General features: G+C 39.8%; 2 protein-coding genes and 1 long non-coding RNA gene across 4 annotated transcripts; all 3 read left to right on the forward strand.

The window, feature by feature from the left end:
* The first annotated feature begins 11,920 nt into the window (after positions 1-11,920).
* LOC118803611 lies at positions 11,921-15,008 on the forward strand. The gene is made up of 3 exons (XR_005006885.1): positions 11,921-11,958; positions 14,762-14,822; positions 14,916-15,008. It is a non-coding gene; the product is annotated as an uncharacterized LOC118803611 (long non-coding RNA).
* An 11,878-nt stretch (positions 15,009-26,886) lies between these two features.
* Positions 26,887-29,519, forward strand: LOC118803607 (barrier-to-autointegration factor-like). 2 transcript variants are annotated; one of them, XM_036564078.1, is made up of 3 exons: positions 26,887-26,905; positions 28,766-28,827; positions 29,094-29,519. In XM_036564078.1, the coding sequence occupies exon 3, from the start codon at positions 29,103-29,105 to the stop codon at positions 29,370-29,372; it is 270 nt and encodes an 89-aa protein (XP_036419971.1). In that variant the 5' UTR covers positions 26,887-26,905; positions 28,766-28,827; positions 29,094-29,102; the 3' UTR covers positions 29,373-29,519. The 2 variants fall into 2 exon arrangements, with proteins under 2 accessions (XP_036419971.1, XP_036419972.1); XM_036564079.1 differs by lacking the exon at positions 26,887-26,905 and having other exon boundaries at positions 29,097-29,519.
* Positions 29,520-43,253: 13,734 nt separating this feature from the next.
* Positions 43,254-56,000, forward strand: LOC118803606 (E3 ubiquitin/ISG15 ligase TRIM25-like). Its single transcript, XM_036564077.1, has 7 exons — positions 43,254-43,387; positions 46,968-47,653; positions 50,441-50,536; positions 52,086-52,319; positions 53,443-53,465; positions 53,554-53,699; positions 54,886-56,000. The coding sequence occupies exons 2-7, from the start codon at positions 47,030-47,032 to the stop codon at positions 55,083-55,085; spliced, it is 1,323 nt and encodes a 440-aa protein (XP_036419970.1). The 5' UTR covers positions 43,254-43,387; positions 46,968-47,029; the 3' UTR covers positions 55,086-56,000.
* Positions 56,001-72,089: the final 16,089 nt, after the last annotated feature.

Here is a 72,089-nt window from a genome sequence, read left to right on the forward strand (position 1 = left end):
ACCTTTGAACTCAGTGTTGTCTTAAGGGGATTTTAAAAACTGTATGATCGTGTCTGAGCTCTCTGTTCTCTCGAGTGCAGTTTGTGTAAATTTCCACACTGTTCGATTTGCTGTTGCACATCTTAAAGCCCAGGCTAAACCATGAAACAGCGGCACCTTCTTCTATTCTCTGTGTGGTCTGCAGTCAGCGTGTGGTTTGTGCTCAGTGGCTGTTTTCCCTCTCGGTGGTCTGTCGCTTCAGTAAACAGTAAACAAGATAAAGAAATGCATGAACACGCAACACACTTTCTCACTCACACATTCTCTACTATATGTGGACCATTCTATCAAATTGGTCAATAACAGGAATTCTGTGGTAAAATAACTATTAAAAAACACAATTAAGTGTTCAGATATATTTACAAGAATTATGTTATGATCTACTTAAAACCAAGGCATTAATAGAGATAGTATTAAGCTAAATATATTGTATGTCCAAACTGGTATCTTTACGGGAACAGAAAAAAAACCTACTTTTAATGTAAGTCAATGGAACCACAATCTTTTCCAAGTAATTTTGATTTATTCACCATGAAATGTAAACACAATGTAAAGGACAAGAGGCATTTTCAAATTATGGCAAAAACTAAAAACGAAAATGGAGATACAAGGTTTTGTTCTGACAGCAGTGATCATCATTTATAGGGTAGTTTGCATTGGAATGTGTGTCCCAAACCCTGACCCCTAGATTCATTTTATTCATTTTAAGGCTCAAATATGACATTTAAAAATATCAAATCTAAAATTTAGAAAACTGTTGTTTGGAAAATACCATTTCACGTTTTCATGTCACTCCTGAATCCGCCCAATGACAGCTGGGATAGGCTCCAGCACCCCACCGCGACCCAGAAGGATAAGCGGTTTAGATGATGGATGGATGTCACTCCTGAAACACAAAGAGTTTTAGGGCCTGTTTACAGCTGCATTATTATGCATTTTAGGTGACTGGATCATGTTTGGATTCCACTTGATCACACAAAAAGCCAGGTGTAAACATCACCAGCACTGCATTCTGAGCGGATTATGATTGGATCACTCAACCTACGTTCAGAGATGGTCAGAGATGGACCTTCACCACATTTAACACAAGTGTAAACAGAATGTATTTTCATTATCTGTACACAGCTACGCGAGTGGAAATGTGTCTGCTGAGCGCCGACTAGCAGGTGAGAGAATAAACAACAAAATGAAAGATGGAGGACACGCGAGGCTGGAGTTAACCGTAAACCAAGAGCCTTCATGGCCAGGTCAGTGCAAGATTATCAACTCGCATCATGAAAGGAAAACAGTAAATAAAAGTAAAACAGAAGCAGCACATGTGCTAACATGCTTTTCTGCAGAAAGGTAAAACTGGATCATCTGGTCAAACTGGAGACGCAGTTTAGTAAAAAGTGCTAACAGAATCAGGTCGAAATTTATCCAGCTATGATATGAAACGTTAACGCAAGGCATAAACAGGCTCAATGTCCACAGGCAGGGCCTTATTTTAGCCACAGCCCTGCATTTTAGAACAGGAAGTGAGACTGCATCCCTGTCCCTCATGGCCACATGTTGAACAGTTAGATCCCATTGTTTTGAAGTAAAAATGTCCCAAAGTCTGAAAGTCAGTGTGGAACATTAACAGTTGTCAATGCCAAAACATATTTTCTGCAGTTAAGTAAACATTTTGGTGTTTAACTGAAAAATATTATGATTTTTAGTGTACAACTGTTCAAAGCTGTGTTTGCTAGTCATGTACTGGCTAGCATTTTTGAGTTCTGCTCAAAATTAGCTAAAACTGTCAAAACAGTCAACACTAAAGATGTGGTAAAGTTTGGGAAGCGTTATTATTGTATTGTTAATGATAAACCAGAGTTTTCATTTATTTGAATAATGTAAACATTAATAAGATATAGGGTCCCTCAAAGCAAAAGGATTTTAGTCTAAAGACAGTTAAACGTCTTAAAAGTGTTTGGAACTCTGACTTTGTACCAATTAGAATGATCCATATACAACATTCTGTCAAAATGTATCAGACCTTGTTATAATATAATGATACCAACAATTATCATGTTATATCTCTGCACAATAAAATGATAGCCTGGCTGCTACATTACCAGTAAATTCTGTTTATCTTGTGGTTACAGTTGTTGCTCTCACACTTTTTAAACAGCACAAACTGAAAACGCTGCAGTCTGTTACCTTCACTGCTCTTCGTTTGGTGGTTTGTGCTCAATGTGGTAACTGTTTTCCTCTCGGTGGTCTGTCGCTTCAGTCAGTAAAAGCATAGCCCCCTTTAGCAAAATAAAAGCATGCATTCCCCTTACTTAATCACTTATTCTTGCTTATCAGTGACTGTGTACTAACTCTAGTGCTATCCAATGGAATAATCTTCTTCATCTTCTTTTGTTTTTTTTTCCCACTAGATTTTTGACCACTAACTAATCCCACAGTTTTAATACATCAACATTGTTCTGTCATGTGATATATATCCTACCATCCGTGTGGGATACCATAGCAACTGCCTGGCAATGCCTTAGCAACTATCCTAGGTACCATAGCAACAATCCAGCAACACTTTAGCCACCACCTGGGATACCATAGCATCTGCCTAGCAACATCTTACCTTGTAAAACATTCGTGACCACTGTTTTGTTTGTTTTTGGACACGTTTTGAATTAGTCTATAAAAGAATTAAATTCAGTTTTATTGTAATCCATTCTATCAGTAGCATTTTGGTTTTAGGAGCTTTTAATTTGTCCTGCACTTAACATTTGTGTTGACTGTGTTTTTATTCTTACAGATTTTAGCAGATCACAGCAGGATTCTCATATTTCAGGTCATGAATCCTTTCAAATTCTCTTTGCTTCATGTCTGTTGGGCTACCGAGACCTGAGGGAGCTGTTGGGCTCTGGATGAGAGGATCTGCAGTCTGCGAAGTAATAACTAAAAAGAGTAAAGAATTAATGTAAATGCGTCCTTTTGCACCATATTTTCTGTGGTAATGCTTTCATTGATTTTTTTTCTTTGCTCTGAGATGTATCCAACAGTAATGTGCTTTGTAATATGGACTACTGAACAGGTATGTATGCATTCCTAAGTAAAAAGATCACATACTGACCCAAGATCGCATACTGACCCAAGATCACATACTGACCCAACATCTCGTACTGACCCAACATCTCGTACTGACCCAAGATCACATACAGACCCAAGATCACATACTGACCCAAGATCGCATACTGACCCAACATCTCATACTGACCCAAGATCACATACTGACCCAACATCTCATACTGACCCAAGATCACATACAGACCCAAGATGACATGCTGACCCAAGATCACATACTGACCCAAGATCACATACTGACCTAACATCTCGTACTGACCCAAGATCACATACTGACCCAACATCTCATGCTGACCCAAGATCACATACTGACCCAACATCTCATACTGACCCAACATCTCGTACTGACCCAAGATCACATACAGACCTAACATCTCGTACTGACCCAAGATCTCATACTGACCCAACATCTCATGCTGACCCAAAATCACATACTGACCCAACATCTCATGCTGACCCAAGATCACATACAGACCCAACATCTCATACTGACCCAAGATCACATACTGACCCAACATCTCATGCTGACCCAAAATCACATGCTGACCCAAGATCACATACTGACCCAACATCTCATGCTGACCCAAAATCACATACTGACCCAAGATCGCATACTGACCCAAGATCTCATACTGACCCAAGATCGCATACTGACCCAACATCTTATACTGACCCAACATCTTATACTGACCCAAGCTGTCCAAGGATTATATTTAAAGAACAACACCTACTTTACACCTTTTATTTTTAGCTTGAGGTTCTACACTCGTTTAGACTAAGAGGCTCCAACTAGTTTTTATTAATCAAATACAAGACTAAAAATAAGAAACTCTCTAAAAAGATTAAAGGGTTCTCTGCTTAAAGGGTTCTTTAGTAAAGAAAATGGTTCTGTGTAGAATGTCTACATAATCAAAGGGTTCTTTGCATCATGAAAGAGTTCATCAGATTGATGAAAAATGTGAATGAATGTGCTAAAGATGGTTCTTTATATAGAACCATACAAAACACTTCTGGTCTAATTCTATGTTTTTTGCCTTTTATGTATTTTATTTTAACTGTTTGCATTTTATTTTATGTATGTATTAATTAATTAATTTATTTATTTATTTGTTTGTTTTTGCTAAGTCTGTTAAGTTTAACATATTGAAAAAATGTATGTTTATGTTTATAATGTATGTTTCTTTTCCAGTAAGATTCAGCAAATAAACAGTAATTGTGCATTAAAACGTGCAGAAGTGTGCTCCCTGTAGAGGATGTGTTCACTTATTTACACTTAAAATCAACACAGTATGTCATTTTTGCCAAGTTTGCACAGACCTTTGCATGTTCGTCTGTTTTTTTATGTGCAGGAAACTGAACCTGAACAGCGATGTTTCAGAGCAGGAGACAGAAAGGCGGAGCCGAGTTCTTCTCTCTTCATTCAGAACCGCATTATTAGTATAATCATCTGACAAACCAGGTAAGATAATATTACAGTCGTGCTTAATGTAGTGTAATGTTTTCTTTTCTGTGATGAAGTTTTTATAATGAACGCTCTGGTTTGCGTTACTGATTTCATACTCAGTGTGACAGAGTTGTGTTCAGTGTTTATTGTACAAAAACATAAGAAATCTACATTTGATTTCAAGCAAAGTAATTTCTAGACTCTGTAACATCATGTTGTGACTGATGAATTAAAAATGTGTTAAAGACTTCACTTTTAATGTAGTAGCACTCTTTATAACACAAGCAGGCAGCATATTCAGGCTATTACTCTTATCATTTATAGATCTATAAGACACACATTTACAGTTACAGCAAACCTAATAAACACTTCAATGCATTTTGATATATATTTGTTTTGTCGTCAACAGTTTAGGTTTTTAAATGATACAGTGCACATTGCTTTAAATTACACAAACTTTAACTGGATTTATTTGATTTTTGAAAAAAAAAAAATAGGTTAAGTTGAGGGATGAAGCCCCCCAGAATAAGAGACCTCCCCCCTTTATTTTCTGCTCTGATCAAATGGTGGGGCCATATCTAATCTCATCATCTGTACTGAATTTGCTCTGATTTACTTTGAGATTTTATCTGGATCACTGCATTCCTTGGATTTATCCCCTGCGGACGTTTTGGGGTCAGTTGATCTATTTTCTATCATTAAAAGTAGTGTAAAAGATATAATAATCATAGTTTGTGCAATTTGTCTTAAGATTATTATTTTTTTTAAAAGAAAATATAAATGTAGACATTTGGGCCAAAACGTCCCCCCAGACAACGAGGCAATCCTGCCTCAGAAATATTATTTACTTAGGTTGGACAACTAGCATTAGTATTATATGCAAAAAAAAAAAAATAATAATAATAATCAGACAATTACTGTTGTACAACACAAGAAAAATGAAATGTAAAAAATGTGTAAAAATGCAAGAGTGAGGCAGAAACACCAACAACAATAATAATAATAATGGCAGGATAGTGTTTTATTGTACAGCGTCTTTCTCAGAGCAACTCACTGTATAATGTAAGATATAAAATATATAAAAATGTTGGAGATGTTGGAAAATATTATTCTTTAGTATTTTTTGAGAACTTATCTTACATTTTCTGCAATAGTACAGTAAACACAGCCATATTTGGAGCATAGTAAGAAAAGCGCACAGTCATAAGCAAAAGTTTGGGTGCACCTGGTCAAATGGTGCTTTGTTGATTTTGTAAGGGTAAATAAGTGAACACACCCCCTACAGAGAACACACTTTAATACGCAATTACTGAATTTTGCTGAATTTAAACATTAAAATGTCAAAAAGCTATGAAAGAAGCAATGGATAATAACATTTTATTTTTATTAGTTTTAGCTTTATTGATAAGTTTATTTAAATGTGTTCTCTGTAGAGGATGTGAAAACTTATTTTCACTTGGAAAATCAACAAAATATGTCATTTGACCAAGGAGGGTTCAAACATATTTACATATGACTGTACAGTACATGTTTATATGTATTCGCTGACAAAAAAAAAAACGTATATATCTCGAAAAAAAAAGTAATTTTCTAGGAACATTTATTTTGAACTTAGAATGGAAGATAATGTAACAACATATTATTTTAATAATTTGGGGTTTATTAATTTTCTCTTTATTCATTTGTCCATTACATTGTAAAGAGCATCTGGCATTTCCAAATTATGCAAAAGAAAGAAAGAAAGAAAGAAAGAAAGAAAAACTGGGACACATAAAAAATGGGACACAAAGTTTGTTCCAACAGTGATGATATAGTACAGTGCAATTGTTTAACAAAAACAGTATCTGGTATGATGGTGCTACTTTATAAGTGTTACTATTATTTATTTATTTATTTTTCTCCAGGTCCACAGACACACAGCCAATCAAGCATTCTTTTGTTGGCTCATGCTTGGTGGTGGTTTTGATTCTGATCTCTGTTTTCAGTCCGGGGCTTCAGTAAGTGCAGCAATCCAGGCACAATATTATCTCTAAAATGAAAAGATATTATTATCTGACAAGCAAAAGTGCTGACTTTCCATTTTCTATACAGGACATCTGCCAAAGCAGGAGGTGAACTATGGCGCACGTCTTATTCTCCAACATGCACAATGACTGTACTTACCCTGAGTGCAACACCCGGGACAGCAAGATCAGACTGTCCATCTTCCTCATCGCTGGAGAGTGTGGGAGTCTTCCGGCTCTAGTCTGGGCTCTGCGTGTTCTGTATCGTCATCATAGGAGTGGACACCAAATCTCAGCCTTCATCATCCTCCTCCTCCTCAATGACGTGGTGGAACTGCTTCTGAGTCCATACATAGTGGCAAAACTAGTCAACGGAGAAACGTGTTGGGATACAAGCATGACGTGCCGCGTATTGTCATCTTTATGGGGAACGTCAAGAACCTGTGGCTTTCACCTCCATCAGGTAGTGGTGCTGGAGAGCACTCTGTCTCAGAGACATCCGCTCTGCTCGGCTCATGTCTTCTTCCCTTCTTGCTCCATCATTGTATACATATTTGCTGCCATTTGTATGTTTCTCTGTGAGTTTTTCAGCTTAACTGCTCTTTTCCTCACGAGTGCTTTTCTGGTCTTGGCTATGACGATCTTATCATGGATAGTGACTTTCAGAGCTGCGGCTGCTGCACAGTTAGACAAACTGGAGAAGCCAGATTTGACAGTATTGGATATTGCTATATTCATGATGGTCCTGTATTCGCTGTGGGTCATTTTCTGGCTTGAACTGGTGTATCTCTGGGTTCTGTGGATGATGTGTGCCTCTCTCATGAGTTTGAGAGTCATCTTTGACCCCCTCCTCTGTGTGCTGGTCTGCAGGGAGAATCTCAGAGTGTTTCACTCAAGGTTTAGCACTGAGCCAAGGCCAGTTTAACCTGAACAGAGAGTTCTAACATGATATGCATGATAAAAGTCTTCTCATAATCATGGCAATTCTCTTTTTACAGTCGCCTAAGCATTAGCGTTTGTACTGCACTCTTGCTGGGTTTATATCCAGAACTTAAGTGACTGTAAAATAAGTTGTTACTGGGATTTCTTTTCTTAAATGTCAATGCTGGAGCCCTTTCTGTAGAACTTACTGTACTGTGTGAAAAATGAACGCTGGGATGTTTCAGTGTAGACTGATAGTGGCTGAAAGGGTAGTGATATTATATCTTCATTGCTTGATCATTATTCTTCATTATTCATTTGCATCTTATTCATATTTTTGTTTTCTACATTTTATCTGATTCACCTCACTGGTGTCTGGCTTTTTTACATTTCGAAAGCAAAAATGGATAAAAGGAAGTCTTTTCTTCTGCCCTTTCTACATTCTTGGAACTATATTGTCAACTGATTTGTTGTTGTTGTTTTTTTCAGTGTTTTCAATTATAGAATAAAAAATAAATGCATTGACTGGTCACAATGCAACAACATCACTCACTAAACAAATTTACTTCAAAAATGCAGCTTTTAAGAAGGCTGTAAGTAGTGATTGAAGACATGAGGCTTTCTGAATATTTTAACCTCTTATTCTCCAGGGTATATTTTGGTTTTTCCATCTGAATTTACATGACCAAGTCGTAAGGCAAATTATTCAGTAACTGCATGAAATAAATGTAAATTTTTAATTAATTAATTATTTTTTTGTAAAAGCTCCCCTCAAATAAACAGAACATGTGTTTTATGATCATAAACATGTTGCTATATGCTTACAATTTACTGCTGAAAGCCAAAAATCTGAGACACTCTTTGTATTATTTTATAAAAATAATATATATATATATATATATATATATATATATACACTATACATATATAATAGTATATATAATAGTATATATACTATGGATAAATGTTTATTTCAATGTCATAGCGTGATTGACAGGCATGTGATGTGGATCAAATGACGGACAGTCCTGTCTCTCTAGGAGAGGACACGGCCATAAGGTGATCTACAACAGCTCAGGTGTGCCTTTATCTTTGGACTGGAATGGAATTGAATGATGATCTTCTTTTGCCTAAGCAGACTCACTTCCACTGACATGCTTGGGAAGGCAAAAGCTGGGGGCCTGATTCAGATAGACTCTTCCGCAGTACACTCTCCTTCCACTGAGGTGTCGAGATCCTACATCCAAGAAGCGTTGTGTCTTTAAGCATTAAGATTAAGTGACCCTTATTATTCCCACAACGGGAAAATTTCACCTCTGCATTTAACCCATCCATGCAGTGAAACACCACATACACACTAGTGAACACACACACACTAGGAGGCAGTGAGCACACTTGCACGGAGCGGTGGGCAGCCCTATCCACAGCGCCCGGGGAGCAGTTGGGGGTTACGTTCCTTGCTCAAGGGCACTTCAGTCACGTACTGTCGGCTGAGGGGATCGAACCAGCGACCTTTCTCACACGGCTGGTTCCCTACCCTCCAGCCCACGACTGCCCCCAAATGTAAATGTTCACCACTAACGGTGTGTCAGTACACATGTTTCTTAGTCCAACACCGGGAATCATTTCTTAGTTTTGTTCCAGTTCCAACAGCTGTGCATCAGGTCGGTCTCAGTCCGCTTCGCTACAAACTCTGGTCTTCTGGATTTAAAATCAAAGTGGATGCAGGCTAGTAGAAGTACATGTGGTGGAGCAAAGGAACACCTATATCCTATAACACCTATAACACCTATGTTATATCCAACTGCAGTTCCTTTTTACCCTATGTTTTGAGCTGTCTGGCTACAGAGCCAGTGCTTGGGTTAAATGGGAATCCTCAGGTGAGATGAGTGGACCCCCAGCTTACACTGACACACTTTAGCTTAGAATACCTCACTTCCATGCTGGTTAATTGCAAAATATAGTCATTAGGCTATTGACTCTAGCTATCCAACCTCCATAGACAGGATGCTTTGTGTTGGTAGGTACACTGTTAGAAATAAAGGTTCTGGCACTTCAGGTGTCAGAACTGCTGGACTATTTAAGGTGGAACGGGAAAGTTAGCTAGCTAGCTACCGAGACATTATCATACTTTTAGCAATTTTTTATGCTTGTTATTAAGAAAACGACCATAATATATTGAAACGACATTAAACTAAGATAATACAATGGTTATCGTAATTTTTAACGGAGAAAATACTTACATTTGTGGGTTTCTTTGGTCGCTCGCGCAGCCATCTTGCCGGTTTTTCTTTTTTTTCCGTATCACTCTGTTTGGAGTCTCTAAAAAACCTCCTTCCCCCTACCCCTCTATCTCAACAAAAATTGGGACACCCTAATCCTAGATGTGAACGCGCAAAACGGAGGGCTAAGGGCTAAGTGGTAGGGGCAAGGGGTGGGATTGGGCCAAAGTCTAACTGAATGATGTACATCAGATGCTGTGGCCTTCCCAGTTACCATATCAAAATACAATTTTGTTGAGATAGAGGGGTAGGGGGAGCCCTATACCTACTTATACAATCTTTCCCAAGGGGCATTGAAGCCACTCTGGCAGCTCATGGTGGCCCAACATCTTACTGAGACACTTTATGATGGTTTTTCCTTTAATTTGTCGCCCCCATGCAAGTCCTCACTGTTGCACATGGAAAGTGGCATAAAGGTTATAAAACTAGTACTGGAAAAGTTTTAAATTACATGTTCAGGTACTCAAAGTCTTTAAGTCTTTAGGTCAAGACCCCCTGCCCTGCACAGTGTTAACTATTCCCTGCCTCAATACACCCAATTTAGCACATCGGCCAATTGTCAAGTCCTTCATCAGCTGGATCAGGTAGGTGGGGTCAGGGAAACTTAAAAGCATTCGGGGCTGGAGGGTCCCAGTACTGGACTTGGGAGCCATTGGTCTGGAGCACAGGTTCTGGCCCACAGTGTTAATGTTTTCCCTTCTCTAACACACTCTCTTCTACTTCAACTTAGAAAAGACTCGTTAGTTTGGTGTGCTGGGAACCAGGAAAACACTAAGCTGTTATTTATGGAGGGTACAGTCAGTTGCTCTGTATTGAACTTGATGACATTAAACTACATGTGGTAGCAGAGTGTATGATGGCAGAGGATGTGGTAGAAGATGATGACTGTTATATATTTAGATGTCCAAGTAAAACACAACACACCACCAAACAGCCCTCAGTCCACACAGCAATGGCAAATTAGCAGTGACCTTTAAAGCCTTTTCCTTCGGCCAAAGATTAATGGTCTACGTGGTTTGTGCCTTTGCTCACTAGGGAACTTCCACCAACCAAAATGGACAGAGTAAGGGGCAGTCCAGGACTAAGCTCATCTTCTACAGTGTCTCTGATTTAGAAACAGCATTTTTTTTCCCTTTCTCATCCACACAGGTGCATAATTATCATCACTCATCTTCCTGTATTCATGTGTTTGTTTGAAAGACCAACATAGGAGTTGACTGTCATATTTTGGCTGGTTGGACTCCACACCAACTTAATGATTGTAGGGTCTATTATTTTGCTCGTGCTGATTAATTCCCTATCATAAAGCATTAAAGTGATGTGTTGAGGATTTCAGACATGGGGAAATACAAGAGGGACAAAAGCACACTAAAGGGCGGTACCACCTGATTATGTACAGGACAAAGTTGCAAATATCCTATTTGTACTTTGGGGCAAAATGAATGACTACAACATGAATGACTACTGTATTGGCTTTATATTTGCTCTGTAGCTCTTAATACTGCAACGAGATATAATACAGGGACATGCGCCGGCTATCAAAACCATACAAACACGATACTTGATTTTTGTAAAATCAGAACTGAGCTGCCCACTGCTGTTCAGTAGCTCCTAATTTGGCTGTCTGCCAGTAAACCACAGGTTATTGTCCGTGATGACAGTAAACTTTGCACGCCTCTGTACTTGACCAGTAATCTGTTGACGTGAGGCAAAAGTTCCATTCCATGGATTCTGATAGGGCCAAAGAGAAATGCCGCTCCTGTTTCTGGAAGAGAGCATCCCGACATGCAGAGATAACATTCATGCCTACCATCAAAGGGTTTGTCCTTCTCAATGACCACTCCCTAGCCTGGTATCTGGACTCCTACATATTTCAAAATAGAACGTATGGGATTTTAAGGCGATTTGCAGCTTTTAAGGTCAACACCTAAACCAAACTATATGCAATGAATACACACCATTGTTTTTATTCTATTTTATTTATTTATTATATTTATTGTAAGCCCCCACCCATGACACTACACCCGTGCTGTAGCTCCTGCTGCATGTTCCTGTTCCTCTTTTCACATCAGTATGAAAGAGAGAGGGTGTCATGGATTTTGTTTCACAACCACATTCCTCTCTTTCGGAGCAACGTTGGAAGGAGCTGGTGACGGAGGTAAAAGCAGATTGCATTACTTCATGTTTACTGTTGATATAGTAACTGTCTAAATCTATAAAACAAAATATTGTATGGTAATTTTGTATTTCCCCTAAAAATATGGTGTAGTATATAATAGTATATAATGTGATCAGAGTGGAACGGGAGGAATGTGGTCTTTGTTTTCATCTCAAAACTTTAGTGTTAACTGAATGCATGTCGAAGTAGGTCTACATTCTTAAAAAATAAAGCAAAAGTGGAGGTTCTCAGCCTTTTTCTCCATAAGGCTCACCTATGTATCACTAGGAAGCATGAAGGCTCATGCAAAAACAAAACTCATCTTTTTTTTGCTCAAAAATGTCATTTTTGGAGCAATTTTCAACACAGCGATGTTTCGGGCCATATCTAGGCACCTCACGATTCAATGAGATTACGATTCAGAGGCTGCGATGTGATTATAAAACGAAGCATCTTTTTTTCTATACAGGATTCCTTTTTTTCCCACTGTGTGAGGACTTGGTACTTTTAAAGCAAAGTATTTGTAATGATCCATAATGAATTTACTTCCAATATCGTTTATTAATAAAACAAATGGAAGTGATGAGGCGAGTCAACTGGAAGGCTCTCGTTCACTGCTCTTGTTTGGAGCACATGAGACGCTGCCGCCACTCATCTGTGATAAAATGTGATGTTATGGTGACATAAGATCCAGTGGTGATGGATGTCCACGCATCACGTTACAGTTGTACTAGCCGTTTTCTTCAGTGATTCCATTGACTGAGAACGGACGCAAATCCTTGGCAATAAAAGTTGAGACAGAGTTTGTAATTCGCTTCGCCCTTTCCGAGTTGAGTGGAAGCGCTTGCTCGGTGGCCCTCTGGTTGGCAGCAACTACAACCAGCCGTTTTTCTTCCTCCTCCGGATGAAAACGTGTAACATGGTTTCTCAGGTTTGTTGTGCTTCCAAAATATCTTTAGTTTAGTGTGACACAACTTGTATGTAGTGTGACTCTTGTACTTTTTCCCTTCAACTTCATAAAAGCCAAAGTGCTTCCATACGCTAGCTTTTAACGCAGAGGGTGTAGGTCGGATTTCTCTCTCATGCTCACTGTGAGTAACTTCACCAAACGCCATTTTCTCCCAGTAAACACAAAGCAGGAATTAAACCACAGAGCAGTTATTTTAGGTGTTTTGCTGGGCAGCTGTGGCCGCCAGACTGAAGGCTCCGCCATCGCTGTAACGCTGGATTCACACATGCTGCCTCTGCATGGTGAGAGTTACGCGCTGGCCTTTCATACATACAGTGTTTGAGCTGCGGAGCGGAGCAGCGAGACAGTTATACAGACACTCCTGTTTTCAGACGGATAAACGGTCACATCAGTCACTCTGCGCAATAGAAATATCATTTCTAAATGTTCACGGTAAATCTGTTTATCATGGGCAGCATTCTGACTTGTGATTGGGCAAAAGTTTCAAGCCTGGTGGACCAGCCGGGAAATCTGTTTTGCAGCACGGAATATTTAACTAATATTTCGTCATGAATTACATAAAAAAATCGCTTAGTTAAGTTTTTATATGGTCTTTTGTTTAATTTATCTTGATTTTCATGGCTTATTTGAGTGTATTTAGCTGCTCAGTGTATTTGGCGCTTCAGTGCGACGTCTGGGGCTTCTCACGCGCAGCCTGTTTGAAAGCACTGATCACTTAACATGGGCGGCAAAATGAAAAGCAAGACTTTCCTCTTACACTGTTCTCCAGAATCTAACATGAAATAAACTGCATATCAATGTGCTAAATCACAAACAGTATAACAGACAGCAATCATTGCCCCAGAAATTATAATGTTATTGAGTCAAATTGATAAACAGGCCAATCACAACTCCCATCTGAGCTGAAGTCTAGCCCAGGTGTTGACCATCTATAATGATGGATCACTTCTGGAGTCATTTTGTTTATAATGGACTGTGCATGATGGGCCCAGCTCATAATAAGCAAATGCTTATTTATAAATGTATATAAACTATAGAGAACATTAGGTGTGGTGTGGATGAGGACATGTGGCCTAATGCAGGTAGAGTCAGCATTTACAGTTTATATGACTTTTTTCTTTGCTAGATAATGTAAAGTAGTGGATTTTTAACTTTCTACTACTTTATTTGTTTCTATACAATCAAGATATTTATGTGATAATAGACAATTTAACTGCTGTTATTCAACCCAAATAGATACTTCCAATGAAACAACACAAAGCAAACGTCTAGTCTTTTTCAGTCATTTTTATTACAAAGTGCTATTGATGGCCCATTACAGACCACTTCCTCAGTACAGACCCACCAGAGGGCCCAGTGGTTGAGAAACCCTGCCTTAAAATGTTCCTTGACATGATGCATCACTGTGGATGAACCACTTTTGGTTCCTTAAAGAACTTCAGCGGATGATTCTTTAATGAACTATATTTGTAAACGATGTGTGAGTGTGAATAACCTCAACTACTATTTTGTAAGAACCTCCAAATAATGTAAAGGTACTATCCAGGACAGTATAGAACCTTATGTTTATATTGTGTGGAGGTTTGTTAAACTTCACAAGGTTCCTCATGCTTGCACAACTCATCAGCAAATGCTTTTTTTAAAAAAAAATAGTGTTTTGTCTGAAACATCACTCCAAAGAACCATTATGGATGCTTTATTTTTAAGAGGGTAGACCTGCTGTTAGCACTTCGGAATAAAGACCTTGAGCGCATTCCTCCCTCTGCACTACAATCAGACAATAGCCTTCCATGACCCTTGTTTGTGTTAGACTAATGTTTTCATCTTTTTCAGTGCTCTCAGAAGGCTGTTTGTGCTTAGTGTATACAGTTGTCTGCAGTCAGTCCATCATTACGTAAGTAACCCAACCCTGTCACATTCTTTGCAGTGCTAAATGAATGATTATAAAATATCACAAAATAAATCATTTCTCTTTTTTTTATCACAGGAAATGATTATTTCAGCAAACAATACAATGGCACATATTCTTTTCTCCCGTTCTCCATATCCTGGGTTTCATTTTCAACAGCGTGTGGCTGGAAAGATCAGACTGTCCGTCTTCCTCATCGCTGGAGAGTGTGTTGGTCTGCCAGCTCTGGTTTGGGCTCTGTGTGCCCTGCATCGTCATTCTAAGAGTGGAGGTCGACTTTCAGCCTTTATTATGATGCTCCTTCTCTGTGATCTGCTGGAGCTGCTTATGAGTCCATACATAGTGATGCAATTGTTGCAGAATGTTTTATGCTGGAAGACGAGCACGACATGCAGGGTATTTACCTCTTTATGGTCAGGATCAAAAATCTATGGCTTTCTCCTCCAACAAGTGGTGGCTCTAGAGGGCGCTCTCTCTTTGAGACATCCACTCTGCTCAGCTCAGGCTTTCTTTCCTTCTTGCTCCATCATCATCTCTGTCATTGCTTTTATTGGCTTCTTTCTCTGTGAGTTTTTCAGTACATCAGTTCTAATAGTCTTCAGTCTGCCACTTCTCTTAATTATAACACTGATATCATGTATAATCACTTGTAGAGCTCCACCCCAAATCAGCGACTCCCCTTACAGAACCAGGAAGCCGAGTTCTACAATACTGGCTTTTCTCACTTTTGCCATAATCTTACACGTGACCTTCGTCATCATATGGACTGTTATGAGGGATAACTGGGATCTGTGGGTGATGGGGGCTTCCCTGATGAGTTTGAGAGTGATCATAGACCCTCTGCTGTGTGTGTTGGTCTACAGAAAGAATCTCTGGGTTCAGGAAACACGTGCACATGTAGAGGACCGCACGTACACAGAGCTGACTGAGATACAGAGCTCAGACACCCCAAACACACACAGCTAGTGTTGCCCCACCACCCACAGCAGAATGTTCGAGACCATCTAGATCTAAAACATCTTTATTTCTCTCCTGCTTTGACAACCTGCTGAATCTCTAAGACTGGGCTTCATCATCTCACACTATTAGCAGTGGAGGTGATTCAGTTCATGATGGCTGAAACAGAACAGATCTCATGTAGAATTACAACTAAAGAGCCAGAGGTCAGAAAACTTGAGGCCTAAACTTCATCAAAAAAGAACGACATGTTAAACAGATGATTGTGCATATGAGTTGCATTACTGAGGAGGGAGGGGTGTTGTCATGGTCTTTATCTCAAACCTGGGTTGTCAAAAAGATACGCAGTCTATATTACTGATGACATATTTTGAGATCCATATTTTGATGACATAGGGGAGAGCGGGGGAGTGGATTGGAATAATCATATTTTTATCCGAGTAACATGTACATCTCTGCTACAAATGAACACTTGAACTTTGTTTCTAGCTCCTACGGTTCAGGTGCAATTCCACCCAAAATGACGGGAGACTCAATCTTACAGTTCACCCCATAGGAGCGGTTAACTGAAACAGACAGAGGGTCAGTTTAACACCTGCTAGAAAAGTGTGATGAATCAGTGCGAACAAAGTTCATTCGATATAATTCTATGTTGTAAAAACCAACCATGTTGTCCAACCGCACTGCATTATATATTATCTCTCTATATATCTGCTATATAAGACAGACAGACAGATTAACTGATATATACACAAACGCATTAAATTATATATGAGACTGTGTGTCAAACAATGACAAATTTATCCTTTGTCCAGTGAAGGACAGCAACTAAAAAACATCACACATCAGTAAAATATGGAAGATTGTTTCTGAATAACTTTTCATTTTAAAATCTGTGTAAACATGTGGAACAAAAATGTACTTTATTTGTTATTGTTTACTAAAGGTGGCTTAGTTGTGACACTGTGTTAGAACTAACCCCTCAGTACGGAGGCTGTACTTTAAGCCTAACTAGCGCTTGCTGTGAGCGTGTCATCTGCTCCAAAACGGTGCTGCGTTGTAGGAAACAAGATGCTGATTAAAGTGATATAAGGTTGAATTTTGTGGTTTACACAAACAGCTCAGTGACCGAATAATCTGTTGAAAAAATGACTTACATGCCCTGAAAGCACTCTTTGGCACTCTCTTTATAACACTGACGAATCGCTCTGAATTTTGGTGGGAGACCGCGACCAGGAAATGTGTTGATGTGGCCAGAAGCTCACGCTGCTTGACCTTCTTTAACAACGTAAGAAGTCTGTGTTAATGTGTGCCCTGCATTAGGTTTTTCCCCACACTCCAGAGAATCACCCACTCCAGTGATATAATGCAACTGCTGCGAGGGAGGGTGCCCACCCAAGTGAAGCCTTTTATCACCTGAAGCAGACAGCTCATACAAAAGCACATTTCTGGCTATGGTGTTATGGAGAACTCATTTTGCCTCGTTCAGAATGACTGAAAAGCTTTTGGATGTCATAATGTTCCCATACATTTTAAACATAGAGTGAAAATAGGTAGCTGATGTTTCCTGTAGATGCAGTCAGCAATGTCAGGTTCTTTCATACACTTGGTAGCTATTATGTGTTTGAGGGGAAGTTGGGAGGATAGGGATCGCAAATTCTGCTGTACAACAGATGGGCTACAATCTGTAATTGTCCTGCACAAGGTAGGTGGACAGTCTGTAACTGTCCACCTACACAGAGGACCTGTAAAGTAGGCAGACCTTAAAGTTGTCACTGAGTGGAAGCACACAGTGGTGTTTGTATTTTTGTAAATATTGGAAAGATTACTAACAATTTTATTAATAACTTGTTTCATTATTGTCCCAAGTGGGTTCAGGTGATTCACTGTGTGTCTTATTTTCTTTGTTTGCTAAATGAAAAATAAAAAAAGATCAGTGAGATCCTTCGTTGAGCTGTTATTATTATTGTTATTATTATTATTATTATTATTATTATTATTATTATTAAGCAGAGAAAGGTGTCACTGACACATTCAGAGAAAGGTGTCATTGTGATACACATTCTTATACGTGACACATTAATGATGATTTTAATTGAAATATTAGCACGATAAAATGAAAATATCCCATAGTGATTCCAAGAGTGGATAAGAAGGATGAAGATGAAAATGGGTTAAATTAGCAAAAGCAAAATATTCCTTAACTGACACACAAAAAAATCATTCTTTACCTGAACTTGATTGAATTTCTACACAAATGATATGACTTCTATGGCTTTCAAAATATTTAAGTAGCTAATTAAGCTACTTAAATTGGCTAAACTTAATCTGCTATCACAGCTCATTACCACGACCCATATACTTACGTTGGTTCAAATTGTCTTTGTAGAGTTGGTTTAAGAGTGGTCAGTGTAGTCGCCCAGTGAGTTTAGAACCACACTGAGCAATAGAGAATGTGGTAACGAGGAGAGGTGAATAACCGAAAAATAGAAAGAACACACACACCTAATGGAAAATAGCCTAGGGGGAAAGACAACGCAGAGGAAAACAAGAGGAATGACACACTCAATATGCAAAAAAAATTTAACTACATGCTAATAATATATTTGAATACAAGAAATCATCAGAAAAGTTCCCCTAACTCAGAATAGCTGATTGAGATGGTATATATGTCCAACAGACTTCATTTATTTGCGTGTGTCTCATGATACTAGGTGAAAATCCCATGAGACTTGGAAAAACCCAGTTCATTCTTTTTTATTTGACTTCATTGACTTTAGTTGATTTAACTGGTAGTTGATAGTTACATTCTCTCAAAGCTAACCTTAAGTACATGTGTCAATATATGTATATATACTCGCATTGGTTTGTTAACTAAAGCTACTTAAAGAAGATCAAACTACTGAAAAAAATATTGAATTGTCAATGTACAAGTGATACAAAATTATGACAAAATATTATACAAAAAACTCACACGCCACCAAAGTAATCAACACAACCGAGTTTATTGCAGTCCCACTTGTCCACAGGTCACACATATACCAAAAAATAAAAAAAAGAATACCCCACTATTCATGAATGTCATGATTTTCATGGCCCAACATTGTGTTTTAGTTTCAGTAGTTAACTACACAAAAAATGGCAAAAATGTAATTTAACTACTTGAATCACCATGTAATTATGAATGCAGTTATCTTATGCTAGCAGACCAGCTAGCATAAGATGAGCTATCTATGTTTTACATTCTTTTTCAGTGGCTTTTTACAGCAACGATAACTACTTTGACCACGTGTTGACCATAAACTAGACATGAAAGCAGTTCGAGTGTGTGAAAGCCAGCTAGCCAAGTTCGCTAATGTTAATTATTATTATTTGTTTTTATATTCCCAGGCCAACATTCCTTGCCCACACCACCCCCCCTTTTCCAGGGGACATAATTTTTTTAATTTGTTTTTTTATTTTTCACTACGCTATTAATGTCACAACTCATTGTTTATTAATGATCATATAGATATAAGGTGACGTGGTCCCACAACCCCCCAACACCCCTCCAAACACCACCCCCTACCCCCTCACCCACCCCCTGCTTTGAGTGAAACAAAAAACAGAAATAGGACACAAAACAGTTAACAGTGGCTCGTTAGCCTCGTTTCTGAATATGGAATATTTCTTTTGAAAGGTGGAATGCTTTATAAAACAGCAGATATATAGGGCCAAATGCTGAAATGAGAAAATAACACACTTCATTTTAATGAATTAATTATTTTCATTTGTAATGATAGAGATTTTGCCTCATGTAATCTGTTTTTATTGTACCACTGAGGGCAGAGATACCCAGAATTCTTTGAGGTTGTTTCTCTTAATGACCTGTTTTTCTCTTATTTTTTGTCAGTTCTCGTCATTGTAAACGTTTTTTGTGCTGCAACGTGTCATGCCCTTGCTAAAGCGTAGGTTTGGATACATTTAACATGTTTTTGTTTTGTTCACCACGATGGTGTTTAGTGTTGAAATTTACCAGAATAGCTCGCCCTGCTGTGATTAATATAAACAGGTGATGCTTTTAAACTTAATAATTGATGATTACTTTTTTTTTGAGTAGACAATCTTGAATGGTTTTGGGCTCTTGTCAGTTTATTGCATTTGAATCCTGATGATGTTGTAACAGCTGTGTCTGATCTACTCTTGAAGAACAGAGTGACAAAGTATGCAGAGAAACAGATGGACTACAGTCTGTAACTGTAGAACTACACAGTGCGTCTATATGGTGAGTGGATCTGATAAAATGGACAATGAGAGTAGAAACAATGTAGGTGTATCTAAAAGAAGTGCTCAGTGAGTGTACATACATGTGTCAATCAGGATTAGTACTTGTGGTCTGATGAGCGTATCATCATGGTGGCTGGGATATTTCTTTAAAAAAGCGTTAGATACCAGCCTGTGATGCTTCCTGTGGGTTTGAGGTTGTGACAGATTTAGAAAACCCTGCATTTTCGAAAAGCCACATTATGCAGCAACTGCCTGTGCATAATTTTAACCTCATAATGACCTTCTACAATGACTGTTGGAGGTTTTTATGCTACGATCTCTGTGTTGTTTCAGTAGAAGCAGCTTTACTATTGTGTCTTGTAGCTGTGTTTTTTTTTAACCTTGTGACTCTTTTGGTGTGGTCACCTTTGACTTTTTCCATGAAAGAATCAGTTCTGCTTCAAACTTATATCGTCCAGGCTATTAGAGAACTGGACTCAGTCAGCTGTAATAAACTGGCAGTTAGAAAGTACAGCTATAACCTGAATCTTCTAGACAAAAGATGATAGAAAATACACAGACATGATTCACAGCAGCATGATCTGCTGCAGATTCAAACAATGTCCTGATGGGCTGCAGCTGTTTAGTAGTTATTTAGTAGAAACGCTGCACTTTAGTGACATCTGCTGTTGGCTAACATCACTGCTGACCACAGAAATTAAGGACATCCTTAGCTAAAAGGCCATAAAGATGCCATTGTTGTTTTCTTGCTTGACTTTATGTTAAAATGTGAGAGAAAAGTGTTTGGCATGTGTAGAATTTCTAACAAAAAAGGTTCCTCTATGACAACATGAAGCAGCTTCACCACAAAAATGACTGGAATTGTGGCTGGATGAGTGCTGGAGGAATTTGATGCTGATGATGATGAATTTTGATTTAATTCTCTGAACAATTAAACTATTCCACTTTCCTCTGTTCCACTTTGTCCAAAGTAAAATTCAGCTTATATATTGATGCATGTGTTGTGGAAGTGTGCCTTTCTATGCAGATTCCCAAATGCCTGGAATCATTGGAATTTACTCCAAATCATGGCCTTTTCAGGAGGTTTGTGATGTAGAGCATTAGTGCATATCCAGAAAGGTTCACTACAGCTCTGGTTGTTTTAACATCTTAATTATTGCCCTAACAGCAGATTTGGGCTTTTTTAATGTAGCTAAAAAGTTGTTTGTCAGTTCAACTAAAATACGATTTAAAGTGGTAACAATTATATTAACTAGTTTTATTCATGACATGATGTTACCACGTGTAAAGGAAGTAACACACACTAGGTGGTTTTAGTGGTTGAGTGGGTCGGAGGTCCCAGCAGCATCACTACAACAACTTGGTTTCCTGTCCCCAAAGTGGTCTCAGTTTATTGAAGTTTCACACACAAAATAATTACACTCATGGGACAAATATGAGATTAAAAGGACTAGGCAGTTAAAGAATAACCTCACTGACCCAAAATCAACATATGACTGTTATTCTATACTCTTGGAATCTGGGGCTGCGAAGCCTCACAGAACTCCTTCACTAACGCCAGTTTCCAGCCATACTTCTGTCTCCCCCTTTTAAGCGGGTGGCCCCTCCCACTTAGGATCTGCGTCATCCCACGTGTACACCCTGGGTGACGTGAGCACAGAATAAGAGACATGGTTACACTGACATGATGATACAGTAATAGCCACCATAATTAGTGCATATGTGTATATACAGATACATCATGGTACCATTCACATCTTTAATTATTTAGCATGCTCTAATCATAACTTCCCTCTCCACAGCTTCTCTGTCTACAAGTTCCCCCCATCACTTGGATCCTCATGGACCCTTCCAGACCCATAAAGGTACAAGATCACCCAGGCTCCCACTCCTATAGTTCCCTCACAGCAGGTAAGTAAACATTAAGTCTTTACAATGTCCAGTTCTCTTATATATGTTCCTATTACAGTCTTTAACAGCCTCTTGAGGTGAGGTGAAGCATAACAGTCCCGTGATATCAGGGCTACCTGACATAATTACAATTCAACATAAACAATACTTTGAATGAACAATTCTTTCAATCAAAGTAATTATTTGAGTTGAGGTTCTTTAGTTCGTTACCACATTTTTTTCAGCTGAACTGATGATCCACTTCTTACAGTTTGTGATTTATGAAGGTCAATACATTTCGTCTCATTTCATTTCTGTGTTCTCCAACTTTCCCCGTGTTCATAAACGTTTCATAAAGCGTTTCCATGAAGGTTTTTGTGAATTATGGTGTATTTTCTCTCAGTAATATAGACTAGATGATAAAAAGATTCTGAAATACTAAATTGTTGATCATTGAAATTGGTTTAACATGATCTGTGTATGCGCTTTGCATTGCACCTTAATGCCTCTCCACTCGCATCCTACAGTCCAACTATCCAAGCAGGGACCAAAGCTGTCCCACATCCTACAGTAACACTGCTCTCCCACATCCTACAGTAACAGTGCTCTCCCACATCCTACAGTAACACTGCTCTCCCACATCCTACAGTAACACTGCTCTCCCTCATCCTACAGTAACACTGCTCTCCCACATCCTACAGTAACACTGCTCTCCCTCATCCTACAGTAACACTGCTCTCCCACATCCTACAGTAACACTGCTCTCCCACATCCTACAGTAACACTGCTCTCCCTCATCCTACAGTAACACTGCTCTCCCACATCCTACAGTAACAGTGCTCTCCCTCATCCTACAGTAACACTGCTCTCCCTCATCCTACAGTAACAGTGCTCTCCCTCATCCTACAGTAACACTGCTCTCCCACATCCTACAGTAACACTGCTCTCCCTCATCCTACAGTAACACTGCTCTCCCTCATCCTACAGTAACACTGCTCTCCCTCATCCTACAGTAACACTGCTCTCCCTCATCCTACAGTAACACTGCTCTCCCTCATCCTACAGTAACACTGCTCTCCCTCATCCTACAGTAACAGTGCTCTCCCAAATCCTACAGTAACAGTGCTCTCCCTCATCCTACAGTAACAGTGCTTTCCCTCATCCTACAGTAACACTGCTCTCCCTCATCCTACAGTAACACTGCTCTCCCAAATCCTACAGTAACAGTGCTCTCCCTCATCCTACAGTAACAGTGCTCTCCCTCATCCTACAGTAACAGTGCTCTCCCTCATCCTACAGTAACAGTGCTCTCCCTCGTCCTACAGTAACAGTGCTCTCCCTCATCCTACAGTAACAGTGCTCTCCCTCATCCTACAGTAACAGTGCTCTCCCTCATCCTACAGTAACACTGCTCTCCCACATCCTACAGTAACAGTGCTCTCCCTCATCCTACAGTAACAGTGCTCTCCCACATCCTACAGTAACAGTGCTCTCCCTCATCCTACAGTAACACTGCTCTCCCACATCAGACGTAATAAATGTTTTGAGGCACTGGGGAATATCAGTGAGAGGATACTTTAACGTGTTGAGGAGTAGATTTTTTTTCAATCTGAGAAGTTTTAACTGTTCTGTTTCTGAAGCTGAATTTTGCGACAGTTAAAAAATTCAAGATTGCTTTTTGTATTTTTGTTTTCCAAATCACAGTTTGTATTTTCAGACTTGTAGCCACACCAAGCTGTGTTTTTGTCTAATATTCAAGCTTAAATCATCAGATTTATCACAGTGGCAATGGCACTTGAGATATTTGCCTGTTTTCTGGCACTTTCTTTTCAGTTCATATTAGCACGTGGTTATTAATACTTCGCACACCTGGTCACATGGATGCAATGGCCAAGTTTTGACTTTCAAAATTATGTTGAAAAAGTACATGGTGCGTTGGTTTGATGACATTCTTGAACGCACACTGTGAATTAACAGGAAGTGTAGTTGTACTGTGTAGGTGTGGACTGCTGTTCGAGGTGAGTGATTTAATTTAGAAACCTTATTCATATCATTGGGTAGAGTCACTGTCTATGGCACTGATGTATGTGTGTTTTACTGCAAACCTCTGAGCTTTTCACATTATTGATCTGAATGAATGGAAATAGTGTGAATTGTTGGTAAAAAAAATCATGAATAAGAAAAAAAGCTAGTAAAAAAAGTCACAACTAACGAATACAAATTGAAATAAACAGTTGAGTAAATTAACTGATTGCTGATTGCTGAACAAAACATAGGTAAGTTGAGTAAACTTAACATGTTAATGATGACTAAGTTGGGTCAACAAATAATTTATTACAGTGCATAAATTTGAACCGCACATATATCTGTGCTGCAGCACTCTTCACTGTGTTACTGCTTATTTTAAAATTTTAAGATTCAAAGCTTCCTATAGCAAAAACTACAGCAAAACTGCAAAGCAAAGTAGCTTAAACTGTATACAAATGTGCAACTGGTTTCCAGTTGATTTCTATTGGTGCTGACTAGGCCTCAACAAAATAGAGCAACCTTTCAACAGAAACAGATGTGAAATACATCTGTACTGTGTGGAGTTGTCTATTATGTTGCATTATAAAGTAAATGCATGTACGGCAATACATTCCTCTCCATTTTAAGTGACTGTAGTAAAAATATCATATGGTTAATAAGTATATAGAGTTAGCCAAGTCTGGTTTCACTAGTTTCGCAATCGGTTTAATCGACCATGCATAATCAAGTGAGCAATAACCTTTACTTCAGAAATCCCCAGCCAGTAAATGATATCATTTTTCAAGAAAATGAAATATAAAAATGACACACTGGAGTTTCAGTTCTTCTATCGTCAGTACATCTTCCACCCCATTTATTACAGGTATTACAGGCCTATTCCAGTACACAAACTACCAGCTGTGTACAACTCCACAGCTCTGGAAAAATCCAAATGGATAAACATGGATAAAAGGAAACATTCATTAGCAACACTGAAGGAGAACATGGCTGGCATAATTAAATCATTCTTGTGATTATATGTATTATACCCATAAATGAAAAAGCTAGGGATTTACAGGTATGGAATTCTGGTGCAATTCCGATAGTAGATATATTTTAAATATATAACCTTGCTGATATATATACACAATGCAGGAATGGGTAATTGGAAGAGTTGGGAGAATTCCTAAGCATTCCTAAGCCTTCCCCATTCTCGCTTGATATAGGATTTTAGCTGCTCAATAGTTCGGGGTCCTCTTGTCGTAGTTTTAGTTTCGTAATGTGCCAAATGTTTTCAATGGGTGACAGGTCTGGACTGCAGGTAGGTCAGTTTAGCACCTGGTCTCTTTTACTTCAGAGCCATGCTGTTGTAATACATGCAGAATGTGGTTTGACACTGTCTTGCTGTAATAAACAAAGCCTTTCCTGAAAAAGACGTCATCTGGATGGCAGCATGTGTTGCTCCAAAATCTGTACATATCATTCAGCATTAATAGTGCCTTCACAGATGTGCAAGTCACGTAGGTCATGTGCACTAATGCAGCCTTATATCATCATGAATACTGGCTTTTGAACTGAACACTGATAACAAGCCAGGTGGTCTTTAGCCCAGAGGACACAGAATCCATGATTTCCAAAAAAGAATTTCATATTTTGGTTCGTCAGACCACAGGGCACTTTTCCACTTTGCCTCAGTCCATCTTAAATGAGCTCGGGCCCAGAAAAGGCAGCGGCGTTTATGGTTCCTCTTTATATATGGTTTCTTCCTTGCATGTTAGATTTTTAACTTGCATTTGTGGATGCAGTGATAAACTGTGTTCACAGACAGTGGTTTTTTGAAGTGTTTCTGAGCCCATGCAGTGATGTCCCCTACAGAATTGTGTCTGTTTTTAATGTAGTGCTGCCTGAAGGCCTGAAGATCACAGTCTGCCAATATTGGTTTTGGGCCTCGTCCCTTGCATGCAGAGATTTCTCTGGATTCTCTGAATATTTTTGTGATATTAAGTACCACTCTTTGGTATTTTACATTGAGAAACGTTATTCTTGACTTGTTGCACTATTTGCCTGTGCAGTCTTTCATAGAGTGGTGAACCCCTCCTCATCTTTACTTCTGAAAGACTCAGCCTCTCTGAGATGTTCTTTTATACCCAATCATGTTACTGACTTGTTGCCAATTAACCACCAGGTGTTTGTTTTCTTTTTTTTTTAGCATTACACAACTTTACCAATCTTTTGCCCTTTTTTGAAACATGTTGCTGGCATAAAATTCAAAATGGGCAAATATTTTTTAAGAAAAGAAACAATATTGCATTATGTTTTCATGAACATTATGCACAGCATCTTAACATTTTTGGAATCTAGCTTGTATAAAGGCTACATAAAAATTTATGTCTGTAGAAACGCAGTAAAATGAATACAAACACACACACACACACACACACACACAAATGATTCCAGTATCCAGTATCATTCTATCATTCTGCAGCCCTACTATCAGATCTTCATGTAATTACTGGAAATTCCCACAAAGCACTGAATAAACTAAGTCTATCTGTTCTATCAATATAGAACAGTAGAATATGGATGAAAAATCTGCCAGGTTTCATTATAACTCAGGAACATTTGTACATTCTGAACATTCTCAACATTTTGATTAGAAGCTGTTTCCATAGCAAACATCTGAGCAGACCTGCACAAGACACAACAACTAATGACTACACAAAGTACAGACTTACATGTACATACATAAGGTAAATCCACATGTCTACAAATCTGTCTAAGGTAATACTCAGTTTCGTTTCACTGAAAATGGGAAGTATGTCATCATTTGATATCAGTGGGCAGAGCAAGATGACTTTCTTATGCAACATGCAAAAAAGCCTCTGTTATTTAAACAGCACTCGAGCCATATTCAGGTCCCACTTTGAGGCGACATTCTCCACAGACAGGTAAGTCTCTGAAATCTATGCAGATGTATCTGTTAATAAATATATCTATTGCTAAATGAGTCATTTTAAGAGACTGGAGCCAAAGAATAATCAGAAGAGTGTGATTTGTTTCATGTGAAGAAACTAGTTGTTTGTGTTATGTTTGGCTTTTTGTTTAAGGATAAAAAGGGTATAAATTGGAGAAGGTGATGACTGACAGTAGTGAGAGATAGATAGACAACAGTACCACTTTATATAATACTTTACTTCCTGAACAGGCAACATGTATAATACAGAATTACAGAATAGTTGATACAATACAAATTGCAGCTTGGTGTTGCAGAGGACAAAGTATGAAACAATAATTTCAGTAATTTCAGACTGTAATAGCAAAGGTAAAAAGTAAGTAGTAAAGCATGAGACAGACTAATGGTAATGATGATAACATAACACAGTAAAAGCAGAGCAGTAATATATGAGACAGACTAATGGTAATGATGATAACATAACACAGTAAAAGCTGAGCAGTAATATATGAGACAGACTAATGGTAATGATGATAACATAACACAGTAAAAGCAGAGCAGTAATATATGAGACAGACTAATGGTAATGATGATAACATAACACAGTAAAAGCTGAGCAGTAATATATGAGACAGACTAATGGTAATGATAATAACATAACACTGTAAAAGCAGAGCAGTAATATATGAGACAGACTAATGCTATAAGCAGAAATACTTGAGATAATATCAAATGTAGTAAAAGTTAAGTATTGGTGGTAAGAATAAAATATAAGGGGACAAACTGGGATTAGTCTTTTAGGCCCCAACCAACCATAAAGGTGAAAGACAGACGGTGCCAAAGTGAAGAAAAATAAATATATATATATAACCGAACTAGTCAAGCCTAACCTGAGTACAGACGTCTATACAGAGTGTTTAAGTGTGCAGTAAAGATGCCCGACCCAACCTGAACACGTCCAGTCTGGAGGGAGTGGGTTAATAAAATCAGGCCAAAATGTTGCTTCATACAACAAAGCAGCAAAAACAAGTAAAGCGCGGGAAGGCAAAGGGCAGGAAAACTGAGTGCGGGAAAACAAAGCGCGGGAAAAGCGAGAGCAGCCGAGCAGAGCGAAACACTTCTCCAAGAAGTCACTGATAGACAGGAAGACCTGCCTCTTCTCAGAAAAGAGCACTTCTCATTGGTGGGCTGGAGAACCACAGCCAGATCCCCAGCCGCTCCCCTATTGGTCAGTTCTCTGCCTGTTAGAGAGCTAGAGGGGAAAAGAGAAAAAAGATGCACAACACAGTTTATTTATATTTTGCTTTTATCAGAAGATATTTTCCTCCCTCAGTGACCAAATTACTGCCTCAGCTCTGAATTACATCACTTTCTAGGTCTGTTATGTGTGGCGAGGTGGACATATGCCTGACCAACCATGTCAGGGATGGTAAAAATAATGAATTATTGCTGTAATGATGATGACTACTCTTCATCACGTGAAATATATGTTGCTTTCGGAACAAAACTTTATGTTCATTTTTGTGCTTTTTCTTTTTTTAACATAATTTGAAAATGTCAGCTGCCATTTACACAGTGTCAAAGTTTCCTGGTGAACGGACCAATAAAAACAGTCCAAACTTCAATGACTCTTTTCATTGAATAACTCACATATATCTGTTGGTAAAACTCATTAGTCATCAGTCCTATTCTGAGAAGAGGTCAGTTAAAGTCAGTTAAAGCCTTATATTATTTATTACTGTTAGAAAGAAACAGGCATGGATCCAGTAATGTACCCAGTGTTCATATTAGCCTTCATCATTAGCTCATCACTTAGTTCAGCTAGTGAGCAAATTAATTATTATTTTGTTTCCAGGCAAATACCTGCATTTTCATCACTTCTTCTCCAGGGAGATTCCAGAGACTACAGGCTCCGAGGTACTGTAAGCTCCTAACAGACTACAGACACAGTAATACAGTGTGTTTAATATTGGTGAGAAGTGTATAATGGGACAAATTAACATTAAAGGAATTCAAAGAGTTTTGAGTTGGTGGCCTTGTGTCCTGCGCTGAGTATCAGGATCATAGTGTAGAAGTCATCGTACTTAATAATGTGGTTCTTCTGTACATTTTGTTAGCAATCTTTTTCATCCTAATGTGCCTCTGTTTTTTTTTTCTTTCTTTCTTTCTTTCTTATCTACAAGAAGCTGAACATGTCTACATCCAAGAAGCACCAGATGTTTTGTAGCCAGTCCATGGCGGGCAAGTCTGTGACTGCTCTGCCTGGCATCGGCAAGGCAAACGGAGGCCGCCTGCAAGGTCACGGCACAGGCAGTGCTACTCAAGTTCTGGGCCGCTACCTCGTGAATGAAGGCAACCAGTCGCAGTTCCAGAGCTGGCTGAAGGAAAACAGTGGAGCCAACAGCAAACATAGTGCTGACTGCTACAATGGTGTCAGAGAATGGTCTAACAACAATCTGTAATGTCTCTCAGACGTCTGGCTGTGAGCTGCGCTGCTTCTTTTTTTTATAAGCTTCCCAAATGAGAGGAAAAAGATGTCTAGCATTTTCTTCCTTCTTCTTATGTACTCAGTGCAGTCACATCAATAAAACAGACGACTCTTGGTGAAACTGCTCTGTACAGTCGTTCTTCAGTAAACCGGGTTGGGGACACTCAAAATGTAGAAATGGCTCTTGTATGTGTTGAGAAAACAAATCAAGTTGATATTAACTGAACTGACCCATTTGAGAAATGTACTTAAAGTATTAATGATATCAACCAATCAAGTCAATTAAAAGAGAATTAATTGTGTTTGTTGTACCTAATATAGCACATATCCCACTTTACTCAACTATTTCGAGAAATTTTAGATAATTTCTCGTATTTGATGATCTTATTGGCTCCTGGCTCCACCTATTTGCATACTGGCCGTGTCTTTCGGCCTTGTTTTACTTACCATCTCTCTGTTGTCTTTCATCCTAGGCTATATTCACTTGGGTTTATATCTACATTTTAGGTTTAGCTCAATTATCTAGACTGGTTGCCGTTGGCTTTACAACCTTTTTTTATTGCTGAATGTGGTTCTAAACTGACTGGGCACTACAGTGGCCACTTCTAAAGCAACTCTAGTAAGGTAAGATGGACCAACATAACCAGTAAGTTCAATGACTTCAGTTGAATTGGAAATGCGATAGCAGCTTAAGTGAATTAGGTTTGTTTAACTAAATTGCCTTATTTTAGATAAAAAGCTGCCCTGTGGTGGACTGGTGGCCTGTCCAGGGTGTTGCCTGCCTTCCACCCAATGACTGCTGGCATAGGCTCCAGCACCCCTGTGACCCAGGAGGATAAGCAGCATAGATAGTGTGTGTGTGTGTAAAAAAAAAAAAAAAGCTATTTAATTGTGTGGAAACAATTTCCATGATTCGGTTAAGTTCAGGAAAAGAATGATTTGTAGTTAGACAATACTTTTAATTGTGTTACATAATCAACATACAAAAAAACATAATTTAGTTCAATACGGTTACAGAAAAAAAGGACAGTAATCAGATTACAGGAACATTATAAAAAAGGTTAGTTTTGCAGCGCTTCCCCAAAAATGTCTGAATCAAACTTTTAACCTGTTTTTCATTTCAGATCCTACAGCAGCAGACTGGTCTGGAACTAAACTCTTTTATACTCGTTTCTACAGTTTGAGTAGCTATAAATCAAACATTAACTTGCCAGATTTTAATGCTCAAGTGACTGACAGGCTTGTACCTACAATATGATTCACTGTAAAACGGCAGTATGAAAGTCTAAAAATGTCACTTGAATATCTTACACGCTTCAAATGTTAGTGTTTCAGTCAGAAGTCGCGTCAAACCCAGGCTGAATCCCAAACGGCTCTGTACTCCCTAAATAGTGTCCTAGCTATGAAAGTTTAGAAATTCTACCCTCTACGGCCAAAAAATGCATCACTTATCAAGTGTGGATGTGTCTGAGTCCCAAATGACCATTTCTTAGCTGCATTTTGCACTGTTGGGCTGCAAGATCCAGTTTTTTACATTCCTACGTAGTGAGCAGTGAGCTGTTTGGGATTCAGCCTCAGCGTGAGAAGAGGGGCGCTGCTGGATTGGTGCTAAATAAGACTTGCGGTGGTAATTTGGTGACCAGAACGTTCTTATAAAGTTAAAGTATTTACATTAAACTTACATAAGTATTTACATTTAAGAAAAAAAAAAACAAATGACACTTTAAATAATCAACTCTTTATTTTGCCTAAAAAACAAACAACATTTTCAATTCAGAAAAATGACAGCATGACTGACAAGGCCTGGTTTCTGTGTGCACCGCAAGCCGGATGTGCAGTGTTGTGTTAGCAGAGCGTTGCTATAAAATGGTTACTATAGAATAAACGTCCAATGTTCAAGTTCATTTTTACACTCTGCTCATATGATTATAAAGCGTTCAGCATCACTTATCATGCTTGGCATATGCTGCAAGCTGAAACAAGCTAGTCTAGTAACGTTAGCTGAGCTAAATTACCTTTAGCTGTTTGCCTAAAAGGCTGGCTGTCAGAGGCATGAGCACCGCTGCACATTGATGCGGAGTATCAGCGCCGGTGCACTTACCTCTATTCAAAACAAAGGTTCTGAATTTTTGGATGCTGCACGACGGGACGCGTCTGGTGTGCAGTGGCCTTAACTCCTCTGAGGCGTAGGGGGCGTACCAAATGATTCAATAACACACCGCGTCCCTAATTTGTCAATTTGGCAATTTGTCACTATAATCAATTACCAGATAACATTTCTGGACAAAAACAGCCTTTGCATTGGAATCTAATTTTGCTTTTAATAGAGTGATCAATGACATAGCAGTCCAGTCTTCAAATGTCACCTGCTCAAGGGGTTTGTATATTAACTCACAATGATTATATCAAGAACCTGTTTGGCATGTAATTAAGTTAAACTGTCTTTGAACTTACCATCATCTTTCTCCAAATAAGTATCTAGTGCTTTGAAGTTTGTGTCTCACACTTACCTGGTTAGTACCTAGAGCGTAGGGGACTGTTAAACAAAGTATTACCTGCATATCTTCATTAGGGTGTAACAGAGGTACACCCTACACCCTCTGCTGCCCATTGGCTCCATTAACCTCTAGTAAACCAAAGAGCGTGTTGATTTAGTAGTCAGATAGGTGTTTTTGGAAAAATGAATGTGGAACTGTGGTCACCTGAGAGCCTGTTGTCAGGTAAACAGTTGGTATGAACCTTTCCTGTCGTCACCCGTGCTGTGCATTTCGCTCCTACTAAACCATTAGGTAAAATGTGATAGCATTGCTTTATGTGTTTGTTTCAAAGTGGCTTGCTTTTTATGTGTTTTCATGCAAATTCTTTTCAATAGGACATGATTGATCAGCTGCAGTTCCTGTCTGTCCCTCAACAGGAACTGACTTTAGTTTAGAAGCCTTGGACTCGTTCTGAAAGGGCAGGAATTGCATCAGACTCGCAGGCGGCGACAATGTGTCCATCTTTTCCCACAACAAAAAAATGCCAGGGTTTTGGCTTGGAGCTTGAGCAGTTATGGGGAAGTGGTTTGAACTCTTTTTTCGCATGGTCAGGTTTTTGAGATTCAACCAATTTTGGTGGTTCTGTTTTTGAAAGTTCGGTTTTTGGAAGCTTTTTATTTCTTTGTCATCATCAGTGTCAACTGGCTCTTTAACTCTGCAACTTGTCTCTTTAATTCACTCATAAGCAAACTCAGAGTGCATTACAATCCAGGCACTGTGTATGTGCACTGCAGCTTTGTGCTTTGCCATGCTAAGATGCTGTTTCATTCTCATAGCCTTGGCCCCTTGTTTGTCTTTGACTGTGTGTAGCAGCAGCTCAGCAAATGGTGGGTGGGTTATCCCTCTTATATTCTAATTGCAGGTCAGCCAGTAAGCTATTGTCCCAACAGCCTCTGTTTGAGGAGGTGCTTGTCAACATCATGAGCAGGGACTCCACCTGCTCTCACTGCAAGGAGGTGCCAAATGAAGGTGCTGAAGGTAAGCTGATGGCTTCTCTCCCATATCCCCCAAGATATTCCCCCAACATTTCTTCAACTTTGCCATATGCCGAAACTAAAAGCTGTAAATAAGCTGTTGGTGGGGCTTCAGGACTGAGGTGTCTGATAACAGCAGTATCTGGAGCAAGAAGGCTTTCAAGAACTTTTGTGTTGTCTCAGTGTTTGGAACTGAAGAGTCATTCATCATCAGTTCAACATGAGAATGCCATGTATCATATTCCGCTTCACTGTAGGATCTCGGGGGCGCACGGTGGTGCAGTGGGTAGCGCTGTCGCCTCACAGCAAGAATGGCCTGGGTTCGATTCCCGGCCGGATGACCAGGATCATTTCTGCATGTTCTCCTTGTGTCTGCGTGGGTTTCCTCCCACAGTCCAAAGACATGCGGTCAGGCCAATTGGACATGCTAAATTGCCCCTAGGTGTGGATGTGTATGTCTGTCTGTCTGTCTGTCTGCCCTGCGATAGTTGGTGTAGGCCTATGAGATTATCTTGGAGATTAATAAGGTTGCCCTTAGGTCTGGTAAGTAGACACCTATGGGATTTTTCTGGAGATAAATGAGGCAGTGGTCTGGTCTAGTTGGTATAGAAGCGTGGTATTGTTTTGGAGATTAATAAGGTTCAGAGTGAATGGTGTGTATTCGTATCTAGGTAGTACACATCTTTACAAGCTTGTCTAAAGTAGTCTTTACTTTCATTTTACTGAAAATGAACACAATAGGATCTGTAAGTGGGTGGAGCAATATCATGTTTCATCAGATTAAACTAGACAGACAATACACTTCCCTGTCATAAAGGCCACATTCAAATCCCACTCGAAAGGAACACAACCTCTCAATAGGTGAGTCCATGAAAATCTGTACACATCTTTATCTACTTGTAAAATATATTGGCTAGTCATCATTGCAGTATTGAGAAGATCATTTATGACTGTAGATTTTTCTTAAAAAATATTTATTGATAGATTAGTGCGTTTAGTGTTTTTACAACACAGCCTAACATCCAAATAGTGAGCTAGTGAGAAAACTCATCTTTTTTGCTTCCTAGGCTAATACTGGTGTTCTGGGTTCTCTTTCTCTAAGAAGATATAACAGACTGCGTTCCAAGGTACAACAAGGTAATAAAGTTTGTAATACTGCAGATACAGAATTACGGTTTAATGTTTTAGCCCATCAAGATATATAGATATATAAGAAATAGACCAAATGGACTTTACAATGATGAAAATATGTTCATATAAGGTCTTGTGTGTTGCACTTAGTTACTGCACATTCATTTTCTTTTGACTTGTTACACTAAAGCGGAGTTTTTTTCGGTTTTATTATGTGTTAAGATGTTGAAGACAAACATAGTCAGATGTTGAAGGCTAGTGCATTTCTTTTTCAAGAAATTGCTTACTTTCAACCCATATGTGTATATGCGTACAAAATGATCATTTCTTAGCTGCATTTTGCACTGTTGGGCTGCAAGATCCAGTTTTTTACATTCCTACGTAGTGAGCAGTGAGCTGTTTGGGATTCAGCCTCAGCGTGAGAAGAGGGGCGCTGCTGGATTGGTGCTAAATAAGACTTGCGGTGGTAATTTGGTGACCAGAAAGTTCTTATAAAGTTAAAGTATTTACATTAAACTTACATAAGTATTTACATTTAAGAAAAAAAAAAACAAATGACACTTTAAATAATCAACTCTTTATTTTGCCTAAAAACAAACAACATTTTCAATTCAGAAAAATGACAGCATGACTGACAAGGCCTGGTTTCTGTGTGCACCGCAAGCCGGATGTGCAGTGTTGTGTTAGCAGAGCGTTGCTATAAAATGGTTACTATAGAATAAATGTCCAATGTTCAAGTTCATTTTTACACTCTGCTCATATGATTATAAAGCGTTCAGCATCACTTATCATGCTTGGCATACGCTGCAAGCTGAAACAAGCTAGTCTAGTAACGTTAGCTGAGGAAAATTACCTTTAGCTGTTTGCCTAAAAGGCTGGCTGTCAGAGGCATGAGCACCGCTGCACATTGATGCGGAGTGTCAGCGCCGGTGCACTTACCTCTATTCAAAACATAGTCAGATGTTGAAGGCTAGTGCATTTCTTTTTCAAGAAATTGCTTACTTTCAACCCATATGTGTATATGCGTACAATATTATGTTTTATGTAATGCACTGTACAGATTATGGAAATATACTTTAAGATAATTGATCCTCTTAAACTCATCTAATACAAGAGGACTTAACACAAAAGGTGCAAATATTTCAATGCAACAAATGCCAGAAATGCTAGAGCAATGTTAAATTAATCTTTGCATTTTTAGCCCAAATTACATAAATAACAAATTAGATTTTGTGGTTACTAATACCTGCCTTTTAAAAGATTTTTGCTGGCTACTGTAATGGACTAATTGCCAATTAATAATTATAGTTTTACTGGATTTTATAGTCAGTTTTAATTTTTTAATTTTTGTTTTGTTTAAAAAACAGGAAAAAGATACATGGTAACATGATGACTGCCAAGATATATAATCCTATCATTGAGAGGTACTGGTGACAAGTTATTTTGCAGCCGCCTTATCTACAGACCATAAAACGCATAAAAGTAACTAATCCTAAGTATATTCACAAGAGGCAATCTGAAGGGTCCAAGCACTGTTTTGCAAGACTCCAGTTTAGCAATTAATGTTGTAATGCCTCATTTTGATGTATGTCCACCAGTCTTTTCAGGCTTTACAAGTACTTTACAAAAGGACAAACTGTTCCCTTCAGTTTACATCTGAGGCAAGAATATCTGTATCAACACATTTAACTTATCTTGCTGCAAGGTGTTCAGAAAAAGGAGTTCTGTCATTTGAAACCACTTTTGGAGTTCTGTCATTCCCCAGGAGAGGAATCTACACATGTGGCAAGTTTGGTCACAATCAGAAAATGTATGAATGAAATTTAGCCAAGTAAGTTTGAAAAAGCCGCCAACACTGTTCAGTTAACATGTTCTGGCCATATTGCCTTAAAAAATCACCGTTTTTTATATATATTGTCATACAGACAAGAAACTAGAAATGCTTAGGAGTAATTTGAAAAGTGCTGTTTGTGAGCAACTGACAATTATGGACATATGATGCATTTTAGAGTGCAAAAAAAAAAGTCCACCAGCAAAATGATAAAAGATATATCTAACTATGTGACTAGCACCCCAGTGGCTGATTCAGTAGTTCTGACACAGTGATCTGTATTTTATAGCACCCCTGCTGCTCGAACCAAATTTTAAGCCATTTGCATCTCTGAATGAGCACTTAAACATGCATGACATGTATATATAAATAAATACTTATTTCTACTCTAATAACACATGCATGGACTGGGTGTTGTGAGCTGTGTTAACCTACCTAGCCTTTACGGCAGCAGCTATGAAGTGAAGGATTTTTTTTTCTTTTCAGAAAAAAAGGATGTTAGCCGCCTTGCATACATCTTTGTTAAAAAAGATTTTATTTTAAGCTGTGAGATGAGCTTTAGTTGGCTGTACTCCACACTTATGGAGACTGACAAAGTTTAGTTGATGAACTTGGCTAAAATCTGCCTCCCTTGATAGGAAAGGGATTGACCGACATTTGAAATGGCCAACCACAAAGTGATTTTACACAAGTGGAAGGCAAATGAAAGGCCGGTCAAAACATTTGCAGCCTTATAGAGGGAGATATTCATGTTCACTTCCTAAGTGTGTAGGGTGTCCACCAACTGGAAGTTGCTCTTGCTAACAGCTAAAGCAATAATTTTTTTTTCAGAAGTAACAGGTTATTAAAACCTATTTTTAGGAGAGTCAGTTAGTTTCAGTATTTCACTAGAATAGCTACTCATCATAAGGAGGATTTGCAGGGGCTCTAAGACTGGAATCCAGATATGATCATAAAGGTATTCCCCCTACAGTAACATAAGCGTTTTTGAATCATAGCCATGTATAATTCTCTTCAATTAGAATTTAGTAAAAGTCTTTTCACGTGTTTGCTTAATCGCAGGGCCTTTGCTATTTCGAATGTTAACACTCTAGTCATTCTTTTGAAGTCAGATTTGTGCAGGCTGGGCAAAAACCTAGGACTAGTTGTAAATTAAATGTACAAATGTGTTTTGTCTTTTGATGAACTTGAGTAGAATTTGGTCACAAAGACATTCTTGAAAAGGAAAAAACATCTGCCTTGGATGGTGTGATTTGTTAAAAAGAATTTAATTTATTTTAAATTTACTTCAAATCTCTGACTAATCTGGTGTAGTTTATGCAAAGAGAAGCAATTATTTGCCATGTTAAACCATGTTAAGCATGTCAAAATGCTAGAAATGTTGAGTTGACGATTCTAACTAATGTTTCAACTAATTTCTCTTCATTTTTTTTTTTGCTCTGGTGAAGGAATTTGGAAAATGACAGTTTTGGTCAACATACATTAACATCAGTCAGGGATCTACCTCAGAACTCAGACCTGATGGAATATTACACTGTTCCTTCACAACATGGCAAACAAATGCCATTAAAGACCGACATCAGAGACCGTCTCTCGAACCTTGATGTTGTGTGGGCTAATAAGTTTGAGGGTGAAAACATCAGTCCAGAAAATGCCAAAGAGAAAGAATCTGAATTTTACAGAGGTTCACCACCACAGTGGCTGAACTTCAATTGGGCTGAAAAGGAGGGGTCCCCCTTTGTTAAACGTGATATGTATGAAGTAATACGGAAGAAGATTGACATAAACAAACAGACGAGCAGAAGCATCACTCATGTCAACTTATTCCACCAACCCGGAAGTGGAGGGTCCACTCTGGCCATGCAGATACTATGGGACCTGAGAAAAAAGCTCAGGTGTGCCAAAGTGGTCACTTCTACAACAGACACGAAGGCTGTTGCATGTCAAGTGGTGCAGTTATTTAATGCAGGTGGTCCTGAAAACCAGAACACTGTTCTGCTTCTTCTGGACAATGCAAGTGATGAGCATACATTTGAAAAAAACCTTGAAGACAGTCTTGTTGATGAGATGAAAGCAAAGAATGTCACTGCCACTGTCCCCGTGGTCATCATTTTAAACTGTGTCCGCCAGCTGACAACAACAAGGAGCACAACACTGTGCACAAGTCTTTCAGAAGAGGAGAAAAACAAACTGAAGGAAAAACAAGCTGAAATCACTCAAAGACATGGAGACAGACATGCTAAGTTCCATGCTTTTAACATTATGCTGGGCGATTACAGTCCATCTGTTGTTACAGAGATCTGTACAATTCTCCATCCTATTAAGAAGAGAAAGAGGTCTCGTAAAGCGCAACTTTTAGCATATTTAGCACTGATTCATTCATACGTCCCTGGTTCTTCTCTTTCCCACAATACATGCCAACAGTTTCTTGATAAGAAAAATATAAGTCTTGGCAACTTCTCTTTGGAGCATCGAATGCAACCCTTCACAGATATTCTGGTTATATTCTCTAGCCAGGAGGGAGGGAACAGGAGTGAGGACAAACATGTACGCATGGCACACCCCATGATTGCTGAGGAATGTCTACGATTACTGACTTCAGCTGGTGTAACCAGAAGTGACATCACAAGGAATCTTCTGACAGACCTCTGCAGTGACCCAGTGCCATTGTACATGGTGAAAACCATCAAAAAAATACTCACAAAACGGGAAACAAAGTCAGAAAGTCAAGAAAAGTTTTCCAGACTGATCCAAATTATTGAAAATGCAGAAGGAAAAGTCATGTGTGCTTCAGTACTGAAAGCAGCCTCAAAGAAATTTAAGCAAGATCCATTTCTTCCACAAGCTCTTGCTCGTTTCTGTTACCTCAGGAAGAACGATTACCAAGGAGCTGAACATTGGGCTGTGATTGCAATAGAGAGAGATAAGGAGAACTCTTTCATTAGAGACACGCTTGGACAAGTCCGTAAAAACCACCTACTGAAAGTTGTGAATAATACACAACGTCCACCGAAAGCTCGAGAAATCTTGCTGATTGGAAAACAAGCGATTGAAGCTTTTCAAGAAGAGGCTAATACAGCCATAAAAGAGCTGGGACCAGAGATGAAAGACCATGGTGTGACAAGAATATCCAACTCCTTTAACAACAGGGGAATTTTTGGCTATATGCTGGTTGCACACACCATTTTCTTCCATATTACAAAACGTAACATAGGATGGTCCAAGGTTCTTACAAAGGAAGTATCCCCACAGACTTTCTTTACCTCTTGTCCAGGTGAAAAATGTGGAAAGTATTCTACTCTTCTTACTAGTCTCAGAGATGAAGTTGAGAAAAAGTTTGAGTTTTTTGAACAGTATCTTACTTACTCAAAGCCAAGCATTGACAAGGATGAGCCAAGTTACTTTCGGCCAAGTATCGAGGACTGCTACAACCAATATGTAACAGAAGGTAGGGAGACAAAAACATTGCTACAAACGCTCAAAGAAAGAAAGGTCAGCACATTTGCGGGACTGCTGAACGCTCCGGATTCAGACCTAGAACTGATCACAGAGCAGTTGAGAGAATTACATTTGTATTCACCGACTGATGCTGATGTTGTCCAAAAGTACATTCTTGCAAACATCATCTTGAGTCAAAGAAATGCCACATCTCCAGTGCTCAGGCCACTGGGAGAACTTCAGTCCATTCTAAAGGGATTCTGGGAAGAACAGAAAGACAAAAGAAGCCCAGAGTTCTACCTCTTGGTCCTTTTGCTGTTTTGGCCTGATGAGGAGCAGGTCAAAGAGAACTCCCCAGACATAGCCGAATGTGTGAAGTATATGCTTGTATCATTTGAGAGGATGTACCAAAATTACCTGCGCTCCCGCTTTCTGGTGCCGCTCTTTTTCCTCAGAGGAGGGCGAGGCCTCCAGAAACTTGTCCATACATCACGAATAGACAAAACCTGCACTGATCGTATTCACAAAGGAGATGAAAGCGCCGAAATCCCTGGTCTTCAACGTGTGCATGGACGGGTGCAAAGTTACAGGGTATTTTTTGTTAAAGGATTAAAGGAGATTGAGGTTTCTCCCCAACATCCAGCCAGCGTCCGTCGCCAAGGAGTGGTCTCTTTCTATCTTGGCTTCAACATCAAAGGACCTGTGGCTTACAATATAAGATATGAGCAGTAAATGTACAGTACTGTGCAGAAGTCAGAGTGTCCTTTAATTTATTTAAATTCCTAGTCAAGTACGTTGTTCATTTTACAGAAGATATTTGTGAAGAGAATAAATACAAAATAATGTTCTTGCATAAGAAAAAGGTAATCAAAGGAGAAAAACTGGAGCTCTAAAAAATTGCTATTAGGTGTGAAAAAAATCCCTGCAGATTTCTTTAGAAAAACTGAAAGCAAGTTTCCTGAAAAGAATGGAATCTATCATGAAGGAAGAGATTGGACACATTTAAATACTGAAAATTGTTGTTGTTGTTGCTGAGGCTGAAGATTAGGATTCGGTCTAGGTACAGGGATCAATGGAATACAACCCAACATAACCTCCAATTGGGACGCAGTTATAAGACATTCTAGACCTTTAGTATAATTACAAATACCAGTGTCAAGTTCAATCAGCTAAATAAAAAGCGACCTTCTTTTCAAGGCATGAGTTAAAATTTGATCTTGTTTCTTTCAAATGCTATTTGATTTCTTCATTCCTCATTTGCACAAAGCAAACACATTGACATGTCATACAGTGCAGATATGCTGGAGCAAATAGTGAGTTATTAATGAAGATCTTTAAGAAGTCCAATGATTGTTTGGCTGATAGCTTGACAAATCTGACCATGTGAAGAAGAAGGAAAGAATTGGTTTTGAGTGTTGTCTGTTTTTAAATATGAACTTCTCGGTGGTGTAATGTGGATTACTTCATTTACATGGAAAGTGTAAACGCAACTGAGTGAGAAATTTTATGTGCTGTTTAGTGACATATAAGTTGGATATTGAGATGAAAGTAGATAATATTACATACTGTGTTCTTTTCAATAAAGGACTATTCTAATGAGAATTGCCAAAAGTCATTTTTTGCTTGGAAATAAACTGACAACCGGAACCTGTGTGGCAGAATTATGAAAACTGTGTTGTTTTACGAACCTTCATTAACAACCCTGTAAAATTGAAACATCCCCTGAAAGCAGATCAGGAAGTTATTATTACTGTTCAGTCAGGACCAGTCTGTCAAAGAAAATATTTTATTTACATTTCCAGTAAAACATATCTGGTGGTATGGCTCTGTTCTGGAACTTCCCTTCCCTTCAGCATGCATACATGGAAAGCCTAAGGCAGGGAGAGCAGCAGAGAGACCCCAGTACAGAACAGAGCAGGCATCAATGGCAAAAACTTGACAATAGCTTGACATAGAGTAAGTCAGACACAGCATGAAGTTGGAGTTGGAGCGTCGAAGTGGTTTATGTTTTCATATATAATGTAATATATGTTATTACTTGACTCAGACTCGCAGTATCCAGGTCTTGGTCTTGACTCAAACTTGAATCTATAGTGATCTTGACTACAGTTCAAGTTGTGCTATCCTGCAGCTCCAAGGCCATGAACGAAGGCCGACTGTCATGTTAGCACCGAGCTAGTCTCTAAGTGAAGCAACAGAGATACAATTTATGTTCAAATGGGAGTAGAAGATGGTCGACTCCTTTAGTTTGAGGCATGTCAACACATTCCAAAGCTACAGAGTCTACGACATCACACAGCTCACACAGAGAGAGACAGCAGAGAAAGTTAACCATAGAACATCTTGTAACTATATTACAGTGGCAGATTGCCTGTAGCCAGGATAATAAGGGCAAACTTTATAACTTTGTTGCATTCCAAGAATGTTGCGCTGAAACAGTTTGAGCAGTGCATTGTAATATTTAAGGTATTGTTTATATTTTGTCTTTAAAGGGAAATACCACCTACTTCTACAATGGCTTTTACAAATATAGCCATTTTAGTTACCATCCAAAACCACCAGTGAACCTACACATGTTTTCTGGTTTTGTATATATGCAATGTTTGATGGTAAAATAGTGGAAAATCTAAAACTTTTTTGGGGGGGACTATTTTGCCTTAGAACATCCTTCATGCATCCCTCCACGATGAATAGATTAAATACGTTGATTAAAATACGTTTTACACCAAAACATTGACAAATACTGTAAAATCAATGTCTCAGACATCAGGCAGTGAATTCATAATCATTTCATTTAATATCTTTCTGTGAGGGAGCTTTTAGAGGTGGACGTCTGGTTCCTATCACCACCACTGTGAACAAATCTGACTCTAAGTTTCTCTATAACAGAGCATTTCACACCAAACCACTCTGAACGACCTTGTTCGCATGAAAACCATTTAAATATGTGGACCAAATTTGTGGGGAACCACTTAGTGTAGACATTACCATGACAATGAGCATCGCTTGAGTCCAGTCAGCGTGAGAGGGGCAGCAGTGTGTTACCTGTTTTTCAGTGTTTAGGTGGTGCTCTTGTGTTTCTAATTATTTTGAAATTACGGCAGACTCTGGAAAACACAGAAGTCTGGAGAGGCCATGAGGTAGTAAGAATTTTCTGGATTGGTATTTTGAGATCAAAATACAGGAGCCTAAATATCTTGTGATTATCTTGTGATCACGAGATAACAAAAGTTGTTATCTTGAGATCACAAGATAATTAAATTTTGATCTCAAGATAACAATGGAATTATTTGTGATCTCAAAATAAAGTTAACTTAGCTTAACTATCTTGTGATCTCAAGATAAAGTTATCTTGGGACATGGGAGTAAAGATTTTGAAACTGTGACAATGTTTACATACTACATCAAATTCTTTTATTTCAAATAAGCAAGAAAAGTTCAGTTGGCCATCATATGGGCTCTCTCACGTATTGCAGGGACAGCACGAGGCTCTTTTTTATGTATTTTTATCTCCCTCATAGATGTTAGAGTCATAACGAGTTTTATAAAACGAACACATTAGAGTTATAAAGTCTTCTTAATGGCTAAGAATAAAACTTACTGCATGAGAATTATTTTTTTGCATTACTGTGTAACAATTTCACCTCCCATCTTATTGTTTTAAAGTTCAAAAAGTGATCTGTTGCTCCAAGTAAAAAAAAAATGCATTATAATATTTGTTTTTCGACAAGAGGTCTTGTAAATTGTAATTATAAAGCCCAATAGGCTACTGCATAAATCACGCTGCACCTGCACCAATTACAAGCTTCTCCCCAGAGCCCCGCCCTCCTGCGTGTGGATTGGTCAGCAGGTCGTACTCACAAGACGTGCGCCAATCCTCGCGTACACAGCAGGATGACACTAGCCAATCAGAGCACAGGAGGTCACAGCTGCGTCATGGCGTTACGTGGCGACGCACCCCTCTCTCCTCCCGCTCATAAGCGCATTGTAAACAAAGTTAGCTTGTGGTGAAATTGAAGCTTGCGGCGGGATTTGAGGTGAACCGAGCTTCTGAGGGGAACCTGGTTTCTTATCTGAGGTGAGTTGACTGTGCTGTGTGACTGACATATCAGCTTAAGTGTCTAAATGGCTTAGAACCGGTTTCATTTTCCAGGAAACGCCAGCTAGAACATCGCTGTCATTAGTCCTGTCACTGTGTTGTCAGCGGTCAGTTCTCGCTTTTAACCTGCATAGCGCGGAGTAAAGCGGACCGTTTGGGGATGTTTTGGTATTTATTAGCTGTCCAAGACGCCTGTTTGTCGTTTTAGCTTGTATATTCCTTAGTAACACATAAAATAATGTCTGTTGTCGTTGACATTCAGTGAAGTTATGAGCGGAATTTGTCAGCAGGATTTCTCAAAGGCCGTGAACTGAGCTGTGTGTGAAGACTGTCCGGTAGGAATCGGGCAGCTCTTCTCCTGTTGGACAGGCTTGACCTTCAGCTGAACTTATGTGGGAAACAAACGAAGAAATCCTGTGTTTACATTAGCTTACGTCCAGTTAGTTTATCTCGACAAAGCCAGCTTGTTCGCCAGCTGTTTGTTGGAATTTTCCCGTTCCACCTTAAATGGTGCAGCAGGCACATTCTGGCGTCTCAGCCTCGAGCGTCTGAATGTACCTGCTGCCCCATTTAAGGTGGAACGGGAAAATTCCAACAAGAAGTTGGCGAATAGGACGCGAACTTTAGCCTCCTAGCTAATATCTCCATCTCCAGCCTGTGTGCGCTACTCGGTCTCTCAGTGAAACGCCAGTAAAGCCTCTTTAAGCCGGCGTCTGTGGAGGTTCACTGCTTTGGTTGTGTGTCCTTCTGTCCGGTACTGTCCCGGCCTTTCTGCGGGTCACTGTTCAGAGTTCACGGCCTTTCTGCGGGTCACTGTTCACTGTTCACTATTCACGGCCTTTCTGCGGGTCACTGTTCACTGTTCACTATTCACGGCCTTTCTGCGGGTCACTGTTCACTATTCACGGTCTTTCTGCTCATCACAGCAGAGCAGAGAGAGTTAGAAAACGCAAATCAGGTGACGGTTCGTCTCACTTTCGGTTCCCATCTGCAGCACTTCCACTGCATTATTAAGCTTAAAGGGAAAATCCACCGATTTTCCAAAATCTCTGCATAATATACATGTAAACAGTCATTCAGAGTGGTTTGGTGTGAAATGCTCCGTTCAAGAGAAACTTACAGACCAATAACTGTTCACAGTGGTGGTGATAGGAACCAGACGTCCACCTCTAAAAGCTCCTTCATAGGAAGTTATTACATGGAAAGGTTCTGAAGATGCTGCCTGATGTCCGAGACGTTGTTTTTACAGTATTTGTTTGTCAATGTTTTTTACCATTATCAAAAACATATAGAAATATCAGAACAGACGTGTAGGTTTACTGGTGGTTTTGAATAGTACATAAAATGACAGTTTTTGCGTTGTGTACGTTGTACCCCCTGGTTCCTATCACCACCCCTGTAAGTAAGCAAGCAAGCAAATAAATAAATAAGTTGTCAAGTTTTTCTACGAACAAATTATTTTGCATCAAACCACTCTGAATGACGTTATTTACATCTCAGTGACTGCATTAGACAGAAAATGTGAAAAGTTGGTGGAATTCCCCTTCTTCTATCTATCTATCTATCTATCTAGCTATCTATCTATCTATCTCTCTATCTCTGTCTATCTGTCTATTTACTTACTTGCTGTCTGTTTTCATGCATCAGTAGGGCATTTTTGTAAAGTTATGTTTTAATTTTGAAGCACCCACACAGGGTTGACTTACTTTTAACATAAATTTATATGTTTGTTCCTTATTTATTTTGTGTTTTTGTATTTATTTTTTGGTTTTAGAACAATATAACATGAGAATATAATATATGATCATGCAATAATTAGGGATTCTAGGATTTTTATGAGCAGTATTGCGATTCCAATTAAAATGTGATCTATAAATTAAGCTCCAGGTATTTTCATCAGGAAGACTAACACATCACATCTCTCAGACTTCAGGCGTGAAAGCTGAATGTAGCGTACCAGACTGCCAGATCACAAGCTTTGTGTTATTTGGTTACATTTCAAATTCAAGTTTGAAGACCTTGTTGAATGAAGTACGTTAATTAAAATTGTACTTCTTGTGATTTGAAAATACTCTTTCAAATCGTGACTTCAGTAAGTAAACAATAAAAACACGGAGCTTGCAACAAAAACCAGTGTATGTGACAATTTTTGTAAAAATCATTTAAGCATGGTGTGCCATTATTTGAAGCCCTTTATTTAAAATGAAGGGGTCACTAAAATGTAAGTAAAGCATAGTTTGGCTTTTTAATGTAAACTTTTCTACAAAATAAAATAGAAAACAAAATAACTGATAATAATGGTTACTATATGTTTTGGAGTGGCTTAAATATTATTCCAGCCCAGGTAATAAAGGTAGAAATAAATAATAATAATAATAATAATAATAGGGTCTGTTTTCTATTTACCCCCGATGTTGTACTTTAGCCGAGACATTTGAATCCAAATTTTGCTTCTTTAGAACAGGAGCAGTGACAACTCCATAGTCAGCCAAATCATTTCTATAAACATATGTCACCAAACCTTCTTCCAGCCCGCTCAAACCACGTCCAGGTCTTGTTTAAGGCCAAAAAACTTGTCAAGGTAGTTTAGGACACAGTATGACTGACTGGGAACTATAAAAATTCACCAATGCGGGCGAGTCATTTCAGACATTGCCAGGGCTGATATTCACAGTGATTACCTCAGGAGTTGGAGTGCTGATCTAGATTCTGGATTTATGGCAGTGACCATCATAAATATGAAGCAGTCTGATCTAAGAGCAGATCTGCTTTGCGAATAGCAGCTCTGTTGTTGTCTGAAAAAGTCAATACTTAACCACAATAGCAAGTCTGCTTGACCTTAATGAAGAGCTGGATGTGGTGTGAGCAGGTTGAGAGAAGTTTTGGGGGTGTATTTTTACAGAAATGATTTGGGCTATTTGGGTGACTATTGAGTTCTAGTGTTTGTTAGCAACATTATCCTCATAACTCCAATTCTAGACTAAAGAAAAGAAGCAAAATTTGACTCCAGACTAGTGATGCCGAGTTGATTCCTCGACTCCAACACTTCTGGAGTAAGGGTTAAATTTTGGCCAGTGACTCTTAGGCCCAAAGCCATTTTTTATTTTTACCTCTACCTCTTGTTTTCGAGTGTCACTTTGCCCCTTGGAACTGAGTTACAAGAGGTAGTTGTTGAAATCTTTCTCCATGAAATGTGAGCCTCAAATAAAGAAGAGCATCACTTCATTAACAGTTACTAGCGCTGCTCTGTAGGCGACCCTGCCAGTCTGCAGTGACAGCAGAGGAGGTTAAAGTTCAGCTCCTCACTGCTGGGCTTTAGTTACATTTAGGGAGTCATATGCCTTCAAAGAGGGACAATTATTTATTATTGCCCACCTCTAATTCTTCAGTGATATGAAGCTGAAATCAGTCATCGCCAGCTTCTCGTATTTTCCTGTTCCACCAACCAAAAAAAAAAAAAAAATAGTGCCAGGTTAATCATCCTTCTGCTTTGCTGTGACTGAATCTGTGTTGATGCCATTTGGGAAGCTAAACTTGGGGATCTCTCATCTGATTACAGAGTCGAGAGAGGAGCTCGTGCTTTGACGTTGACGCTCAAAGCCTTTTCTCACTGCTGCCAGCATGGCCACAGCTGTGGAGGACACCAGTGTGCTGGAGGAGGAGCTGACGTGCCCTGTCTGTCTGGACCTGTACCGTGACCCCCGGCTCCTGCCATGCGGCCACAACTTCTGCCTGCCGTGCCTGCGGAAGCTGAAGGGGCGCTCGGAGCGAGGGCGTCTGCGCTGTCCAGAGTGCCGGCAGAGCCACAGGTGCTCGGCGCCGTGGCAGAAGAACTTCAAGCTCGCCAATATTGCTGATGGTTTCCGGCGCCGCAGTCGGGCCGAACGCCCTGTATCCGGCAGGCAGAGCCCCACCCACAGGACTGAGGGGGTGCGCTGTGATTACTGTCCCCCAGAGCCTATGGATACGAGCAAAGGGTCTGCAGCGGTGAAGACGTGTCTGAAGTGTGAGGTGTCTATGTGTCCGGAGCACGTGCAGCCCCACCTGGAGCTCCCAGCTTTCCGGGAGCACCCGCTGGTGGAGCCACTGCGTGATATGAGACAGAGGAAGTGCGCAGAGCATGACGAGATGTTCCGTTATTATTGCGTGGATGAACGCACGTTTCTCTGTAACGCGTGCACCATAGAGGGAGGCCACAGTGGACACAGCATCAAAACACTCAAGAACACCATGAGGGATATGAGGGTAGGACACGTCACACACAGTAGCCACGTTTACATGCAGCTAATAATCAGACTAATAGCTCAATCGGTATAGAACGGACGTACCATGTAAACACCTCAATCAGAATAGATTATTGCAATTGAGGCCATTTGGAATAGAATTTCTGTCTGATTTAATGAGGTGGGTAATCCTGTAACTAATCTGTTAAATAGAAGAATAATAACCGTGTGAACATCTGTATCTGATTACATTCCCAATCGGAAAGTTGAAGTCTGTTCTGATCATGTGCGTCATATCATAGTGAAAGTTTATACCGTTCAACATGGCGGAGCAGAAACTGGTCTGCAGAGGAGACGAAGTTTATGCTCTGATCTTTAAAAGACGGCGGTGGGACGGACGTCCAGCTTATGTGTCTCAGAATACGACGTCTTCCTCTCACCTTCTTCAATAAGGACATGTGAAGGACGTTTTCCTGAGTCTGACGTCATTTTAAAGTAATTAAAAACACAAGCGCTGCTCACTGCTGCTCATCTCACTCTGACTGGACTCTCGTGATGCTTGTTGTCATGGTAACGTCTACACTGAGTGGTTCTCTACACATGCGCATAATTTTGGATCTGATTACTTGTAGTGAGCATGTAAACATCTCCAGTGACTACATGTGGTCAGATTTCGGGAGGGATACGTCTCGTGGTAGACAGTTGTCATGTGAGCAGAATAATAGAAACATTCATCGTATATACCTGGTAATACATTGTATTTACAGTGAACAAACATGCTACAGTACCAAAAACAGTCAGGTGTTGCTTTGAAAAAGGAAATATTTATTAAAAACTTTGCTGTTTTGGTGACCGTGATGATTTGGTCCGCCCTAATGTCATCCAGTTTAGGTCATGTCAGTCCTTATCTACTGCAGGAACAGCCTTGTTTAACATCTTTAATTTAAGCATCTGTGACACCAGTTTGGTGGACCATCACATTACCAGTCGCAGTGGGCACTGTTAATGAAAATGGAATTTGATTTGATTAGTTCTGTCTGTCCAGACACATTTGTTATTGTAACTTACAAACAAACAGGAGAGCAGACAGTAGACTCAACAGCTGCTTTTGTTTCTGCTGTGGTGACTCTGATTAAGATGATCCTTCATCGCTGTTGCAGATACATCAGTATTCACATTACAAATAAAAAGTGGACATATGCAAAGGTTTGGGCACGCTGGGTAAATTCCATTTTTTAGTAGATTTTCTAAGTGAAAATAAAGCACTCAACAGAGAACACACTTCTACACATTTTAACACTCAATTTCTATTTATTTGCTAATAAATAATAAAACATAAGAATGTGGCCTGCGCCACAAATAAATAGAATTGTGCAGTAAAATTGTAGAAAAATGCCATATTCAGAGTTGTTCCCTGTTGAGCATTTGTTGAACTACTATAAACACTCACCTGTAAAAACACTAAACAGTAACCTGTTCCTTCACTGTCATGTGGACTGATGAGCTCTGGAACACAGGAGAAAAGCAGAGCAGTTTCTGTGCATTTCGCTTTGTGTATGAATGGATCCATTGTGAGAGAGAATAAGGACGGGCGATTTGTGTTTCACAGGAAAGTGTTTCACAGGTACTGCTCTGTTTTGGTATTTTTTGGTTTTTTTTCCCACTGAAGTCTCACATACATATTTTGTCTGACACCTGAACGTACGGCTTACAGTCATATGCAAAAGTTACGTTTTGTTAGTTTTCTATGGAACAAAACTCAGCAAATAAATAGAAACTGTGAAACAAAATGAGCAGGAATGTGCAGTTTATGAGTTTCTTCTCTGTAGAGGATGTTCACTTATTTTCACTTAGAAAATCAAAACGTGATTTGAATAAGGGGGTCCAAACCTTTGAATATCACCATTTGTTCTATTGGCATCATCAGGAAATGATCTATGTGTTTCCAACTAGCAGCGAGTGGTTTGTTGGTAAACTTGTTGAAATTCTTCCTCCAATATGAGTTTTGTCTTTTTTCCAGAATACCTCAAATAAGCAAAGATAATGCAACGTACAGGCAGCATAAACCATGCAAACGTTGTCCCCTTTAGCTGAGTGGCTGAGTCAGGGATGTTTTGGTCACGTTTCAAACCAAAATGACAGTGAAGCAGATCTTCGATCACCTCCTACTTTTTAGTCTATTGCAGTTGAAGCAGTCTACTTTGTTTCCGAGGAAGCAGACTTAAAAGAATGGCTGGTCTTTTGTCAGTCCTAACCTGACATGGCCACCAGAGCAAAAGCCATGCTTCTGTTTCCTCTTGTACTGGCTGAGGAGCTGCTTGACTCAGTCCAGGGTTTTTATAGTTAAGTAAAATATTTTACAAAAAAGAAAACAGTGAAAAAATATGCTCATTAACCGAAATAAAAACAAAAACATTTTTCAAAAACATTGAAACTAAATCAAAAGTATAATGTTCAATGCAGGACTAACTAAAATGAAATAGAACTGCTGAGGAACAACTCATGAATGTTGGGTTGATTTTTACTCAACACTTAATAAATTACCTACTATCACAGTGTTTATTATAATACTAAAACTAAAACAGAATCTAAATAACAGCAAAACTAAGATGAAAAACTAAATTAAAGTAACTAATGAAAACTTAAACATAAAGAGAACCCTGGTGGCATCGTATGACTCCACAGATGGAGTTTTGTGCACAAAGAACTATTCTGCACAGTAGAAATATTTCAGATTAACCTTGAATTTTATTATTTATTATGTGAGAATGAGCTGCTTTGCTCTTATTCACATTGTGTCTCTCTGCAGGCCTCTCTGGACCTGGAGCTGCAGAAGGCAGACCGGAAGATCAGAAGAGTTGAGAGAAACTTGCAGGACCAAACTGAGGTGGAGCGTCAGAACAAGGTACACACATGACATCTAAGTCTGTCTCTCTGTATCTCACACATGTACACACCAGGCCTGTTATTACAGGAGGGCATAGAGGAGCCGCTCCCCCTCAGCTTTGTCGTGTGACTATAAGCTTTGGTATAGAATCATATTGTAGTGACAGTCATGTGTAACAGATGGAATAGTTCACAACCAAAAACCCAGCAAATCGAATGTTATGGTTTGAAATGTTAATAATTTCTAAAGTGCTTCACTGCTCTGGGTTATAAACTGCTTTGTCCACCATTTTTGGGTTTCAAATAAGCCATTGATAAATTCTGAAAATTATGAAACTGTGATAATACGCTCTTAAAAAAGATGGTTCTTTAAGGGTTCTTTAGTAAAGAAAATGTTTCTATAAGGAACCATGAACACTCAAAGAACCCTATGCATGATTAAAGGGTTCTTTGCATCATGAAAGTGTTCTTCAGATTGTTGGAGAATGTGCTATAGATGGTCCTATATAGAACCTTTTTGAAAAGTGATCTATATATTCTTCTATTGTTACAAGGTTTGCAACTCTTTTTGGTGGTATATGCAACCCTTTTCAAAAAGCCATCTATGGCACATTCTGAAGAACCTTTTCATGATGCAAAGAACCCTTTAATCATGCAAAGGGTTCTTTGTTCATGGTTCTTTATTGAACCATTTTCTTTACTATCTTAAGAGTGTAGCTAAATTCCAGAGTTACTCCACTACAGTTACAGAAACGCTTCTAGGCCTTGTTAATTTTTTTTTATTTTATTTATTTATTTTTAAATATGTAAAGTAGGTGGGCAACGTTTTGGAAGTCACTTGCAGTCTGAAGTTTCTCCAGCAGGGAGCGCTATTAGTACACAAGTCGCCATGAACCCACAACAAAATTAGCTCACGAATGCACTCAGTAACATCTATTAACACAACAGGGGAGGTATACTCTTAAAAAAAAAATGGTTCTTCAGTGGTGCTTTAGTAAAGACAGTGGTTCTGTGTAGAACCATGAACACTCAAAGAACTCTTTGCATGCTCAAATGGTTCTTTGCATGGTGAAATGGTTATTCAGATTGATAGAGAATGTGCTTTATACGGTTCTACAGAAATTCTTCTATATAGCACCAAAAAGTGTTCTTTTAAATGATATAATATCAAGCTTGTAAGAATAAAGGAACCATTTTTGGTGCTGCATAGAACCATTTTCAAAAAGATTCTATATACACATATACAACACATTCTCCATCAATCTGAAGAACGATTTTACCATGCCGAGAACCGTTTAGGCATGCAAAGCGTTCTTTTAGTGTTTATGGTTCTATATAGAACCACTGTCTTTACTAAAAAACCCTTATCACCCAGGACTAGTTTTGGACTATTGTGTAAAATTAACTAGAAAATATTGTGCTAATTATTGTCCAATATCACCCAGGACTAATGCTTACATGCCCAGTTATGATTTGCCTCTCAGGGACTAAAAAAGTTGATTCATTTTAAACTGAGTTTTATTTGCCCCCCTTACTGGACCTGTTATACACCCTCTTTGTTGCCTTAGGCCTTCATGGAGGAGGCTGAGCGGCGGGTGGACACCTTAAGAGGCACCCTGAGGACCCGGCTGGAAGGTTTTCTGTCATCACTGTGCGAGAGTTTGCACACCCACGAGGCAGAACACAGCCTCAGCGTCCAGCAGAACCTAACTCGTATAGCTGAGGACCGCAGCCGCCTAGCAGACGTCCACACAGGCGTCGAGCGGCTGCTACAGGAGCATGACCCCTTCCAGTTCATCAAGGTCAGTGACTCTACAGGGGTCCACATCTGTAATGCCCTACAAAGGCAAAGAACTGTGACTACACAAACAGTGAAACTGAGGAAAACCGCTGTTCAGTTCTGTTGTTGTGCTGCTGAGAATATATGTAGATGTGTAAATTAACTGATATTGGCTCAAATGTTCAATATTAGAGGAGACTGGGGCGGGGGGGCTCTCCAAACAGAAACAAGCTAGAGTGATGAGACTTAGGCCCAGTCCCATTTCACCCCTCGCCCCTACCCCTCCGTTTTGTGCGTTCACGCCTAGGAGTAGGGTGTCCCAATTTTTTTTGAGAGAGAGGGGTAGGTGAAGTGAAGGTTTTAGAGACTCGCTCCAAAAAGAGTGTTATGAGAAAAAGAAAAATACCAGCAACATGGCTGCGCAAGTGACCAAAGAAACACACAAATTAGATTTTTTCCATTAAAAAATTACAGTGACCATTGTCTTATCTTAGTTTAATGTCATTTCAACATATTACAGTCCTTTTCTTCATAACAAGCATAAACAGTCGCTAGTATGTTGTTGTCTCGGTAGCTAGCTAAATTTTCCATTCCACTTTAAGTTCTGACACCTGAAGCACCAGAATGTACCTGCTGCTCCCTTTAAGGTGGAACAGGAAAATTTGATCAAAAAGCTAGCAAAGTGCTGACCTCTGTGGTGCAGTGGGGTACTGTCACCACCCCCCCAAACAGTTGCCAGTACAGCGTTCTGATTTCCTGTATTCATTTTAGTTTTACAGTACTGTACATTGTGCTCATATACGTTTGCATATCCAAAGATAAAGGTAGGGGTAGAGTTCATGTCTGTATTTACAAACCTGGAAAACGTTTAGCAGAACTTTGAAGCTGCTTTTCAAGTTTCACTGTTTATGAATTAACAGTTCTCTTCCTTTGCTGGTCAGTTGGTCAGATGCATAATTACATACTACCAGCATAATCTCACTGAATTAGTCCATGGTAAGAAAATCCATGGTGAGAAAGTCTGTCTGTGTATGTTGGCTGTGGTTAATGTAAAATTCCAGATACAAATTTAGCTTTAAAATCCCCTAAAATTGCAAAGCTTTCAATGTCCGTCATTCACTGACACTAAACGTTCTCTTTTACAGGAGTACAGTTCATGTGCCAAAAGGTAAGTTTGAATCATTCGGTCACACGTAAATATTTTCAGAATATGGAGACGGTCTATGTGAGTTATGGTGTGTATGGATGTGTTTTAGGTACCGCCGGCTTCTGAGAAGGCCTCTGTTTCTGGCGCACAGCATGCCGATTGATATGGACTCTCTGGGGGCGATGATGGAAGGCAGAATGGAGGAGTTTATGACGGACATGCGGCAACAGATCATCTCACTCATCGACACTCTGTGTGAGTTAAGTAGACTAGTAGACTAGTTTTTATTTTTATCTCTCAAACCTTAAACCCACACTAGTTTCTCACTCACAACTAATCAAAATAAGAGAACAAACCATTTTTTTCCTGTGTCTGTAACTCTTTCTGTAAAAAGTAAGGCCTGAAGGCTTTGTCTCCCCCTTCTGGTGCAAATGGGAACTGACTCACATAAATAATGGAAATATTAGTGACGCAACAAAATGGTTTTTTTTTTGCTGAAACTGAAATTAAGGACATTTCATTCATTTCAAAAACTGGCTACAGATCGTGTTAGCATGCTAGCAGGGACTTCACTGCCTCTGTTATTTTGCTGTATTCTGCATATCAAGAGGATCACCAGGTTTTCATGTTGTATCAAACAGAGGTGGGCGATATGGCAAAAATATAATATTGTGATACTTCAAGAAATCTTCACCATACACGATACGTAATGATTAGTTGGAACCAGGAAAAAGGAACCAGTAGTGCTACATTTTAAAAAATACTATAGAAAAACTATGAACTGAAGAAATCCATATTGTATTGTTACATAATTTATCACAATAACGAAATATAGTCATATTTCCCGGCCCTACATCAAACCTGTAGTGGAGAAGTTCTTTAGTGTTGTTCCCTCGTCTTGATACTTAAACAGTGATTTATAAAGTGTTTGTGTGGAACTATTTCACAGTTTCTATGAGGGATAAGAGACAGTCATGCGGTAGTTTCGCTCGGCTGCTGCTCAAACTGTTTGAACACATCTGCGTAGAACAACAAAGGAAACTAACAGCGTTCTCTTTTTCTTTAGCATTAAAATTTTCTTTAGCATTAAAATTATTTGTAAATTGATGGTTTTTGTCTTTTGAATGCAAATTTAAATCAGAATTTTTGACCATTTTTGGCAACAAAAAATCAGTACCTCAAATTTCGATAAATTGGGGTTGAAATATTGATTTTATTAACGATCAATTTTGTCCCGATTTATTGATTTTTCAAAATTTCTTGTGGTGCCTGCTGTAACAATTATTAATTATTTTACAGAAATGACTGAAAAAGTCTATTATTCTTCTTACCTGATTAATATTTAGTCTTAATTTTTACAGTTTATAAGCTTTAACAATATTAATCCTAGGGTTTAAAGGGTTAAGTCAGCAAAACAAATCTGTACGCGTGTGTCTCTCAGGTACTGGTGACGACGGAGACGAGGGAGTGGAAGACGAAGATGAAAGTGAAGAGAGTGACGAAAACGAGGATGACGGCAGTGAGGAGGATGGGGAGGAAGAGGAGGAGATGAGGAGTGAAGAGGAGGAAGAGCAGGACCACAGCGAGTCTACTGATGAAGACTATACCCCTGAGGAGGACGAGGAGGAGGAGGATCAGTAATACGAGTGTCCTGCACTCGTAAGCACTTTTCTGCAATGTTGTAATTCAGAACAGCTGCTGAACGTCACGCAGCTCAACCTCTGCTTTGTTCTTTAATGCGCTTGTTTACTAAAATACTCTGTATGTAAAATTCTATATTAAATCACACCACTTTAAAGACGTATCTAAGCATGTACTTCCCAGTCTGGCCAGTAGGGAAGCCTGCAGTGAACTCTTAAGTAACTTCAGTCTGGCGTTGCTGTTTAGAGTTCGCGTGTGAATGAGAGTGTGTTCATATATGCATGTATGTAGACTCACACATGCACAAGCTTGAAGATTTAAAAAAAAGTTATATTTTTGTTATTATGCTGCAATTAACAACAGTTTGGTGTAGAACTGCTTTAAGGGATTAAATGCTGTGGACCAGTTTCCCAGACCTAGATCAAGCCTAAGGAATTTTCAGTGGTTCTTCACCATCGGCACTGCTATTTAGTCCAAGACTAGGCTTAATCTGTGTCAGGAAACTGGCCCCTTTGGGAATTATACTACAGTGCTGTGCTGTCCGACTCAACTGCCCACTTTTTTGGTAACAGTGCTACTGAAGAATAGCTCTGTTTTCTAACCAAAGCAATGAATGTAACTACTGAATAATGTTTACACTCACTGAATGTGAGCTGCACCGTTTAGAACTGAATTTCTCAGTCAGTGGGGTTTCTTTTTAGTCTGAAACTGGACTTAATGTTGTGAAATACATGAACAGAAGTGTTTCATATCTGACTGGTTAGTATCTCAGGGTGCGAGAGACATTTATATCAAAAATATATTTGCACTGGATTTTTTTTTACCAGTTATAATTTTGTTTAATGATAATGTTAACTATTTTTATAGTGTACTTGGAAAAAAGAATTAAATAAAAGTGCTCTGTCTTGTCAGAGAGTAATCTGTGTTCTTTATAACGGCTTTATTGCTTTAGTTTCAGCAAAAGTGGCAAATGGTAATTCAACACATCAAGTCTGTTCTGTCCATTTATGAACCTCACAGCGATGCGCTTCACTCCACATTTGTCGTTTTTCACATTTTGACACAATTTAAAGTCACAAACTGCCCTACATTATTTCAAAGTTTTGTGATGAATGGACCTGTAGAAATGATCCAAAACTACTTAGAATAAATCATTTCTCCATTAACTTCCATTAAAAATAAGACAGTTTTTCCTTCTCCTGTTTGAAGATATGAGGTTTCATTCTCACAGTGACGATGTACAGCAGTGGTTCTTAACTCGGCCCACATTTTTCCTTCACCCCTATGAGTTGCGAGTTAGGTTGAAGCAAAAATGTGGACTGCCTGGGGGTCCCTGAGATCCAGGCTGTTATACAGTATTACAGACAGGGAGAACTCCATCAGTGTGACAGACGGGAATGTGGTTCAGAAATGTTAATGTGTGTTTTGTGTCTGTTGCATTACCTCAGTGGTGTACTGTGAACCATAACCAGGCCCTTTCACCTGATTTACACACAGATCCAGACCACCCTGAAATCAAAATATTAAAACATTATGTTTATACAATGGCATATAATTAAACCTAATTGATAAAAATAAATCTGAGAAAAATAGAAATAAAAACACATTAAAAGAGCTGGGAGTGGCTGAATATTCCATGATAACCTAGCACGAGAGACTGAGGGAATATAGTTCTGTTAAAGTGATGAGGGTGATGTATAAAGGACTGTGTAAAAGTTTAATTCTAAGGACTAAAGACAGTTTGGGAAATGCATTATGAATTATTTTGGCAGCTGTATATGAACAATATTGTTCGACATCAATAAAGCTGCAGTTTGCTGTCCAGTTTTTCTCTGCTTGGCCGTCTTTGTGGATTTTCACAGCAGGAGGTTCGAGCCCTTTCACGCCTCATTGCTGACTAGCAGCTCAACGTTTCACGTACAGAGAGCCAACAGTGTCCTAGTTAATCTGATAGAGGAGCAAAATATTTTATTAGATATAAATTCAGAATACGAGAGTTGATCTCCATTCTGCTGGCAGAATGGCCACCAAACACCATAAAGGTTGGACACAAGGATCATACACCATTGCAAATAAAATAACGTCTGTAAAAAAAACACACAAACCTGATCCAAACACACTCCATCAATGAAATCACAAATTCACTAATTAACGTAACGGTGCAAGAGTTGGTGGAAGTGGAGACAGGAATAAGAGTGATATGATCTCACAAACTACATATCCAAAGCAACATATCAGAGCAAGGAAACACTTTGCTTTTTGGGCTTTAGGAATAATGCAGAATGACTCATCAGTGATGGTCACTGCTTGAAAAGAAAAGATGCACAACGATCTTTCATCTGGGCAAACCTGTCAAAAACTCTTCTCTCAAAGTCCACAAATCCATTAATGAATTCGAGTGATAGCATAGCAAGGGCAGGCATGGAAAGCAGAGGAGTGTTTTAGCTACACTCACAGTTAGCCATGTTTTTCTCTTTAACCTCTCTGGATTATACTGAATTACCGATCATGTCGTGCACTGCTCCACAGCGACATCTGCCGGGGCCAGGCCCTATCGGCCCCTAATGTTGAGACCACACACACATGCATCTGCAGCACTGATGACTATGTAAGGTCCAGAAACCTGACTGTGGAAACTGGGTGGAACATGTAGCTCAACACTGGAGTGAAATCACACTCCAGGCTTCACTGGTGTCTCAAAACAGGAGCTTCACATTTCAGTAGGTGGTCAGTAATCAGAGGGGTGGGAAACTGAGGGCTGGAGTCCAGCACAGGTTGGTGGTTTCACTGCTACAACAAACCAGCTAAACCTGGTCAGTAACTGCTGAGGACAATCAGATGTGTTTTTGCAGCAAAATGGTATGTATGCTGGACTAAGAGCTCCAGGACTGGAGTTCCTCACTATCACAGCAAACAGGGCCATTTCTAGCTATGAGCGGTAGAAGCCATCAATTTTAACTACAGTTATGATATTTTGTTTTATATTATTTGAGTCAGTCACAACATAAACAGAAAGCCATCAATACAAAACAAGAGACACTGCATGCAAAAATCAATAATGCAGAAATGATGCACACAACATAAACAGATGCTGTGGTTTATTAGTCTGTTTATTTCATTTTAGTGTGGAACTGTACTTACTGATGAGCGATTAGTACAGTTTCAAACTTCAATATTCATATACTACATCAAATTCTTATGTGCCAAGATTATGGGATGTGATTCACATGATATTCAAAGCCTCATGTTGTAGATGATATTCAAAGCTTCATGTTTATGGCAGTTTATAAGCTCTTACCATAAACGTGAAGAGTAGTCACAAAATGATTATAGCTTAGAAGTAAATAGCAACATAAAAAGTTTGTTGTTTTTAGTTTTTTTTAGTATGTAAAGAAAGTTTTTTTTTGTTTTCAGAAAACAGATTTTCTGACTGAAATGGTTTTATATTTTAAAATATCAGCAATACCTGGGCTGTAATTAGTGTGGTGCCTTGAAAGCATTTACCATCAATGTAAAGACCAGTACTAAACTACATAAACACTGCAAACTAAAACAAAACATCAAAAAAAACCTTTCTTTTAACATGCAGTCTTTTAAGATTCTGCCTAAAAAAAAATTTCTAACAGGAATTTTTGATTATTAAACAAGCAAAACATTACATGAAATGATGTAAACATAACACCAAGAGCAAAATCAGCTTGATAGCTCAAACTTAGCTTGGTGGACTAGACTTCTTGTTCATGGTAACTCAGTAAATTAGCGTATTAGCATATTACCATGTTAAAAAATCACCACAAGTTACCATCAATTTGAGTGCAAGTGCTGAAATAGTGGCTGTATTGAAGAAAACTAAAAAATAAATTTGGGCCCGCCCAGTTTGCCCTGGTCTCTTCCCGGTGAGGTGGGGTTTGGTGCTGTCCAAATTTTCAGGCTTGAAAATTTGGGTGAACATGCCTCTGGGCCCCCTTAAGCCCTGCCCCCTTTGGGTGGGGCCAGAGAGGAGCTCATCTGCAGGCATGCCTGACCCTACCTGGGGGCAGGGGCAAGTGGGCTGGTCCAAATTTACCGTGCCTCATTCTCCGCCCACTGTGGGTGAGGCTAGAGAGCATCACGTGTGCTCTTGGCCTCAGAGAGAATGAGACGCTCCCTTGCCCTAGAGGGAGCGGCGTGGCGAAGGACGTCACGGCCTCCCTGGGGCCTGCGGGGAGCGGCGTGGCGGAGGACGTCACGGCCTCCCTCTGGCCTGGGGGGGGGGGACTTGTTCTCTGAAGCAGCAGAAGAACCAGGAACTTTTCAGGATGGAATGAAGATCCAGAAGCTCAAATCCAGCCCAGAACCCAGATGAAGTGAGTTTGGCTTAGCGTACACAGCCCTCAGGTGGAGCTCTGACTGTGGATCAGTTCTAGTTTGGAAGACTGAACAACAGCGCCTTTTGGCATGCATCCCCGCATCCTCAGAACATTCTACACATGTACTGTGGAGGGCATTCTAACAGGCTCCATCACCTCCTGGTACGGGAACTGCACCGCCATCGAGCGGAAAGCTCTGCGGAGGGTGGTGCGGACAGCCCGGCGCATCACCGGGGTCCAGCTCCCAAACCTCCTGGATTTATACACCAGCCGCTGCCTGAGGAAGACCAGGAGGACTCCACCCACCCAAGCCACTGTCTGTTCTCACAGCTGCCGAGCAGGAGGAGGCGCAGAAGCATAAAGTCCAGAACCGTCCGGTCCCGAGCCGGTTTTTTCCCCGGGCCATCCGGCCGCCGAACGGCCAGTGGCGCCGGCGTATCGGCCTATAGGCCTGTCGCCGCACCTCCGAGTCGTCGTCGCGATGATCTCCGTGGACAATCCACAGCTCATCCACACACGGCTTTTCTATACCGTATTCCGTACTTGCGTTTACCTAGGCTCATTTTTCTGAAATAAAACTTGTGGTTTGACTGGTTTCCAACAGAGAGCACACGTCTAGATCCCGTTAGAAAACCATGGGATGCATTTGCAATCAGCCACCTGTTAAAGCGTTAGGAACACCTCGGTTCAGCACAGACTACCAGCACACATTTCTCAAACTTGGTTTTCATCTGCTTTGAGTCATGAGAAGATGCATTTTTTGTGTGTGTCTTGGAATCTTCAAGACAAACCCCCCAAAAAAAAGGCTGCTGTGTGTGAAGCTTGGTGGCTTAGTGGGAAAAAGCCTTGGCCTCAGATGTGGGAGGTTGTGGGTTCAAGCTGAGGAGGAGGGGGAGGGAAAAGAGAGAGAGAGAGAGAGAGAGAGAGAGAGAGAGAGAGAGAGAAAGAAAGAAAAGGCAAGCAGGTGAATCAAATGGGCAATGTTTTAGTTAGCTTGCGAAGTAAAATGAGGGTCCAAGTAGGTGGAATTTTTGCATACCCAAAGGGTTAAGTGCAACTTTTTTTTCCAGCAAAATTCTGCATAACCCCCTCTTGTCCTCTCTCCTGGGCCCCAGGGGGGGAGACGGGTATACCTTCCCCCCTGGTTCTTGGGTTGTGCCCTCCGGCCTTCCTCGCATGTCATGCATCATGCACCCTTCACCCTGTGTGTGTGTGTTTCACCACCACCGTGATGTGAGGATCCTGCTCGGGATATGAACCGATGACCTCCAGACTGTAGAGGCAGGGCATCTACCAGTGAGCCACAGGATCTCACAAACGTCCTCCTTTTTTTTTAACATTTGTCTTTGTTTTTGCCATCTTTACTGATGAAGACATGCAAATGAAGGCCCTAAAGTGGGGCTTGAACCAACAACCCTCTGGTTGAAGAAACATGATTTATACCAGCAAGCCACATGGCCTGCAGGGAGCTGTCTTTTTTTTTAACATTTGTCTTTGTTTTTGCCATCTGTACTGATGAAGACATGCAAAAGTAAGGCTTGAACCAACAACCTTCTGGTTGTAGAAACATCATTTATACCAGCAAGCCACAGGCCCTACAGGGAAGCTCCTTTGTTTTTTTTTTGGACATTTGTCTTTGAGATTCCCAGGTTGTGCCTCTACCCATGTTTAGGAACATCTTGATGACTTAAGGAAGAGATGATTCCAGCTCTGGAGTTCTTACCGTAAATGTGAGGACTGAATGCTTTTAGCCTTACAATAAACACTTGTAACAAAACTACACTCATTGTGTTTTTTGCTCTTGATGTGAGAAGGACTTCAAAGAAAGTTATATTTTGTATAAAAGTTGTTTTATACTGTAAAACAGCTGCGTTCTAGTTAACGTGGCAACTCTAAAAAAGCATTCAACATCAACATCAAGACCAGTTCTGAAATATAACAATATAATACAATATAATGTCTCATAGATTGAATTCTTTGAGCTGAGATGTGTTAAGAGGCAAGTTCAAAAAAAGAGCTTCACACCATTTAATTAAAGCAAACAATGAACACACCACAAGCGTTTAATGCAGTTTAACCTGCTTCGTTGATCAAACACAGCTTGGTGCTTCAGGCTTCTCGTTCATGGTAACTCAAGAAATGACCATGTTCCCATGTCAGGAAATCAAAAGTTACCATCAATTTGACAACTAGTCTTACTGTAGTTGAGGCTTTTGACCTAGAGTAAGTTCTAAGCTTGGGCTGCCCGGTTTGCCTCTTTTTGTTTATAGTGGGGTTTTGAGCTTTTATTTTTCCCCCTTCAGTTTTTCAGTTTTGGATGTCTGAAAAAGCTTCAAACCTAACGTTACCTCATTCACCACTGGGGGAACTATTTTTCTGTGCAGCAGTTTTGATATTTCTTTTTTTAAACATGCCAAAAATTGGCTAACATTACATATAAATAACTGAACAGCCTTGTACTTTGTTTATTTACTTTGTTGCTGTCCCAGTATAGGAACGGTATTTTTGACTTAACTTTTTTCCGAAATACTGGATCAGAGTAAAGGCTCCTACCAAACATCAAACAACAGTAGATTTCAGTCTTAATAAATGACTGCAAATACATACAATGTAGAATGTTACATCTGAAACCTAACTAAATGTACACATACAAAAAATCTCCTAATTATTTGATTTATCCTGATTTTGAAATGTTCCCCGATAAAACGAGGCTGTCAGAAAGACCACAGCTGATCATCACAGTAGGCAAAGTACAAAGTTACCACTAGAGGGCGCTCTGTAATGTCTTCCAGGTTTCTCATATGCTAGAGGGCGCTCCTGAGCAAGTCCAAAATGAATGGGTTAATATGGAGCATTTGAGCAAAATCATAGTTTATAAATGCTTAAACGTTTTTAATATAAAAGAATACATTCATTTCCTGAACACAGAACAGCATAAAAAAAATTAAAAACTGCTGGTATATTTTTAAGAGTTTTAAAACACAAATTATAGGGGTTTAAAACAACGTCAGTGAGCACGAACGGCCAATGAGCTGCTCCACTCGCCAACCAATCAGCACTCAGTATCAGTAATGCTCACCTTCACCCAATGACATAAAAAAATGATATCTTTATTGTAGCGTAACTTATTAGATTTTTATTTGAAATGTAATGTTTTAGTACTTCAGTACCATAATGTAGTTTAATGTTAGAAAATAATGTTAAAATCTCAGTTTGAAACTTTTCTCTTACTGTCACCGCAAATACTGCATTTTGGCCTTACAAGAACCGCTAGAGGGCGCTCCGAAACATTAACGAACGTTTCGAGTTGAAAATCTAAAAAAGGAAAGCGGTCAAAAACACGTTTTGAAGGCCACCCGCAGATGGCGCAGTTCTGCACCGTCCCTCCTCATCGCCAGCAGATGGCGCAGTTCTGCACCGTGCCTCCTCATCGCCAGCAGATGGCGCAGTTCTGCACTTTCCCTCCTCATCACCAGCAGATGGTGCAGTTCTACCTTGTTCCTCCTCGTCACCAGCAGATGGCGCAGTTCTACGCTGTCCCTCCTTGTCACCACCAGATGGTGCAGTTCTGCACTGTTCCTCCTCATCACCAGCAGCAGGTGAAGTTCATTACTAATTAAAGGCCTTTAGATTTAAGAGACGCCGCTGAGTTTAAACCGTAAGATCTCCTTCAGCTGAAGAGAACTCAGCTTAGCTTACACAGCCCTCAGGTGGAGCTCTGACTGTGGATCAGTTATAGTTTGGAAGACTGAACAACAGCGCCTTTTGGCATGCATCCCTGCATCCTCAGAACATTCTACACATGTACTGTGGAGGGCATTCTAACAGGCTCCATCACCTCCTGGTATGGGAACTGCACCGCCATCGAGCGGAAAGCTCTGCGGAGGGTGGTGCGGACATCACCAGCAGATGGCGCAGTTCTACACTGTCCCTCCTCATCACCAGCAGCAGGTGAAGTTTATTACTAATTAAGGCTTTTAGATTTAAGAGAGCTCTGACTGTGGATCAGTTCTAGTTTGTAGGACTGAACTCCTCTCCTCTTTATCTTGAACACCAACATGAGAACCACGGCTCTTAAAAAAGATATTTGTGGTTAACTAAACTCCCCAAAGAGAGAAAAGTGGGGGAGTTTAGGTGACCTGAATGTTTCCACTGCAGATCAGGAGTTTATCTCTGATTTCTCTGTTTTCTCTTTCTGAGCAAAGTGCTCTGTGTGGATCTCACAGTCTCTCTCCAACAGTCAGAAACTATCGCTCAGGTGAGGAGAAAGTCACTATGATCACTATTACAGAGCACTAAGAGCACCAGAACGGAAACTAGAATGGCACCATCGATATTTCTACAATTAGCACTTTGTAAACACTTCACAAAGGTGATGTAGGAAGCTGATGCTAACATTATTAGCATGTGTGCTAGCAGCTAGAGAGTGTTTTTGTTACTATTCTCCTCTTTAACAGTGAAAACATTAACAGTTAAGCCCTCCTGAGGTTTGTAAACGGAGCTCTGAGCTGATCTGGTCTTGCTTCTGTTTTGTTCTTGTACCTTTACATTTTCACACTGTTCACTAAAATAACAGCATCATTTCATAATAATGTCTGATCAGCCTACCTGACTGTGGAGCCGTTCTTCATTTAGAGTCACTGTCCTTCTAACACCACACCTCATTGGCTGATCAGTTAACATTTCATTGGCTGATTGGTCCATTATTAATGTAAACAGTTATCATGGTGTAAACACTGTGCAGTTTTAAAGACTTTGAGACATAAAATTAATATTGAAAATGTTGCTCAAATAAACGTTGCTCGCATAATTGAGTTCAATCAAAAAGTCTTAATCTAAATAGATTAATTTATTGTGACTTTTGTTTTACAAAAACTCCAAAAGTATCTGGCAGCAGGAAGTGGCAACTCCGCCTTCCGGAAATGGCGCCTGCCATTGAGAACTGGTAACGAGTCGCACCTGCCGCACAGAAACGGAGCCCCTCTAAAAACAGGCCCGGACCACCAGCTCCTGTGAGGAAAGCAGGAGCGCCAGAGGGGGATTTTAATCTGAAGTACACTAGTTTGACCGCTAGATGGCGCCAGAGGATGATTTGATTTTGTCATACACTAGTTTGACCACTAGAGAGCACCAAAGGGCGACTTTATTTTGCAGCACACTCATTTGACCAGTAGACAGTCCTGACTGACCAGTCCAGATCGGTCAACTACCAGAAGCAGCGGACGGAGGGCTGGAGTAAGACAACACATTTAGTAAAGGTTTAAAATACTGACTTTAATCATTGAAACAGATGCATTTATATGTTGACTAAGCAAATCTGTATAAGCGAACAAGCCTCTCAAATCCTTTCACCTGAGTTTGTTTTAATAAATTAAACAGCTTTTCTTTACTGTGTTCCATACTTGTGTTTACCTGGACAAATGTTCCAAACCATGTTTCTGTTCTGTGTGTGGATCAAAAAGAAGCCGTTCCTTCCAAAGTCCAGCACAGATGGATCAACGAAACCTTTGGTTTTAGTTTCTCATGGTTTCCAATAGAGAGCAAACCTTTAGATCCCCTTAAGAAACCATCCAATACATTTAGAATCAGCCACCTGTTAAACCAATAGGAACACTCCAGTTCACCACAGACTACCAGCACACATTTCTCAAACTGTGTTCTGGTCTTCGTCCAATTTGAGTCATGAGAAGATGCATGTTTAGGAGCACAAGTGAGTTTTTTCTGTGTGTCTTGGAATCTTCAAGACAAACCCCCAAAAAAAGGTTGGGTAGTGTGAAACTTGGTGACTTAGTGGGAGAAAAGCTTGGACCACAGATGTGGGAGGTTGTGGCTCCAAGTATGGTGTGGTTCCAGCCTGGAGGAGAAGTGAACACACACACACAAAAAAGCAACACACTAATAATCAAATGGGAGTTGTTGAGTAGTTTTAGTTCCGTGAAGCAAAGTTGAACAGGCTAGATTTTTGCATACCCAAAGTCCAAATGTTTTTCCGGCAAAAAGCTGCATAACCCCCTCTTGTCCTCTCTCCTGGGGCCCAGGGGAGAAGACAGGTATACCTTCCCTGGTTCTTGGGTATCACCCTCCGGCCTTCCTCATGCCTTGTGTGCCTATGACCCTGTGTGTGTGTGTTTCATCACCACCGTGACCTCGGGATCCTGATCGGGATTTGAAACGATAACTTCCTAACCGGTGAGGCATGGCGTCTACCAGGGAGCCACAGGATCTCACAGCTTGTTTTTTTTAACATTCGTATTTGTGTTTCTCAGCTTCACCATGGAAGGACACAAGATAAAGGATTCCTCCTTTAGCAGGATTTATATCAGTAACCCACACGACCTACAGAGTCGTGCTTTTTTTTTTTCATATTTGTCTTTGAGATTCCCAGGCTGAGCATCTACTCCTGTTTAGGACCCACAGAGCAGTGTTCAGGAAATGAATGTATTTTTTATATTAATAATGTTTAAGTATTTATAAACTATGATTTTGCTCAAATGCTCCATCTTAACACATTCATTTTGGACTCGCTCTGGAGCGCCCTCTAGTGTTTGAGAAACCCAGAAGACATTACAGAGTGGTAATTCTCTCTACAAGATCTCTGTTCTAAACTGCTGCTGAATAAAAGCTGTGTGAAATGTAGTGCTCACCTGTGTATTTATTGGTACCTACATATAAACACCGGTGCTCACCATCGCCCCCCAGTGGTTTTTTTACATGTATAAATGCAGTACTAATTAAAAATCACCAGTGTTTACATACTACATCATTTTTTTTTAAATGACACTTTTTTTCATGATATGAACTTTTTAAGATTATGGGCCATGATTAACATAATATTCAAAGCCTCATGTTGTAGATGATATTCAAAATCTCATGTTCATGGCAGTTTATAAGCTCTTACCATAAACGTGAAGAGTAGTCACAAAATGATTATAGCTTAGAAGTAAAGAGGAGCACTAAAAGTTTACTGGTTTTGATTTTGTTTAGCATTTAAAGAATTAGTGTTCATGAAACAGCAGCTTTTAGAGGCAAAAACAGTTGTATATTTTGAAATATCAGCAACACCTGGGCTGTAATTAGTGTGGTGTCTTGAAAGCACTTACCATCAATGTAAAGACCAGTACTAAACTACATAAACACTGCAGACATCTGTCCACATCAAAACACTTTGATTTTCTTTTACATGCAGTGTTTTAACAATCTGCTAAAAAACAAAATCAATAACATTTTTTAGACAAGAGCAACAGGGGTTGAACAAAAAAAAAACATGACATAAAAACTCTTTATCAACAACCAAAATACAATTTTGTTGGTAGCTCAAACTTAGCTTGGTGGACTAGACTTCTTGTTGATGGTAACTCAGTAAATTAGCATATTAAATTAGCATATTACCATATTACCATGTTAGAAAATCACCACAAGTTACCATCAATTTGAGAACAAGTGTTGAAATAGTGGCCGTTTTGAAGAAAAACTTAAAAACAAATTTGGGCCCACCCCATTTGCCCCGATCTCTGCCTGGTGAGGTGGGGTTTGGTGCTGCCCAGATTTTCAGGCTTGAAAATTTGGGTAGACATACCTGCTTTATTTGGGGGGAGGGGCAAGTGGGCCGGCCCAAATTTATCCTGCCTCATTCTCCACCCACAATGGGTGGGGCCAGAGAGCATCACAGGTGCTCCGGGCCTTAGGGAGAATGAGACGCTCCTTTGCCCTGAGGGGAGCGGCGTGGCGGACGAGGTCACGGCCTCCCTCGGGCCTGAGGGGGGCGGCGTGGCGGACGAGGTCACGGCCTCCCTCGGGCCTGAGGGGAGCGGCGTGGCGGACGAGGTCACGGCCTCCCTCGGGCCTGCGGGGAGCGGCGTGGCGGACGAGGTCACGGCCTCCCTCGGGCCTGCGGGGAGCGGCGTGGCGGACGAGGTCACGGCCTCCCTCGGGCCTGAGGGGAGCGGCGTGGCGGACGAGGTCACGGCCTCCCTCGGGCCTGCGGGGAGCGGCGTGGCGGACGAGGTCACGGCCTCCCTCGGGCCTGCGGGGAGCGGCGTGGCGGAGGACGTCACGGCCTCCCTCGGGCCTGCGGGGAGTGCCGTGGCTTGTGTGGGTTCAACATCAATCACTTTTTGAAAAACTTTCAACAAGAATCTTTCGTTGCGATGCTCATACTTATTCTATGGCACTAGGCTTCTCAATCGTGGTAGAAATGTCTTATATTTCAAGCTTTTTTTCGTCTTCACCGTCTTCGAGAAGTCCGTTCACATCACAAGCTTTATAAAGAATCATTTTAATTCTCTCATTTTTAACTCTCCGATTGGCTGGTTGCTCATTATTATGCAAATTTATGCAAAACTTGCATGGAGGATAAGGAAGTTAAGGAGATTTGCAGTGTGCTGCATTGTGGGAAGGGTATTTGCAGTGCTGAAAGCCCAGTGAAACGATCCTTCACACATCTTCTACACTGCAGTTGTTCTGTGAAGCAGCAGAAGATCCAGGAACTTTTCAGGATGGAATGAAGATCCAGAAGCTCAGATCCAGAAGCTCAAATCCAGCCGAGAACCCAGTTTCTTGCTAACATCACAGCTTTAACTGTTAAAGAGGATGAAAACAATGAAACTTATCAAACATCTTAACCAGGTAAACATCTGGACAGAACAAACAGGACAAAGAGCCGTCCTGCAAAAACTGACACCATCCAACACACCAGGCTACATTAGTACCATAAGGAAAAGCAGAGCTGCTCAAAACCAGTCAAATCAAACAATAAATGGAGATCTTTAGAGATTCAAACAGCACATATTTAAACTCCTGAACATAAGCGTTCTCTAACCAGGGGGTATTTTAAAGCAGGATTTCTCAATAAACTGGATAACGTAAGCAAAAATTTGATCAGAGTCAAACAGTAAAATTGCTTGTTTTTGTTTTGGCCCAAATTATCAACCTAACAGTTCTCTGCTTATCCTGCTTTGTGAAATACCTCCCAGGTTAACATCAGGCCAGAACAAGGAGAGGAAACAGTAGCGCTCCAAAAACTGGTACCATCCAACACACTACATTAGTACCATAAAGAAATGCAGAGCTGCTCAAAACCAGTCAAACCCAACAACAGCTGAGATTTTAAACTATCCAAACAGCAAATATTACAGTCTATGATGAGACAAAGTTCAATTATTTTTCTCTCTGCTGAGTTTTTCAGATTTCCTGAGTCACTATGGATCAGAGCTGTGGATTTTAGTACATTTTAAATATCTAAAAACGCATCAGAAAATGGTGAATGGTCCAAAAGAGGAACTGAACAGTATTATATTTAATTCACTGTAATCTGGTGAAAGACCTAAGATAAGCAGTGATCAGTTAAGACTCAGATTATCAGTTACTGGCTTTGGGGATAAACACTTACAGCTAGCTGCCTTGCTAACTCTGCTGTGGGTCTGTTTAATGAAGGGCTGCACAGAGAGTGGACGTTTGATTTCACTGTCCAGGAAGTTGTGCTAATGTCACTCCCTCACTCACTACCATAAACACATTATTATAAATGTAACTGAACACATTTTATTTCAATTGTACTATTGAAGTATTTCAGCTATAAAATACAGCGTAACAGGAAATACTTTTAAAAACTCATTTAGAAAATTCTGTTTTCTTTAATTGTGCATAGTTTATCTTTTTGTTACCACAATTATTGCAAAGTTTAAAATAACTTGTAAACTTCTAATCTCTTCAATTGGCTGTGTCTGCTAGAGGGCGCTGCTTAACATTAATGAGCATGTCGAGTTGATCACATAAAAATAGAAAAGCGGTCAAAAACGTTTTGAAGGCCACCAGCAAATGGTGCAGTTCTACACTGTCCCTCCTCATCACCAGCAGATGGCGCAGTTCTGCACTTTCTTTCCTCATCACCAGCAGATGGCGCAGTTCTACACTGTCCCTCCTCGTCACTAGCAGATGGCGCAGTTCTACACTGTCCCTTCTCGTCACCAGCAGATGGCGCAGTTCTGCACTTTATCTCCTCATCACCAGCAGATGGCGCAGTTCTACACTGTCCCTCCTCATCACCAGCAGATGGCACAGTTCTGCACTGTCCCTCCTCATCACCAGCAGCAGGTGAAGTTCATTACTAATTAAGGCTTTTAGATTTAAGAGACGCTGCTGAGTTTAAATTCTAAGATCTCCTTTAGCTGAAGTGAGCTTAGCTTAGGTTACACAGCCCCCAGGTGGAGCTCAGACTGTGGATCAGTTCTAGTTTGGAGGACTGAACTCCTATTCTCCTTATCTAGAACACCAACACGAGAACCATGGCTCTTAAAAAGATATTTGTGGTTAACTAAACTCCCCAAAGAGAGAAAAGTGGGTGAGTTTAGGTGATCTGAATGTTTCCACTGCAGATCAGGAGTTTGTCTCTGATTTCTCTGAGCAAAGTGCTCTGTGTGGATCTCACAGTCTCTCTCCAACAGTCAGAAACTATCGCTCAGGTGAGGAGAAAGTCACTATGATCACTATTACAGAGCACTAAGAGCACCAGAACGGAAACTAGAACGGCACCATCGATATTTCTACAATTAGCACTTTGTAAACACTTCACAAAGGTGATGTTAGCTAACTAGGAAGCTAATGCTAACAGTCTCAGCATGTGTGCTAGCAGCTAGAGAGTGTTTTTGTTAGTATTGTCCACATTCAGATTTAAAACATTAACAGTTCCTGAGGTTTGTAGCTTTACATTTTCACACTGTTCACTAAAATAACAGCATCATTTCATAATAATGTCTGATCAGCCTACCTGACTGTGGAACCGCTCTTCATTTAGAGTCACTGTCCTTCTAACACCACACCTCATTGGCTCATCTGTTAACATTTCATTGGCTGATTGGCTCAGATGAATGGCATGGTGTCTATATGGAACTCTACAGCAGTTTTAAAAACACAGGGATACAAAGCGGATAAAATACTGAAAATGTTCAGCTTTAATAACTGATAATTAAACTCACAAAGTATCTTAAAAGGCCACTCAAAGCTCCAAGGACCACCAAGGCTTATATAGCAATGGAAAGAATGAGCAAAGGTCTGTTGTTGTTTACAAGTTTTGTTCCACAGTTGGAGGGAACAGTGACTTTCTTCTACACTGCTGGTGAATAAACGTTATAATAATAAAAGACCTAGTGCTCACTATCGCCCCCCAGTGTTATTTTCCATGTATTAACACGGTACAATTTGTGACATTAACAGTGTTTACATACTACATCAAACTCTCATTTCAAAAAGTGAGAAAATTCAGTTTTCCATGGTTTGGGATTTTTAAGACTATGGATCATGATTCACATGATATTCCAAGCCTCATGTTTATGGTCTGTCTGAAACTCTTACTGTAAATATGAAGACTAGTCACAAAATGCTTGTGGCCTTAAAACAAGCTACAGTGCTAAAACTATTGTTTATATTTTATTGTGCACTCAGAGAAGATATAAAATGAAAAAAGTCTTATGTGGTGAAACATCAAGAACAGCTGGGTTGTAACTAACATGGTGCCTCAGATTAACATCAGTGTGAAGACCATCACTAAACTACTTAGAACTTGTGACAGTAGAGCTGCCTGTTTGTCTGAATTGGTCATGTTTGAACAGTGTGGGTGGATCTTAACAGTCTCAGTTGATAAGAGATTAGATTAAGATCCTGCTCAAATAAACAAAAACAGTTTCTGATCTCCAAGAACAAAGACATTAAACCGAACACTGCTAAACTCCTAAGTAACCTGTCAAACTTTTGGTAGTTCAAACACAGTTTGGGGCTCTAGACTTCTTGTTCATGGTAACTCAGAAAATTAGCATACGCCCACATTACCATGTCAGGAACTCACTAAAAGTTTGCATCAATAAAAAGTTCCCACCCCAGTCACCAGCCCCCCCAGATGATCCACATTTCTGCTCCAATCCAACTCAGAACACACAGAGACGAAGGAGGAATATGACCCATCTGGGGGGCCCTGAGGATCAGGCTGGGAACGGCTGCTCTGGACAAACAAAAACAAAATGTAACATAAAGGATTTCACAACGGCAATTTTTCTTGTGATATTTATTCTGATTGAAATGATTAATGACTCTCAAAAACAGAATTTGTTTTGGAGAAAAAAAACAGAAAAACACAGTTAATGTGTTAAAATAACTGGTTCATCTGCCACAAACCATAAAGAACTGAAGATACATACAGTTATTATAGGTATAAACTTATAGGTACACAGAGTGCTAAAGAACTCACTAACCATTTTATTATTTACATAAGTTGCAAATAAAGAAAAAAACTGTGGTTGAACCAACTGGACATTATAAAGCAGATGTTAAAAGGGGAACAGTCACAATATCAAATAGCCTTGGTCAATTTTCAAGCCAACTACATTCAGAACATAAATCGTGACATTCTGTGATACACTTTTTTATTTGAGAACCTATACAGCTTCATTCCTACATCTCCCAGAATTCATTTGGACTGTTACAGCTGGTGGGGGTGTGGCCATAATTGTGGCCACAAAAAGATTGTGAAAGTGGTATCAGGTGAAAAGTTGAAGCTGCTATAAATACTCCAAGCCGCATTTCTGCAGAGAAATATCTGCGTGTGTTCAAATCACTTTAAGTCAGAAGTTTTCAAGAAGGATTTAAAGTCTGGACTTCTGAACAG

Source organism: Colossoma macropomum, unplaced genomic scaffold (genome assembly GCF_904425465.1).
Source record: "Colossoma macropomum unplaced genomic scaffold, Colossoma_macropomum, whole genome shotgun sequence".
NCBI lineage: Eukaryota > Metazoa > Chordata > Actinopteri > Characiformes > Serrasalmidae > Colossoma > Colossoma macropomum.

What these genes read in the sequence shown, in the direction of transcription:
- LOC118803606 (XM_036564077.1), top strand. Translation starts at nt 47,030, where the DNA reads ATGGCCACAGCTGTGGAGGACACCAGTGTGCTGGAGGAGGAGCTGACG. An exon ending in AGGTGGAGCGTCAGAACAAG is followed by an intron (nt 50,537 to 52,085) that starts GTACACACATGA and finishes TTGTTGCCTTAG; the next exon opens with GCCTTCATGGAGGAGGCTGA. An exon ending in CTCACTCATCGACACTCTGT is followed by an intron (nt 53,700 to 54,885) that starts GTGAGTTAAGTA and finishes TGTGTCTCTCAG; the next exon opens with GTACTGGTGACGACGGAGAC.
- LOC118803607 (XM_036564078.1), top strand. Translation starts at nt 29,103, where the DNA reads ATGTCTACATCCAAGAAGCACCAGATGTTTTGTAGCCAGTCCATGGCG.